This window comes from Trematomus bernacchii, unplaced genomic scaffold (genome assembly GCF_902827165.1).
Source record: "Trematomus bernacchii unplaced genomic scaffold, fTreBer1.1, whole genome shotgun sequence".
NCBI classification, from domain to species: domain Eukaryota; kingdom Metazoa; phylum Chordata; class Actinopteri; order Perciformes; family Nototheniidae; genus Trematomus; species Trematomus bernacchii.
The window spans coordinates 3,865,500-3,937,588 of record NW_022987656.1 but is presented as its reverse complement, the minus strand read 5'-3'; the positions used below and the strand labels follow the sequence as shown (position 1 = coordinate 3,937,588).

The following is a 72,089-nucleotide window of genomic DNA, read 5'->3' as shown; positions in this document are numbered from 1 at the left end:
CTGTCGATCATGGCCTGCCTAGATCCCCATCTGGTTGGACATTCTGTCTTTAGGGAGTGTTCAGGCAGATGCAAGTTCCCTCTTCTTTTTCCAACTGTAGGAGAAGCTGCTGACCAGCTTCTTGCAAAGCCCCACTGCACGGCCGATCCTGGGATCCTTCATTGCATTCTCTAAGATTACAACAAATACATATTATTTAGTATCATGATGATAATCATGATCTTCATCAAAGCATAATTTGGTGTGTTGTGTGTGTGAGAGAGAGAGAGAGAGAGAGAGAGAGAGAGGGAAAGAGAGAGAGAAAAAAAAAAGAGAGATGACAGAGTAGCTCACACATAACATAATAATAATAATAATAATAATATGTAATTAATATTATCATATTAAGAGAGAGATCATCAATGTTAATGACTTACTATTGCTATTATTGTTGTTGCTGTTGTTAAAATGACATATTACATACAACAGGAGGAAGGAATCCTGCTCACCTATGGCCAAGTGGAGTCTATGCCCGAAACACTGGAGCCTCATCCATCCATTGACCTCAGCCGCCAGCTTTATATTTGCGGCATTGTCCGTAGTCATACAGACGAGTTTATCCTCTTTTAACCCCCAAGCAGCCATCGCTTCCCTCAGTCCATGGGCGATGTTTTGCCCCGTGTGGTCTTCAGGGAAAAATGCGGTTTGGAGACACTTTGTCTTCAAATTGAAATCGGCATCGATATAATGAACTGTGAGGCTCATGTATAGCTCCATGGTGCGGCTAGACCATAGGTCCGTTGTGGTGGCAAAGTAGTCAGCTGAAGCCACATCTCTCTCAACTTCCCCACGGCATTTGTCATATAGCGCAGGCAGCGCAGACCTGCTGAAATAATACCGAGACGGCATCTCGTAACGCTTGTCCAACGTGTTGACAAGTTGCTTAAAGCCCTGGTTGCTAACAGTGCTAACTGGGCACATATCTTTAGCGATGTGAAATGTAATGGCACCTGTAATATCTCTGTGTCTCTGCGAGCTCGTCGCGTAGGCCGTTGCTCTGTGCAATGCGTCCTGAATCGATGACTGTGATGATGTTGTGGATGAAGTCGAGCGGGCATCTTTTTGGTCTGCTTTTTGTTGTATTATTGCCCCGTCGTATTGCACTTTGTGGTTGTATTTCAGATGATTAAAGAGATTGGTTGTGTTAGCGTGTGGTGCCAACACAACCTGGTAACAAATCCTGCACTGTACTTTGTTTTGCTCCACGTCGGACTCCTGAAAGCCAAAGTACTTCCAAATAGTGGAAATAGTTTTACCCTTCTTTTTAACGAGTTGCTGCTCTTGTTCTGACATCTTCGCTCGCGCTGAACACTCACACATGTCACTCCCACGTGGCCGAGTGGGCTTTTAGGGAGGGGCGAAAGCGCACCCAGCAAAATAATCGTATTTTGTCAATTATGCTGTTTTCATAATCGTCGCAAGCCATAATCGTAATCGCGATTAAAATACGATTAATTGCACAGCCCTAGTGTGTGTGTGTGTGTGTGTGTGGGGGTGTGTGTGTGTGTGTGGGTGTGTGTGTGTGTGTGTGTGTGTGTGTGTGTGTGTGTGGGTGTGTGTGGGGGTGGGGGTGTGGGTGTGTGTGTGTGTGTGTGTGTGTGTGTGTGGGTGTGTGTGTGTGTGTGTGGGTGTGTGTGGGGGTGGGGGTGTGGGTGTGTGTGTGTGTGTGTGTGTGTGTGTGTGTGTGTGTGTGTGTGTGGGTGTGTGTGTGTGTGTGGGTGTGGGGGTGTGTGTGTGTGTGTGTGTGTGTGTGTGTGTGTGTGTGTGTGTGTGTGTGTGTGGGTGTGTGTGTGTGTGTGTGTGTGGGGGTGGGGGTGTGGGTGTGTGTGTGGGGTGGGTGGTCTTGCTCAGAGTGCACTAATTGAATAAAGAGTAATTGTGATGCATTTTGGCAGCAGCTGACCCCTGTTGTTCTAGTGGGTAAAGCCATTAGCTTGAGCATAAGGTTTACTCCAGTGGACACACACAAAAATAAAACCAACGAGTGGAAGCAAGAGAACAGGAAGACAGCCAGTTAGTTAAGTGGATCGGGTGCTTTTTTTTTATGCATTATATGCCGGTACAACCAAACCAAGGTTCAAGCTGGGAGGCAAAGAAGAGCATGTAAACTATTCATTCACTTGAGAAAATGAAAACCGCAGCTTAGAGGTTTTCCAGCGGCAACAACACTCCTAACTCCTCTATGCTTTGAATATAAATCAGTGCACTCCCGCTTTGCAAAAGCTTTGTCTCAAATCTTTCCTAAATGTCTGCTGTATTCAAAGTACATCTCCTGAAAACACTGAGGTGCATTATTGAGTAAAATCAACAAGGATGTCAAGGTTTTTTGCTTAAAGATAAACAAAACTCAGCTACTTGTTCGAACAGAAATAGGGGGCAGCAGTCCACCTCTACAACTGGGTTTATACACAGATCTTGTACCTTCAACATGATTGACAAGATATCGGGGAAGCTTGCATCCTCATTCTTTCATTCCGGACTCCACAGTAAATCAGTCTCGCCTCTCGAGGTGCACGGTCAAGGCTCGCTCCTATTTCTCTGCAGAACAAAACATAGATACCAAAACGTTCACTTCTGTACATCCTGTTGATAATGTTAGTTCACTCTTCGAAAGTATGAAGACTTAAACTTGACAATAAGGTTAGGGTTAGGTCCCAAATAGCTGTCAGTTTCCTTTAATAAAATAATAATAAAAATACATTTTATTTTTATAGCGCTTTTCACTATAAAAAAACGATCAATCGATAAAAGTGGGTTGAATTCAAAACACAAACCATCTGCATGACATGCTACATTTAGGTTGTAGAGCACATTTTTCTAATTGTGGCTAACTGACTCTTAGGTTAATGCCATTGGGTTGATGGGTAATTTACATGCACATGTATCTGCAAAAATACATATGCAATCAACAATCCTATAATCTACTATAACATCAAGGTCTATATTATCTTTCTCTTTCGCATGCTATATTTCATATTAGGTGATTGAGCTATGCATTACATTAATGTCATATTACTATAATCTGCTTTAGCCTGCAGTCATATGACAAATAAAGTAGAGCGCTAAAAGAACCTTCCTGTATTGGTACACACATCACACTGTGCCTTGAGAAAAGCACATTATAGAGTCCATTTTTCAGTTATGTAATTTTCTGTCACTCATCTTTTAGCTCTGTGTTTGAACAGCGTGTTGCAGTAAACAGCGTCGCTCCTCTCAACAAGAGCCCGGCGCTCTGAGACTGTTGGAGAACCCTTCAACATTTCAAGTGTTTGCCTAACTCTGACATGACTAATGTTTTTTAACAACACAAGCACCATAATAAACTACCTGACACTCCTCAACAAAGAGCCCTGCAGACCGCTGGATGACACTTTAGGATGGCAGTGTAGCTTCTAAAGCCACGTCATGTGCTGAAGATGGGGGCTACGAGCTCTTAGCTGAACAATATGGCTCGCCCAGGTCAGGCAGGAAAGGGTACTTTTCAGCTCTTAGTTGTAAAAACTATTAGGACATTCTTGTGCTCCTTTGTCACCTTGTTGACACCCAAACATCCAAAGTTCCCCTTCTTTCCTCTACGGGAGCTAAGATCTTTTTAAACTATTGTATTTTCAGACTTTGTTTAGCTGTAATACCTATTCAAAGCTACATTATGTTTATACTTAGTGAAATATTGAAACAAAAAACATGTGTTTTTCTCATGGCTGTACCATATCGTCAAATTGAACTACTCTAGCTGTTTTATAAATTACTTGTACACATTCCTGCAACATTCAGCATGAGAAATGTTGTATATTTGGACACTCAACTACATCTACAGTTAATTTTGTATGGGTTTGAACCAATAGCGGTGCACCAGAATGACTATATCATGACTTGACCCACCATTGGGTTGATGCCCAATTCCTGTTTAAAACACTAGGCATCATGGAGCTGGTGTTGTGTCATTGAGCATTTGATTAGCTTATGTGCAATTGCAATGGATTAAGATAAACCATAACTTGTACAGGGATAAATCAAAGCTGCATGCTAAGTTGGATTTAATTGGTAAGTCATAAAGAGGCCTAAGTGCAGCTGTAACGCTGCCAAACTTGATGTAGAATCAACTTAGGTGAGTGTGGGTTAAGATGAGCCAGTGGGTAAGTTGACCCACCCCCTTTATCTAGGGAACTGTTGTTATTTGACCATACATTCAGGAATCTCCCATCAGTTATTGTTGGCTGTGGGGTAAATTGAGCCGGTGGTTCAACTTAACCTCCCATGAGGCACTGAAGTTGAATTCATTCTCTGTAGTATAACAATTTAGTTTTACACAACTGATTTGTTTTTTATGTTTTGAACATAGTTGAAACAAAAAACATTCCTGTACCAAACAACTGGAAAGAGAAGGGTTCAGCAGGGAGGGTGTGCAAGAGATCACATGATTCAGTAGGTTAGCTACAGTTAGCTAAATGCAGAATCTTGATCAAATGAATTATATTATTTTAGGTCTATATTGGTTCAATAATTTTAAGGCAAACGTGCCCAGAAGGAGTATTTTGACAATCTGGCTAAAGTGATCAACAGATGAGAGAATAACCGCATTTGATAACATGAATAACTATCTCTGACTTGCTATATAAATCAGTACAGTACTTTTACAACAGACTGGTACATGTGTTTACCTACCAGCTTCATTTACAAGGATATCTATGTAGAGCTGTTTAGTTAAACTGCAATTGCTATTTTTTCACAAGACTGGAAGTATTGTTCGCTATAAGACAAATGTCCCTTTGGCATAATGTGCATTCAGTGTGGAAAAAGCTGATCAGCAGCAACAAAAGTCTACAGAAATCTTCAATCATAGCTTTGAAAGTGTTTGAATGTGTAAATACTTCCAAGTCGCCGCTTTAACTGCCAAGTCGTTCCGCCGGTTACCCCCATGAGATTTGAATGAAGCCTAAGATCAGTTTCGGTACATGGAGCCGTGTGGAGAATCCATTGGAGCTGTCCTGAAGCCAGTTGTTCATCAGTGAGCGACCGGGGGTGAAACTGGGCTCATGGAGGCCCTTTAGGGACCTGGCGTCAGTGGGGAAGGCTTTCAAAAGAAAGAAGATAGAGTGGGCCGCACACTTGTGTGAAACTGAATCGCATTTAACACACCACTACAAACAGAACTTCATTTGTCCGTGTTACCCATAATCCCCTTGGTTAATTTTGGTCGTAGCGGTAGCACGGTTAGCAACCATGGGTTTAAGCAACTGGTTAACACTATGGACAAGCGTTACGCGATGCCATCTCGGCATAATTTCACCAGATCTGCACTGCCTGCCCTATATGACAAATGCCGTGGGGAAGTTGAAAAAGATGTGGCTTCAGCTGAATACTTTGCAGTGGAATTATACTTAAAGTTCAGGGTAATCAACTGTTAAAAATATACTGTTCAAATTATTAAGTTCAATAAATGGATGTTTTCAAAGTCAATGAATAATCGTATTTAATAATCGTGATATCAATATTGACCAAAATAATCGTGATTGTGATTTTTGCCATAATCGAGCAGCCCTAACAGATGCATGAAAAAGACTGGAATTAAGGTATCAAAACTGACAATAAAGACAATTAAATAGAAAACTAAAATAATATCGAACTTCGAAATACATATTCATAAAATGTCTAGTGTGAATTTTACGACACTACCGAAATCTATCTGAGGTTCTAAAGAATCTAAATAAGTAAACATTAGAATATACTTTATTTCAGTTTTCATAGTTGAATGACTTTAACAATTACTTTATTTAATCAATGAAAGCATTTTACCAGCTTTTCTTTGTTAGTGAATGACCAAATTAGCTACATGTTTTTGACATTATTTACCAAAACAAAAGAGAAGGTATTTATTTAATATGGAACAGTGTTATCGTCCATTTCCTTGTTATTTCTTTTTATTTGAATCCCAGAAAACCACAGTTAATCACTTCAACATACTTCAGTCAGCATGATGGGAAGTTGCGTAATTTTTCGCACATGCAGAGAACAAATCAGGTTTCCGTTACGGATTGGGTAGTGACACCCCCCACTCAATGAAATTCCTTCTCCCCCTTTTCCTTTCACGGCTTATTTTAATTAGCTCGCTCTCTGATCTCTGTCTCTTTTCCCCCTCTCCCTCTGTGATAACTCTCCTTTGCATTTCCTCTGTCTCCCTCACTCATTCGCTCTCATTACAGTCATTTATCGGAGTAATGAGTGAGCTGATATCTGTTTGGTGTCACGAGGGTCATGAGCTTTCTGTCTCCCTCTTTTTCTCTCAGCGTATTAGTCATCCGACGCTCTATTTAGCCGCCGCTCTGTCTTCCTGCTCTTCTTTCTCTGCACTCAAATAGAAAGAGAAGAAGAAGAAAAAACAAAGGTTGTATGATCTCCGACGTCGCCACGGATCTCGGTTCAGTAATTACCGAGAGATGAATGAGATATATACCGCACAATGAGACTAGATAAAGGTGAACGGCTTCTTAGTCAGACCTGGGTCTTTTTATTTGATATATGAATAAGCAGCATTTATATAAACCTGCAGTAGAGTTATTTACCACACCTTGATTCATCCAAGGTTCTTTATTGTCAATCTGACATAGCTACAGAGTAATTATGTAGTTGAAAATCTTATGTCACAGGCTTCTCCAACAATGCAACATCATATATATATCCATATATATATATAGAAAAGGTGTCCGTTACAGAAATAGAGACAGAATTGATCTCCAAACACTTCTCTGTAATTGTCCTGCTAGTAGCAGTCAATGTAAAGCGTGTTGTTGCTGGTATGCAGTTTCAGGGCCAATCAAGAATAAGAATGCTGTTATTCTATATTTTCTTCTTCTCATCCATATCATAGATCTCAATTACATAGGCTTCATAGCAGTCATGTCTCCACTAAAGACCCCCTATTATGGTTTTTGGGGGTGTTCCCTTTCCTGAGTGTGTTCTATAGGTTTTTGTGCATGTAAAAGGTCTGCAAAGGATAAAATCCCTGTTTTCCAGGCAGAGGGGGTTTCTCTCCCCCCCCTGCCTGAAACGCCTCCATTGGACTCCTTTGTTTACTTCAGTAAAATAATGACATCACTATGTAACACTTGTGCTTCTATTGGTTAGCGCCCCAACACAGTGTGCCTGATATGCTAATGGAGGGACATTACTGACACATCCCTAGGCGGTTGACCAATCACAACAGAGGTGGCGAGCTAACCAATCAGAGCAGACTGGGCTCTGGTTTCAGACAGAGGGTGAAAAGAGGTGCTAAAATAATGACCTTATTGAACATTAAAGCATGGAAACAGTAGAGGACCAAAATACAAATATGAACCCAAATAATAGGTAATATGTCCTCTTTAATACTCATTTACACACACAAAATTAGTTTTAATTGGTTGCTCTGGGACCCTATGCATGTCTCTGGTCACCTACCTAGATTTCAGTCTGAACAATTTGAACCCTATTGGGGGGAGATGGATCTGTTAAATAGGAAAAGGCATCTATGTAGTCTAAAAATGGGTGCTGTTTACACTGGATATGAAAATGAATATAGTTAAAGATTTCATTTCATTTCAAACCTTTATTTAACCAGATTGGTCCCATTGAGATCATCGATCTCTTTTTCAAGGGAGACCTGCAAAGATGATTGAACTTACTGAGCTTCTTTAGGAAAAACATGTTATGCAGAGTGTAAATGATCACAGAGCTCAGCTGGATACAATGCTTATTGAAACCAGATGTAAATGCAAATGTGTGGGGTTTATTATAAAAACAACATATCCAGACACAGTTCACATTTTAATATCAGGTGCAAATTGGGCCAGAAATAATGACAAATACTATACCCCTTACTGTAGTTGTTTGATGACAATAACAAAAACATGCAGGAGGTGGCACTTTAACAATGGGAGTCAGTGTTCAATGCCTAAACCAAAAATGAACAATACAGAAAAAATAATTAAGCCCAATTAAATATCTGTCATGACTCTCTTTTGCCAATTATTGTGATGAGTTAACCCACAGGCAGCAACAATACTTTTACTAACACCTTAAGTCTGACCGTTTTTTTCCAGGAAACACCTCCGGCAAACAGGAAACGGTTTGCTCTGCTGTTATTCATTCCGGTTGGGATGACTAACAGCTCTGCAGGGTTAGCATTCACACAGTGTGTTTCTTAGTGAGGGGGGAATACAGCTCTCTGATCTGCTTTTTCATTACACTTATTCATCTATTCATTACATGAACGGCAGATAACATTAATTAGAAAGACCTGCTTTAAGTGGGGAGTTTCTTTTGCAAATATTATATTTCTTTCTGTCTTTAATCTTGTTTTTTGTAAGATCAAGTGTCCAAAAAAGCGTATGTATATTTATCTGAATGATAGCAAAGGGTCTATTGTAATTACAAACACAGAACCATAATCCAACATGGAAGCCTTAATACATCATATACTAATGCTTTATAGATCCGTTTGAAGTCATTAATATGAAGAGCTGACCTTTATTCTTTCAATTTGTAAATTACACCAATGGGTGTCCCCCTTCTAATGTATTAAGTCCACCGTTCTAATTGCCACTGATTCATTAATACAGGCTTTGTTATTTTACCATAATTAATTAAATGTATAATACTGTATAACTTTCCACCTAAAATGTCTAAAAATTACCAGACAGAGATGTTATATAATTTGTTAGGTTGTCTACTTGCATTATCCCAAATGTTTACAAGTTAAGGGTTAGGGCTGACATACTTGTACTTAATATCCAGTATTAAAAGGAGAGGTGTCATGGCCATTTCCACTGATCATAATTCCATTGTTGAGGTCTACTAAAATAGATTTATATTGTGCATTTTTCCAAACTCACATTGGTTTCTCATACAGCATCTCTGTAAAGTACGTGTATTCACTTAATTTCACTCTCTGCCTTTAACGGCTCGTTGTAGCTCCAATAGCTCCAGCCCCCACCCTCCCTGTGAGCACAGTGTGCTCTGATTGGTCGGGACGTTGTGAATCGCGCTGAGCTCCGTGGAGGTGTTGTTTCCTTGTTTAGGATACATAGCGAAACACAGCCAAACTCATCCTGAGCACACACAAACTCACATCCGAAGTAAAAACAATAAGTGTGGCTTGATATTGAGTAAGAAAAAGGTTGATAAACGCTGTGAGAATGGGTCTGCAGAGAGAATTCTGCCGCGATCCCAACTGTCTGTTATCAGCCTGCAGCCAGGGAGGAGAAATCAGCAGAGCTGCCTGCTCCCTGCATACAGGTGTGTGTGTGAGGAAGTCCGTGGATTGGTCAATTTGGACCAATCAGCGGGGGCTTAACGTAACGGCTCCGCGGACGTAACGTAACGGCTCCACGGATTGGTCCATTTCGTTCCGGGTACGGCTTGACATCATGCCGTACCCAGAAGAATCAAATGGGCAGTGACGTATCTCCAACGAGGCGTTTTGGGGAGGTATTTTCTGTGTTAGAGTTTTACTCGCTACAGGGTGTACTTTGAGGGTTTTGACTCTGCACACCGTTTACATGCATAAAAACCTTCATAACACACAAGGGGACGGGTAATAACCGGAAAAGCATGACACCTCTCTTTGTGATCCTCTTTTAGATATTGGTTGTTTTTACCTCTATATAAAAAAGTGTGAGAACAGGTTTACTGAGGTGAAACGTGTGTGTGTGTGTGTGTGTGTGTGTGTGTGTGTGTGTGTGTGTGTGTGTGTGTGTGTGTGTGTGTGTGTGTGTGTGTGTGTGTGTGTGCTCTGTGATTCCCTTTAATCCTGACTCGCCCATGTCCTTCAAACCCCAATCAAGGTTGGCATTAATGAGCGTTTTTTTCTCTGCGTGCCGCCTCACCCGCCTCTCTCTCTCACTAAACATTCCCTAATTAACAAGCACTGCTGCTTACTAATGATGTGTGTGTGTGTGTGTGTGTGTGTGTGTGTGTGTGTGTGTGTGTGTGTGTGTGTGTGTGTGTGTGTGTGTGTGTGTGTGTGTGTGTGTGTGTGTGTGTGTGTGTGTGTGTGTGTGTGTGTGTACGCCCATAGCAACACTGCTGAGCAATAACTGACTCTAATAAATATCCCCTCCAGTTTTGATTAGCGATGCCTAAAAGTTGGAGGTGATTCAACTCTCTGAGGCTCCGGGGTTCATCTAGTCATGTCTGATCATAACGATTTTTCAACTTCATCAGAATCTGATTCACTCCAGTTGCCAATTTTAATATGTGTTCAGAAGTTAGTCAACGATGTGTGCAAATACTTAAAGTACGATGCATATTAACACAGTACATTGGCAATGACTTGCAAATTGCAAGGTCATCCTTTTCCGTACTGCCCTTAACCTTTTTTTTTTCACAAAACTGTGTCTCAGGGCTTCTTAACATTTAACAACCTATTAATGTGTCATACCCACTTAACGGGAAGAAACTCAGCTAACTGACGATATGAACCATTTGTAGCTAAACAAAGCTCAAGGCTAATACCAAGTCTCTGAATTAGCACTAAGCGAAAAAATGCTAACGCACTTAGCACAGAACTCACGGTAGAAATATTTTATTACTTATCGGATTTGCACAAACAAGATATCAGCTAGCAAGCTGAGATTCCACAGATTCTAGAGGTATATGTATCATCACTGTGCGACCAGAACTCAGGGCAGCGAAGGCAAAACCAGACAACACACAACGTAGCTTGACGGAGCCAACACGGCAAATATGTCTTACCTTTGCTGTTTTCTGATCAAAAGTTGTGTTCAATGGCATTAAAACGCATAAAAGGTGTCAATCATCAAAATCGACCGAGGGGGGCCAGAGATATGGCAAATACACCCAAATGACCCCAGAAGTGTTTTTCTTTTTCTAAACCTCTCTAGAAAGGTCAAATGTCACTTGTTTTGCATCAATCTTGATACAGGGTACTTATTATATGTTATAGTTTGGACTAAAGCTTTTAGTCTACTATCCCATCATTCAAGGGTGGTTTTCACTATAAGTAATGTTTTTTTTTTGGACGGACACTATCATTTAAAAAATGTTACTATGTTCAATCTGAATATACTTCAGAAGTGAAAATATAGTCATTTGTTCTGGGAATGTCATTTTCGAGCCTGAGACCTGAAAAACAGGCTCAGGGCTTAACAGGTTAATATCCTACCTTCAATGTTCACACTCAATTAAGATAATATAAGATAGGACTTTATTTATCCAGAGTTAAAAAGTTACAATAAACACAGCAGCATAATAATAGAAGTAACAATTATAATAATAAAACTGCACACTAACAGTGCAGTAACACAAACAAATTAAGCAACTATAAAAAACATAGATGGTTCCGACTGCACCACTCCACAAACCTGTCCACCACTCTCCTGTACTCGGCTGCCTGATCTCTGCTGATACAGCCCACAATGGCAGAGTCATCTGAGAATTTCAGCAGATTGCAGGACTATGAGCAGTGACTGAAGTCTAATGAGCAGTGTGAACATGAAGGGAGAGAGGACCGTGCCCTGAGGAGCGCCTGTGCTGCTCAATATAGTGTCAGAGGTGGTGTTCTGCAGCCTCACGTACTGTGGCCGAGCTGTGAGGCAGTTTGTAATCCAGCTAACAAGTGGAGCAACATGTATGTCCAGTAGTTTACTGCTACTCTCTGTAGCTCTCTGTATTCAGAATGGCAAACAGTTGTGTTAGTTTAAACGGAATTCTTTTGCATACTCAAGTTTTTTAAGAAACTATAGAACTTAAACCTTCAAGCAGTGATAGACGGGCCATGGCGTATCCATGCGTGTCAGGGGTACTTCCTGTTGACACAGCAGGGAATTGCCATGACCGCTGGACACTGGCCACATGACTGAACATAAGTTATTGCATGCAGTTTGATACGCTGACATCTTAAGATGGTACTGACCAAATGTTAGGTTAATTGGATGATCTGTTGGAGGAGTTTGTTAAGGAACATCACCTGTGAAAAACTGCATACAATTCAAAATGGCCGAGTTCCTGTAGGGTCTACCGTCACGCTCTATCTTTGCCTTCTCCATGTGATACATACTCCCACCAAATTTCGTAGATAGGGCACATTCACAAAGAAAAACAACTTTTGGTTAGTGTTTAGGCCCTAGAAAATGCAATTTCCTGCTCTGTCAGTTCATGAGCCCTAATGATATAAAAAAATATATAATGTTGTGTCGAGTCTCTTTGTGCTTTTCACTATGTTTTGTGAAGTGTTGCAATTTTTTTGTGTCATCATATGACTGTTGAAAATAAAAAAAGATAAACAATAAAGAAAACACCATGTCAATAAATGGGCTATAATTCCAACTTTTTTTAATGATGATTTTGGTGATGAAATAACATTGTTGCTCATCAAATTTAATGACATGTCTTTTTATTCCCAGTATGACTTCTATGATGCTAAATAACTATTGAGTGAAAAAATGTGCAATAGCGTTAACATCTCTATTTTTCTCTTGCTTTGTGTCTCAGGTTTCGTCATCAGGTGAGGTGGAAACCATGGAGAGGCTGTTGCTGTGTGTGATGCTGGCAGTTGCCATGGCAGTGCGGGCACAGATCTGCCCGAAGCGTTGCGTGTGTCAGATCCTGTCACCCAACCTGGCAACCCTCTGCGCCAAGAAAGGTCTTCTGTTCATCCCGCCCAACATCGACAGGCACACGGTGGAGCTCCGGCTGGCCGACAACTTTATCACAACGTAAAAGTCCCATCCCTGATACCACCAAGAGAACTAGTACTTCAATGCTAATACTACATAGGTTGCTTTTGGTTTTTCTACCTTACAAGAACAACTCCCAGTACTAATGTTCTTGAAAACAGCTTCATTCATTTCAATGAGACCACAGGTTGGACATTGAGAGGATTCCCAGGGTCATTTAGCAAAAAAGTTGAACATTGTCAAAATGTGTCGTGGCAAAATTTGGGCCGTTTACTGAACATTGGAGTCTTTAAGGATAAAAAAAAAATAATAATATGAAATAATTTTTTGTTAATATACGATACGATACGATATTACTTTATAATCAGATCAAGTCTGAAATCCGGGGTGTGGTAGTATTGGGATATTTTTTTTTAATCCTCTGGAGCAGAGAGAGGAGCTGTGGTTTATTGTTATTGATTAATGCATCAGTGTTTCTTAGGGTCAAAAACACTAAACTCACAACTTAAAATGAAAGCGTTTAGTTTATTGAATAAAAGAGCACATGTTCAATGTGAAAAATGACAGTAGATATAGATTAGTTGCAATTTGGTGCTATATATATATATATATATATATAAAAAAAGAATTAATAAACCTTTTTTTTTTGTAATTTCTTCTTTTTTTTTAAACACCTTGAATTTCAGGGGGGGCGCGGGGCTCCGTTGGCGGGGCGCGGGGCTCCGTTGGCGGGGCTCCGTTGGCGGGGCTCCGTTGGCGGGGCTCCGTTGGCGGGGCTCCGTTGGCGGGGCTCCGTTGGCGGGGCGCAGCACCCCTCCAAGACAATGGTAGGGGAAACACTGTACCTTATTGTAAAACAACCTCAACAATTTCCCTTAACGCGTGGCTAAAAACTGTCCAAAATGTTCTTCAAAACTTCACTAGGTAAAATCATTTTCAGATTTATATTTTCAGTTGTGTTAGTGAATCCAGTTTTACTGGCAATTAGCCATTAGCTGGTAGCAACTAGCTTGTTACTAGCTAGTAGCAACTATCAAGTAACAATATCCCTGTTTCCCTTTTTTTGTAGCAGGTGCTTGGTCTTCCCTTGTCACTTCTAGATCTCAGAAACTCACTTGAAAGAGTCTTTATTCTTTACTTTGAATGTAATTTCAATACTTTTTAAAGTTTTATTAGACAACCATCTACAATATTAGTCACAGAACACCGATGTGTTTTCTACTTGTCCTACTTGCTAGCCACATTCTGAAAGGGGCAGTGGAATTTCTTTATATATTTTATGGTAAATGGTTGAGAATACATTTAATTGTAAAATTAGAAGGGAAATTCGTTAACAATTAGAAATGCAGTTAGTTTTATCCAAGGCTCTCACACTGAGATAAGCCTTCAAACTCATGGTTATATTACTCAAACCGGCTTTTAAAAGGCAGTGCTATTTTTGGACTGGCCACCTGCCAATGCTATGATCCCACTTGTAATTACCTCTAATGGGCCTAGTACTAGTCAAATGTGTCATTCCTACTGTAAGGGATGCTACAGCTTCCTCTGCTAATGCCTTTCACCAAACCACAACACTACTGAAAATAGTGAAAGCAGGAAAAGCTACAGTAGTTAATACTAGAATACTGGTACTATTATAACAACTATAACACCCACAAAGTTACTATTTAAAATATTATACTTTTCTTGTGCTTTACACCCACATAATTGAGTGATTATTATACTCTCAAAATCAGTTTGAATAATAATAATTTAAAGCTGAATTAACAATATTATGACTTTATTGACAAGTAATAACAACCTATATCTAATACCACAAGAACTACATATACCAGTTCTTGGAAAGTTAGGTTTAATTGTGTGAGAATTAACTGTTTTTCTCCCAAGCTGGAAACATTGCTCTCTGACGTCAGACGAGGAAGCCCTGAGCTGCTTTGGCGGAGATTAATACGTTGCTGGATTTTTGGACTGAGCGGCATCGCCCAGAGCGCTTTTTATGACGATACAAGCACATTACCCACCAGCACTACAATGAAATAAAACTAATTTAGGTGTGAAAAAAGCACTTACCCTAGAGGAAGTCATAGTGGGTTCATAGTCAATGGAGCAGCTCAAGGCTGTCTCCTGATGGCAGTGCAGTTTCAAGCCTCAGTTCTCTGGATTGTTGCCTTTGGAGAGAGTTGTTCACGCTCACAAATATTGAATTAACTGCACAGGATCAAAGGAGTACTATATGGGAATTAGGTTTTACATCATTTTTGCTTTTGAATATTAAAACAGTTTTCCTATAAAAGTCCTCTTACACAGTATTCAAAGACAAAAATGATACACCACCTTTGTCTAGTCCTATGTTATATATTGTGTTGATTGGTGTTCTTACATCATCCCAAACGTTTCCTACAGTTTAACATGGAAAATCTGTTACTTGAATCCAGGTTGCGTTCTGTATTATAAGGTCTCCTGAAATGGTGGTGTTTTACTCTTTAGAACCTGTGGTTATATGCCAAAACCCCAAAAATATGTGATAACTGAACTTTTTATCCAGTTTTAAGACTAATTTGTTATGATACTCTTATGAGATCTCGGTCTTATTGAACTCTTGAATGGATTTTAATGATCTGAAATCTGAATCTTAAGTTATCAGAGAAAGAAGCTGAGCAAACGTTAGTTTGAGACAAACTGCATCAGACCAACCTGACACATTTATTTTGTGTTTTTATAATGTTTTACCAAGGTGCTGCTATTTTCTCAGCTCCAGATCGGACCAAAAACTATGAAGAAATTCTGAGTGAGAAAGGCTAACTGAGATGCTGGCTGGGGACGTTACCAAACTCTGTTTTTAGTTTGTATTTCAATTGAGAGACCCCTTGTGGAAAATGACATATTGTCTGTTTAATCAAAGTTCTGCCTTGTTGGAATTGTCTTTGCTACCAAAAACTCTTGCTTAACCCAAAAGCTGTTCTAGTACCAATCACACATGGTATATGTCTTTGTCTAAGTGAATTGTGCTGATCTGTGTCCACAGTGTGAAGAGGAAAGATTTCGCAAACATGACGCGGCTCGTAGACCTAACATTATCCAGAAACACCATCTCCTTCATCACATCTCACGCCTTTGCCGATATGGAGAACCTCAGAGCTTTACACCTTAACAGGTATGTATATAAACCTAGATGTGTTTGCGGTATGAGATGAAATCCACCTAAGAAATCTGAAGTGTCATAGAGTCTTCCAAAGCTACAAGGTTCTGTTTTTCTCAGTTTCTACATTCTCTTTTCTCTCTCTTTTAGTAACCGGCTGACGAGGATAGCCAATGATACGTTCAACGGGATGTCGAAGCTCCACCACCTGATCCTGAACAACAACCAGCTGGTAGTTATCCACCAGGAAGCGTTCAACGACCTGCTGGCACTGGAAGAGTTGGACCTGAGCTACAATAACCTGGACTCTATTCCTTGGGAGGCCATCCAGGTCAGGATCTCTTTAAACTGCTGCAGCCTTTCAAAACCCTGACTGGCTGGAGGCCATGGGAACAATCCAATCATAAGCACAATGGGATAAAAGGCCATTAAACCTTTTTCCCCATTTATTTGAAATTAAAATAAAGAGATCTTTAGGGCTTTTGGATTGAACTGGGGCCATTATGTGGACTATTCATTAAGCTCCACTGAAGCTTAATTTGTAGGCATTTTCAGCGCTAACACTTTCAATTTGTTCTTCGCCAGGCAACAAGCAAATGTCAGGGTCTCTGTGGATCAGCTTACTAACATGCTTTGCAACTAAGGATGATTAAAAAATATAGTGATGTTAGATAAATAAGTGCTGTAGTCATTGTTGAGGAGTAACACAATAAAGAGGCAGCTACATGCTCAATAGCTAAGAAATGAAATGACAAAATAAGTGTAATTAAATACAGTAAAATCTAAGTAAATAAAAGTTGCTAAACACATTTCCTGTGATTACAAAGGGGATACATCTGATTATATATATATTTGTAGACAATAATATGTAGTATATAGATAAAACATTTGTGGCAGTAGAAGATAACATTAGTTATTTTTGCTCTCTTCCAAACTTTTCTGTTAATGATATTTTTTTTAAATGCAATTGTTTTGCAGTTATTAGTGTTAAGTACTGTTACACGGCCTGGTGTACCTTTATGTGTTGGGGTTGCTTTACAACCCAGTTTAAAACATTTGTTAGAAAGCTCAGAAAAAAGTAGTCTGAAGTAATATCTGACAAAACTCTGAAGTAATTCAAATAGTATCATTACTTATTACAGTGATAACAGGGTAAGCATTCAATCTCTGACCTATTCAATTTTAAAACGAAACTTTACTAAGTAAGTCATTGTTTTTATATTGAGTAACCACAATAGCTTTGTTGTTTTCAGTTAAACTTTTAAACCTTTAGAATGTGCATGTTAGCATTATTTACTGTAGTTCAACATTTCTATCACCACTGTCAAGGAATGCATTAAAAAATGTAAAGTTTAGTGACAATAACCAGGATTGTACTACCTTAAAGAAAACCATTTTCCTCTAGATCCGTTCTTAACCTATTCCACTTCTTCATTTCAAAGTGATACTAAAGTTAACTCTTGCTTTCTGTTCTTTCTACAGAGAATGATTAGCCTCCATACGTTGAGTTTAGACCACAACATGTTGGACTACATCCCAGAGGGAACATTTTCCCTGCTACAGAAACTCAACCGGCTGGACGTCACCTCTAATAAACTCCAAAAGCTGCCACCAGACCCACTTTTTCAACGAGCACAGGTATTATCCAATTCTGGAAAGCAACAGGCCGAAACATATGTTTTCAATCTCTATTATTGTGATGTTAATAGAACTGGTTGAATTAGACAACTACCAGTGCATATGGGTAATCTGACTCAGATCCTGTCACACTTCCAGGTTCTGGCAACATCAGGGATCATGACTGCCACTTCTTTTGCGTTGTCATTCGGGGGGAACCCTCTCCACTGTAACTGTGAGCTGCTGTGGCTGCGGAGGTTGAACCGAGAAGACGACCTGGAGACGTGCGCTTCACCTCAACAACTCTCTGGGCGCTACTTCTGGTCTGTCCCTGAGGAGGAGTTCCTCTGCGAACCTCCACTCATCACAAGATACTCCCACAAGATGAGGGTGCTTGAAGGCCAGAGAGTTACTCTCAGGTACGTTTTTATGCTGTCCACGTAAAAGATCCTAGACTTAGGCCAGTTGAAAATAAGGAGGAATAATTTCACCAAAAACTTAGATTTGTTCAATATTGTATGCATTAGATTCTTAAAGAGGCTCTATTATGCTTTTTGGGGATTTCCCTTTCCTTTAGTGTGTTATATAGTTTGTGTTGCATGTAAATGGTCTGCAAAGGCTAACATCCCTGTGTTCCCTCCAGAGGGGATTTCTCTCCCACACTCTCCCCCCCTGCCTGAATCACCTCCATTGTACTCCTTTATTTACTTCCGTAACAATGTGACATCACTATGTAACACTTGCACTTCTATTGGCTAGCGGGACATTTCTGGTACATCTCTAAGAGATCGCCCAATCACAACAGAACCGGCCAGCTAACCAATCAGAACAGACTGGGATCTGCTTTCAGACAGAGGGTGAAAAGAAGTGCACACATGATGCTATAGAACATTATTTCACCAAAGAAAGAAAGCATTAGCAGACCCAGGAAACTAAACAGTGGTTGTTTTCTTGCGTTCTTATAGCCAACACAACTTGTTTCCTTTAGTTGATATTCGACCAAGGACTATTTTCTTCCTCCCATTTTTCTCAATTTGTTGCATGTTTTCTATTTGTTTCAACGTGTTGTAGTAGTTTCACTTTGTTTTCGTAAACTCATGACTCCATTAGTTTTAGTTTTTTTTGCAAAGTTGTGCTCTTTGTATACCTGGAGGGACCCATTTCTAAAAACTCTGAAACCTTTATCTTTGCAGTCCGTCAGGCCTAACTCATCCTGGTTTACACTCTATATACTTTTAGCGTTAGGTACAATACCTCATATGTTTTGGGTACATTATACAGCATTCCTCATAATATAACGTACAAATATAAGAACAATATAAAGAATACAGTGAAACAATTATACACATTGTCAATTTGTATTCCCGTAGTTGAGCATTATGTTTACAAGCCCTCTAAATGTCTGGCTGTTCAACGAAATACAGGGACAGCGACATCAGGATAACATTTTAGGGAGGATGAAACAGTGGGTTACATATTGTAACCCTAGTTATATAAGCACAGGCTCCGCCCTCTACTGGACTCTATGGGTGCTACCTCTCAACCATACTATGCAAGCATTCATCAACTGAGATATCTATAACCGTAGCCGGCCCTCTGGGGTGGGCCTACCTGAATGCGTGCGCAAGCGGCGGTCTGGGGCCACTAGGATGACTGACAGACGCTCTCCAGGAGGGGGAGAATGAGGCGTACCGGTGGAAAGGCGTAGAGCAGCTTCCTTGGCCATGGCTCGTGTGCAAACGCGTCCACCCCCAAGGGCGGATTGTCTCGCCGAGCCATGGAAAACCACAGAGTACAGTGGCTATTGCGCCGGCTGGCGAATGGGGGCTGACACCGAAAGGGCCGATTTTCTACTGAGGCCCTTGAACGCACCGCGGCGTGCTCTCGTGGGAGCAGCGAGTGGGGAATCTGTACGGTTAACATTATGTGGCAGTGTGGATTTGTGGAGAGAAATGACACTTAGACTGGGATACAAGCAATCATTTTTATTAGAAGATGAGCGTGTAACAACAGATGCATCATACAGGGAGGAGGCGGGATTCGCCCTTGCGTCCTGGGTGGAGAAAGTGACTCTCTCCGCCGGGACGCTTCCTCCCACCGCCAGTCAGCTTCTGGAGGACGGTGCACCCCACCCAGAAGCCCTTTGCTGAGGCGGAGCCGGAGCGGGAGCCTGTCGGGGTCGGTCAGCCCGTCCCCGCGAGTGCCGGTATTGAGCCGGTTCTCCGGGACGAACCACGGAGGCAGAGGGAGCAACGGGAGCCATGGGGGCTCTATACCGGCGCCTCTCTCTCCGTCTCACCACCGCCGGGTGCTCTCTCCCCCGAGGAAGAGCCTGAGGATGAGCCAGCGGCAGCATGCGGCTGAGCTGCGCCCTCTCTTCCTCCAAGCGACTGAAACGCTGGGTGACCGAGGTGATCGACCCGAAGGGCCCTTCCGTGGATACGGGGGCCCCAAGGACATCATCCCGGCCCTTTTTGGACAGTCCGGTCAGACCCAGCCACACGTGACGCGACGCCACTGTGGCCAGGGACATCACACGTCCAGCTGCGGTAGCCATACCGTGGACCAGATTATTCATCTGGCCCACACAGCGGTCCGAATAATCGCCCCCGTCCGGAGGCAGGGAGGTGGGGATGTCCTGCTGAGGGGTGATCAGCGAGACACCCAACACGCCGACATTATTGGCCGCTGCTGCCATCTGCGCCCCGAGCCTGAACATCTTATCCAGATATTCCAGGATTTCACGGTCACGCGGCAGCTGGGGCAGAGGCTTCTTCCCCTCTGCCCACCCGGCTGCCTGTGGAAGCAGATGGGCCGCCAGGCTCTCATCAGGGGGGGGCACACCGGGACACTCCGTGTCCGAGCGGCCCTGCACCCTGAGAATTCTGCCACTGGATCAGGCCGGCCGCCGCGTGGTCAGGCCCCAGGCACTCGAAGCAGCGGCGGTGGAGATCGGCACCTGCAATTAAGCCCGGGCACGAAGGGCAGGGTCGTTGCTCCAACAGTGGTGAGTCCATGATCTCAAACTTCTTCTTTCTGTCTTTTCTCGTCTTAGCTCAGTTGTTTCCTTGCTCGCTGAAGAGAAAAGGATGACAGTCAGGAGGCGAGGCCGCCTTATATACGGTGGGCTTGCGCACGCATTCAGGTAGGCCCGCCCCAGGGGGCCGGCTACGGTTATAGATATCTCAGTTGATGAATGCTCGCATAGTATGGTTGAGAGGTAGTACTCATAGAGTCCAGTAGAGGGCGGAGCCTGTGTGAGATATAACTCAAATCAAGAGCAGGTCGGGGAGACGATGATTACTTAATTTGCATATATATTGGTCACACGCTTCCAATCATGATAGATGTTATGTTTTTCAAATATGGAATTATGGGAGAAAAAGGGGCCAAAGAAAATCAATGAGGTGCTATTATTCTCTTTCCCTTATTGGATCTCCTCTTCAGGTTCATATATAAGGTACAAGTCCAGGGTCAGAGGTCAACCCATCCGACATTTCTCATCTTGTACAGCTTCCATTTTAATGTATTCAACTGCAAAATGGTTAGGAGTCTTTTTTGTATCTTCTGGTAATAACCTGATGATAGTTTACCCAGCCTATATTTTTCAATTTCATGACTTGGGGCTGCTATCTTTTGTCTCTCCCCCTCCGTGAAAACATGAACTTTACATCATTTGGAGTTTGCTTAAGTTCATAACAGACATTGCCAGAGAGCCTTCAGCTTAGTCGCAAGAAAAATAACGACTCCCCTTCATTAATTTTTCATAGCACTTCACTGTAATAACAGTAATCGAGGAGGGTCACAGTGACCATGACACTCCTTATTTTTGATTGCTTATCATTCTAATGACATCAAAAATGATTGTTCCCATTTCAATTTAGTCATGCGCTTTTTCAAAGATCATTGAATCTGAGTGTGAATAGGCACATTTTCCTCTAGTTTCTTAATATTGTACATACAAAATAAATAATTTAGAGCTGTACATGTGAAAAAATTATTATTTAAAAAAAATAATTAGCACCTATCATCTATCTTTCTTCATCTATGTGTTGGGTGGGATTGGAGGATCTATGGGACAAGCAAAAACTGGACTCTTCCAAGATCCGACTTAAAGTCCTGTGACCAAGACCAAAAGTAGCTAGTAAGCAAAGTCACGTAACGACGGTAATGTGTTAAACATTTAATTTTTAACCTAAACATAAAAATCATTAGTTCTGAACCTAACTGCATAGTTGTAGTGCCTTAACCTTAAAGTAACTGAAAGCGAAACCTAGGAAAACTGTGACCCTTTCTTAACGTTGGATATGCACCTTTTTCTCACTGGTGGCTGCAGTTGGCCTCTTCTAAAGCAGCAGAGTGGTAGAGAAAACAACTGGATACGACCTGTTACTGTCCTGGTAATATTCGTACTTATGAGAATTTAGTAGCCAAGATATAAATCCACCACTGTTATTTCTAGGCTGTTATGTAAAGCGCATTATAACTGGAAATTGCTCTGCCATCACAGTAGAAAATGTAGACTCTTCCACTCCCACTAAGTCCCAGAAGGAAGGTTATCCAGAACCACTGTGAAATCGGACATATTGTGCTAGTTTTCAGGTTCATATTAGTATGTTAAGCTACTACTGTGTCATGTTTCCATGCTTTAATGTTCGAAAAGCTCTTTATTTTTCTCATACTGCCTGTGCTGCAGCACCTCTTTTCACCCTCTGTCTGAAACCAGAGCCCAGTCTGCTCTGATTGGTTAGCTGGCCGGCTCTGTTGTGATTGGTCAACTGCCTTAAGATGTGTAAGAAATGTCCCACCCCTATCACGTACAAAGAAACTCCCTCTGGAGGGAACTTTGGCATTTTAGCCTTTGCAGACCATTTACATGCACATATATAACACACTACTGGAAAGGGAAAAACCCAAAAAGCACAATAGGGCTTATTGAAGCATTTCTTCCACTGTACAGTTAACCCCATCCTGACTTGTTTCTAATACGATTAACTCAATTGCTTTTCTCCTCTAAAGGTGTAAGGCCAGAGGTGACCCGGAGCCAGTCATCCACTGGATCTCTCCCGAGGGCAAACTGGTGTCTAACTCCTCCAGAACGTTGGTCTACAACAACGGGACTCTGGACATCCTCATCAGCACGGTGAAAGACACCGGCTCCTTCACCTGCATCTCCTCCAACCCGGCCGGGGAAAACCACCAAACAATAGAGCTCATTATAATAAAGCTCCCCCACATCTCCAACAACACCAACAACATACAGGAGCCCGACCCGGGATCCTCAGACATCTCCACGTCGACTCGAGGAGGGGCCAACGGGAGCAACGTGACGGGTGACGTGAAGGGCGGGGTGGACAAGAGGGTGGTGACAGCCGAGGCCACGTCATCAACGGCGCTGATCAAGTTCAACTTCCAGAGGAATATTCCGGGCATCAGGATGTTCCAGATACAGTACAATGGGAGCCAAGATGACTCGCTGGTTTACAGGTAAGACTGACAGAATCACCATGAGTCAGACAGTTTATGCAACAGAAACTGAACCATGATATGGCTGATGTGGGAGGTGGAGGACAACCTGAGCTGTATAGATTACATTACAGTAGGTTAGATGCAGCTTTAATGATACTGTGGGGAAGATACGCTACCAGGGTGCTAAGATGCTTTGTTAATGAAAGATAGACTCGGAATAAGCACCGAAAATGTGAAAGATACCCAAAGGAAAAAAAGGCATTAAGGGCTATTTAATGTGCGGATTCTTCAGTATGAGGTACATTTGCATAAGTATAATGCATGTTATCTTGTCATGAACAGAAAGAAAGGCATTGTTTTTATCAGAGTACATGCACAGACTATTTCTCACGGCTTTATTACATTAGAGCACAGACGGTTCATTTCAGGGCACATTAGACCAACACAGAGATGAAATCGGGATGGACAGCACTGAAAATGCAAAGTGAGAAAGTTCACAATCCGGGGGAAATAATGATGCTGACTCACCGACACGGCCTTGAAGGCGAGAGCTCTGCGGGGCCCTTCTTAACTTTCGCTGTGTACTCAGGATTACACAGATTAGATCGATCTCGCAGGGAATGATTGTTGTTTGAGCTAAATATTTACTCCAGTGAAATGGGGGAGAGGGAATTAACAAACACATACAGCTTCTGTAGGGATATATGCCTGTATTATCTGCCTTTCATATCTGCTGCTAATCCCTATACATACTTCATCTGTATGTATCATCATCAAGAGTTATTAGAGGGGGGGGGCTTTGACATGCCCGTCTGGGTCATGATGGTGACTCTAGGTTGGATGTTTTTCGTTGTGATCCTTGATCCATTACAGTCTTTATCTCTTTGTGACTACACCAATATGATTAACAAACAGATCATTCATAGGACAATCTGATGGTATTATCTGCCGTGCATATTATTCCTAATCTCTGTACATGATTCATCAGCACTCAACTCCATTCGTCACGCAACATCTAGAGACGCCACTGATAGGATTTATGGTGTCGGTCGTGCTAAAGAACTTGTTTTCCACATCAAGAAAGCCGATCTTCCTCTCCGTCTATCTCTTTTATTCTCAAAAGCTTTGGTGTGTAAGATTGTCATTTGACAAAAGGCTGTGTTTATACTTGTGTGCCCCTTTAAAATACTTGCTGTAAAGTATCACGATGGAGAGCATAGACAAAGAGCTTCCTGTTGTGGGACTGAAAGTGAAACTCGCCCCTTCTGAAGCACCACAGTTGTAGAGAAAACAACTGATTACCACCATTTAATAACCTAATAACATCTGTAGTAATGAGAAGGGTTATGGTTAGGCACCCAACATGTACTGCAAGTCCACCCTTTCTTAACGTTGCACATGCACCTTTTCATGCAGCATCGGGAGGCGGTGCCGATAAGATTTATGGCCTTCGTTCTTGTTAAAGATCTCGCTCTCAACTTCAAAATACCGCTCTTCCTCTCCGTCAATCTTTTTTATTTTCAAAAGCCTTTGTGCATTTGTAAAATGTGTATTCGACAAAAGCCTGCGTTTATACTTTTATGCCCTAGACTTATAATACAAGTGCTTCCTGTTTGTGGATGGAGGAGCCACCAACCACCAAGATCATTATCAGCCTTTTTTCCTCTAAGTCTTCTCTTTTTCCCTCCCATATTAGGCGCCAAACTCATTTGCGTTTCTCCGTGTTATTTCGCAGCTCCCCTGTCTTTAGATAGCGCATTGATTTCTAATCAACGCCACAGCTTGCACAAAGCAGCAACCCATTGATTCTGTTTTTCTTCATTACCCAAACACAGAAGTAAGAGAAAAGGAGGGGAAAAAAAGAGTGAGAATGAGAAAGGACGTGTTGAAAACATAAGAGGGGTGGGGTGGCGAGGATACGAGAGGAAGACGGACAAGGAGAGACTGGGACTGTCGTCACTGACAGGGCGCTGACTTTTCAGGTTCAATGAGAGCTTATTGATTTGCCGCACGATGACATTTCTGCTTTTTTACTCCCCACCTGCTCCACATAATGGTGCATCAGTATCTTCCCTTTATACCGTGAGTTTGGCAATGTGAAAACAGATGGGTACGGAAGTAGTGGTTTAGAGTCGGTACAGGCACATCCTCCGGGCGATGTTAACCTCCTACACATGCAATAGGCAGCAGATCTAAAAATATAACAGTTGATGCTGTATTGATCCCTGCAGGGAAGCCCCGCCCCCCCGAGGTCAGGGTCAGCTGCAGAACATCTCTCCCGGAGCTGACAGGGATTCAGTGTCTCGCTCAAGGACACTTGAGACGGCCAAATGTTTACTGAAACAGTACTGCTGTTTTAACGCCACTGCTCCTGCTTAAGTATTGTATTTCTATTCCGGAGGCAGGACTGCTACCCAGCCGGACACACAGCAAACCCCCGCACAAACTCAGCATAATATCAAAATAGTACAAGTAGACCCTTTGAAATATCTTCATTAAATAAAACTAGAACAATGCAAGAAGTAAGCAAGTAGTATCAAATCCAAAATGCCTGTTATTAGGTACCCAACAAAAAGATAAATGTGGTTCTGCTTTTGTTCTCTATCATGCACGTTGAGTTAGGAATGTGACACAAAGACTTGAGCCTCGTCTCAATACCCCTCCTCGACTCCTCCTTTCCCTCACTCGCGTCCCTTCCTTGCGTCTTAGCTCCGCCTCCGTAAGATGCGAGCGAGAGACTTGAGGAGGAGACGCGAGGACAGAGGAGTCCTCAGGTATTAATTGGGACGTCCTCGTTCACTCAAACGTCACTCTTAAACGACGTCTGTTAATGATGACATGTGCACAGCTGTATCCCCTCTCATCGGCCTTAACTGAATAACCCTTTAGAACCGGCCCATTTGTTGTTAAATATTTATTTAAATGATGAATCTTTCTCTTTTTAGTCAAGGAATTCAATGTATGATGGTTGGTCCTGCTTTTGTGTTCCGTTTTGGTGTCAAATTTACATTTCAATAAAATTATAATTATAATAATGTGAAAGCCTTTACTCTGAACATGTGTGTCCTGTAGATCCCCACATTCACCACAAACCCACATTCAGGACTGTGAATTTTAAATAATTTAACTACTGAATATTTTAACACAAAACAAAACAAATAATTGTTATTTATCAAGATCTAGCCATTTATGAAATAGCTTTCTTATTAGCTATGTTTTAGTGACGTTCAAGATAATTAAACATGACTTAAATTGTTAACCTTAAGAAATGAATTGCACATAATAATTCCCACGGAGCTGTGAGCACTTAGACATTTATGTGACGCTTTTCCACTCATTCTTCCAGTTCTCCGTTTTCCTGTGTTGAAATCGACCAGCTGTGAAGGTGGGGGCGGGGCTTTTATACGAGAGTAGTGAAAACACTTCCGCGTAGTCTGCTCTCGTGTATCCTCCCTTTCGTCTCCTCCCGCACCCCTCCTCCCTCACCCCTCCTCGACTCCTCCGTGTGCATTTCAGCTATTGGGACGTCCTTCAAAATGGCGTGTCTTGATCGATTTCCGGGTCAAGTCCCGGAGGAGGGGAAGAGAGGAGTCGAGGAGGGGTATTGGGATGTGGCTATGGTTTCAGGAAAAAAACACAAAAGGTTATTGGCTTGAAAACGCTGGCTCTTGGCATAACATGGAACAAAACAAACTGGCACAGGACAAAGGGAGACAAGGAGTATTAATAGAAGAGTTAATGGGACACAGGTGGCAACATCAAGGGTGGGGCAAACAATCACACTGGCAATTATATACCAAATTTGAGTATGTTTGAGACAAACCTATCTTGTGTTTTAAATAAAGGCCTTTAGCCCTTGTGCCCTCCTCGAATTTTCAACCTTTCGACCCCTTCGTGGCAAAAATGTACACGCCCATAATAACTGCTACTAAATCATCATACATCAACATTTCTTTCTACTTTTTTTTTCATGAATCACTTAAACAACTTATAACGTACTCAAAACTACCAAACATTCAATAATTTTCTGGATTTTAACCCTTTAAATGCCTGTTTAATTATTTGAATTATTTCATTATTTATGACAAAAAACACAAAAAATGAATTTTTTTCAATATAATAATTAGTAGAGGGATGGAACTTTGGTGGTTATTAGAGTCTGGGATGTGTCAAAGATTAGCAACAAAAGTGATTTGACTGCATTATTATTTTGTACGTAGTGTCAGATACTACCTCTGGACACCTTCGTGGCAAAAATGTACACGCCCATAATAACTTCGATTAAATCATCATATATCAATATTTCTTTCTACTTTTTGTTTCATGAATCACATAACCAACTTATAACATACTCAGAACTAGCAAACATTCAATACTTTTCTGGATTTTAACCCTTTAAATGCCTGTTTAATTATTTGAATTATTTCATTATTTATTACAAAAAAACACAAAAAATGAATTTCTTTCAATATAATAATTAGTAGAGGGATGGAACTTTGGTGGTTATTAGAGTCTGGGATGTGTCAAAGATTAGCAACAAAATTGATTTGACTGCATTATTATTTTTTACGTAGTATCAGATACTACCTCTGGACACCTTCGTGGCAAAAATGTACACGCCCATAATAACTTCTATTAAATCATCATACATCAATATCTTTTTCTACTTTTTTTTCATGAATCACATAAACAACTTCTAACGTACTCAAAACTACCATTTTCGGTTTCGATTTTAACCCTTTAAACGCCTGTTTCATTATTTTCATTATTTCATTTATCTCAAAAATGCCTCATTGACTTCCATTCAGACCACATTTGTTGATCTCACTGCCATTGCAGTATAAAACCATGCATTTTGTAATGTCAGCATTTCATTTAGAAGAAAAGTAGTGATATTTGATATTTCTACTCTATTCCAACAGATTAAACCATTTTCTCACTGTAGGCCGATGCATTAAATTCTTACATTTTTGCCAGTTATATCATGGAGCCGTGTGACTACCAGGGGGCCCCGAGAGTGGTGTGTGTGTGTGTGTGTATGTATATGTATATGTGTGTGCGTGTGCGTGTGCGTGTGTATATGTGCGTGTGTGTGTGTGTGTGTCATTTCCAGCAGCAGACTAGCAGGTCCTGCAGCATGTGACCTGGTGCTCTCAGGTGATAGAACAACATTTTTTTAGGCCTGTGCACAACCAGCACACACCTCTCCTCCCTCTCCGTGTGTGTGTGAGAATCTGTAAGCATGCACAGATCATTTCATGGGAACAAAAGGCCATCTTTTGAGGGATGTGTTTGATGTGTCTTTGAAGAGCTGCTTGATTACTCAAAAACAAAAAACAAATGTTAGTGTGTTTATGCACCTGGCTGCCAAAGATAAACATGCAGTTTGACCAAGGGCTTATTTCATTAGTGAGCAGAGAAGGAGAAAGACCTGGAGCAAAGAGAAGGAACTCAAATGAAGAAGCTTTTCAGTGCAGAAGAGACTTCAGAAATAATCTTGCAGCCTTCTTCTGCCAGCGAGCTGCAGGACTCATCTGAAGAAGACACAAGGTTCGAGGGGGGGTCTGACACTGAATGCTCTCTGGAGTCCAGCATTTCTTTGAGTTCCTCTGACCCTTCATCTGAAAGTGGAGAGGACACTGAGGGTCCGGTCCACAGTGAGGGGACAGAGAAGAACGGAGGTCGTTCTCCCAGGAGCTGGGGAAAACCAGGGTGTCCTCACAGATTGTGAGAAGAAAGCCCCCCGTGGTGGTGGATGGTGGGCCGGACCCTTAGTGTCCTCTCCACTTTCAGATGAAGGGTCAGAGGAACTCAAAGAAATGCTGGACTCCAGAGAGCATTCAGTGTCAGACCCCCCCTTGAACCTTGTGTCTTCTTCAGATGAGTCCTGCAGCTCGCTGGCAGAAGAAGGCTGCAAGATTATTTCTGAAGTCTCTTCTGCACTGAAAAGCTTCTTCATTTGAGTTCCTTCTCTTTGCTCCAGGTCTTTCTCCTTCTCTGCTCACTAATGAAATAAGCCCTTGGTCAAACTGCATTTTTATCTTTGGCAGCCAGGTGCATAAACACACTAACAGTTGTTTTTTGTTTTTGAGTAATCAAGCAGCTCTTCAAAGACACATCAAACACATCCCTCAAAAGATGGCCTTTTTTTCCCATGAAATGATCTGTGCATGCTTACAGATTCTCACACACACACACACGGAGAGGGAGGAGACGTGTGTGCTGGTTGTGCACAGGCCTAAAAAATTGTTGTTCTATCACCTGAGAGCACCAGGTCACATGCTGCAGGACCTGCTAGTCTGCTGCTGGAAATGACACACACACACACACACAAACACACGCACATATACACACACACACACGCACATACATATACACACACACACACACACGCACACACACACATACACATACATACATACACACACACACACACACCACTCTCGGGGCCCCCTGGTAGTCACACGGCTCCATAATATAACTGGCAAAAATGTAAGAATGTAATGCATCGGCCTACACGGAAACTTGTGTAATCTGTTGGAATAGAGTAGAAATATCAAATATCACTACTTTTCTTCTAAATGAAATGCTGACATTACAAAATGCATGGTTTTATACTGCAATGGCAGTGAGATCAACAAATGTGGTCTGAATGGAAGTCAATGAGGCATTTTTGAGAGAAATGAAATAATTAAAATAATTAAACAGGCATTTAATGGGTTAAAATCCTGCCAATGATTGAATGTTTGGTAGTTTGGAGTACGTGAGAAGTTGTATATGTGATTCATGAAAAAAAAGTAGAAAAAGATATTGATGTATGATGATTTAATAGCAGTTGTTTTGGGCGTGTACATTTTTGCCATGAAGGTGTCCAGAGGTAGTATCTGACACTACGTAAAAATTAATAATGCAGTCAAATCAATTTTGTTGCTAATCTTTGACACATCCAAGACTCTAATAACCACCAAAGTTCCATCCCTCTACTAATTATTATATTGAAAGAAATTCATTTTTTGTGTTTTTTTTTAAGAGAAATTAAATAATTCAAATAATGAAACAGGCATTTAAAGGGTTAAAATCCTGAAAATTATTGGATGTTTGGTAGTTTTGAGCACGTTAGAAGTTGTTCAAGTGATTCATGGAAAAAAAAGTTTAATAAAATATTGATGTATGATGATTTAATAGCAGTTTCTATGAGCGTGTACATTTTTGCCACGAAGGGGTCCAGAGGGTGCAAAATGCATCACGAGAGTATACAAAACATGTAAGAGTAAACGACATTGGATTTCAAAAATTTGACTCAAAAGAAGACTTCTTGCAAAAATCCATGCCAAAAGCTGTAACACAGCTGAAATGAACACCAAATCAAAATAAAAAGTCAGGAAAAATGTACAAAAATGCCCGAGGAGGGCACAAGGGTTAGTTTCATTTTTAGGAAAACTATTTTTTTAGTTCAGAGTCCTATTTGAACAAGGCAGAGTTTTTTTATTTGGAAATGTTTCGGCCTGAAATGTCACTACTCACCCCCTCCACTGTGGTCAAGGGACTCTTTAATACAACCTTTCTTCTACGAGAAGTAGGAAATCAGGAGTTCAATTAGCTTGTTTTGTCCGCAAGGCACCAATCCAGAGCACTATATTTTTCTATTCATTTTCTAATCCTTAAGGCTTTGCTTGTAATCAATACGACATGCCTACCAAAAACAAAACACATATTTTTTGTGAATCTATGGACCTTTGGTGTCTCTTTTCCTTTCCTTCTTTAGTGCAAACTGTAAGGAATTAAATTGAGTCATGCACAAAGCCTTTATCCAAGCCTCAGCTGTTGTAAGGCCGGGTCAAGGAAAAGCTGATGTCAGAATAATGTTCTGACCTTTTACACATGACCTCTCACAGCACAGAGGCACATGCAGTTTTACACCTCACTGGTTTTATTGAACGATCCACAGCGGCGTCGATGATGACCATAAACTCACAGCCAGAATAGACAAGACGACCGTAAAACTGCCACAAAGCACAATGGGCTCTTATTCAGAAGTGGAGCCAATTATTACTCTTAATTAAGGGTTTGGATGAATGCAATGCCACGCTGGGATAATTGAAAGAATGAATTCACAAATGATAGGATAATAAGATGTATTGTTTAGTCAAAGATTCAATTAAAATGATGATGATACTAACTATGTGCCCTGAACAGAGTAAGACATATATACAAAATACTGCTTTCTAATAAGGAATATATGTTTAAAAAAGTGGTTCCAACATAATTATATGTCAAGGCGATACCTTTATACAACCCAGTACCCTTATAGTCTATTGTCACAGGTTGTGTGTCTGAATTGAGAGCAGCTCAAATAAAGGGTAATTGTGTATTTTCTACTACTGTACGGGAGACACAACTTTAAGAGTAGTGTATTTTCTAAGAAAGAAGTATAAAATAACGTTTTATTTCCTACCGATACCCTCTAAGTCAGTGATACGCAGCTTATGATGTGGACCCAATACGGTGCCAGATGGCACGCCGACTATTTCCTTCTTCAAAATGACCTCTTTTTTTTTTAATGCCAGGGGAGGATCCCCCATCGCCCACCTAGCAGAGGTGTGGGCTATAGATGTTTGTTCAATTTGCAAAAAGTGTTCCCCGGGGAAAGAATTTGAGTATCCCTGTATTATATTTGACTGTCCCGACCCTCAGCTTGGAAACCAATAGTCTTCTATTTTTTATTTTATTGATTGCATTAGGTAAAGAGTTGTCTAATTTCAACATTTTGCATCTATACTCTTCAATATTCATAAGGACGTGGCCAGTAAGCAATAATAAAAGTTACAATAGAAGCAATAATAATAAAAAGCTGTGTGTAAGAGTATAAAGAAATGTAAAATGAACACATCTTCACTGATAGCTGTAGTTCTGGCTAAGATATGTCGTCCCTTGGAAGGGGAATCGATGACAAAGATATATCCCATTTTGGAGAAACATGTTCATCAGGAAAAAGAACGTAAGCATTAGAGCTAAAAGCTAAGCTAAGCTGATGTTTAAAGATGAGTCAAAAACACCAACATCTATCTATAAACACAAGCCCTAATGTATTAAGGCTGCGGTACTGTAGAATATACTTCAACCACTCAGAGTATACAAACATGAAAGGCTTCAATATATCTTTCAGAGCCAAGGCAATCTTTTTTTTTTTAAGAGGCACAAACTCCACTTTGGCATTCACTAAGTAGCTTAAGAACACTTAAAAAACCCATTCTCCCTCCACCCTCGTCCTCTGCCTGTTGTCAATTCAGTGGCTGTTTTCCACTCCAGCAGATCCATCGAGCTACAGGGGCTGGATGCCATTTGCCAAGAAAACTACACATCAAGCAAATTGTGTGGCAAGCTTTTTGTATGAGGCTACACAGCAGGGGATGGGAGGTGAATCCAGGTTTTTAAAAAGGCATACTCTCCCCTTTTATCTCCCTCCTTAGCAGGAAGTAGTTTATCCCCGCCTATGGTCCCTGCGGCCCAGGTATAACACCTAGCTCAGCTGTGCTTAAGGCGTGAAAAAACAACCGCCTTTATCCCGCCGTAATGTTCCAATTCTGTTTTTATAGGACCATAAACTTATCGCAGTAACAGTGCTATTGTCGTAGGTAGTCAAAGGAGCTTCAAACAGGGACATGTTATATAAAGGGAACTTCCACAGCAATAAGGATGATTCTGATGGGAAGACAGAGTGGGGAAAGGCAGGGAGTAGGCAAGGAGGGTAAGAAGGATATAATCAGAACATAAAGAAGATTTATGTGAGTGTTCAAAGGGATGGGGGAAAAGAAAGGGTGGACATGTGGAAGGGAGGGACAGAGGAGGCTGAAGGAATTAAAAAAGGAGCAAAAAGAGTTTGGCGGAAAGGAAATAATGAGCGCAATAGGGACCATAGAAGAAGACTTAAGAGGATCAATGGATAAAAACGAGATTGGACAAAAGCAGGTGTATATTAAAAGAATAAAGACACTGGTAAGATGAAGGGTGATAACAGGAGGAAGGGTGGAAAAAGTAAGAATGCAATGAACTAAAAAATAAGAGGGGAGAACTAACAGAAAGGATGGAAGAAAGTCAAGTAGTAAGAAAAGAAAGAAAGCCAGGAAACTTATATTAGCAATTACCCGAGTAAGATATAAAGAGATTCAAAACAAAAAAGAAAGTAAAAATGTAAAAAACTAAAACGGCAGTTTGGAAAGTGCTGACCACAGCATTTAAGATAAATCGAAATGACTCAGCTGAATTGGAGGAATGGAGCTGAGCTCGGCAGATGGAGGTCCACACCCGTCTGCAGATGGTGCTGAAACGTATTCCCCACATCTGGGACGGCTGCACGGCACGTTGACGTGTACTCTGCAGTTTGCACTGAGCTCAGCAGTAACCAGATCTCACTAAGAGGTGAGCCGTTTCCTTAAGTGTAGGAATTAAGAGTTGACCATAGTGAAAAACTCGTCGTCTTCTGCAAGAGAACATAACAGACTGGTCATCAGTGATCATTCTGTAGAGGAAAACTATGACTAGATATATCTGTCATGGACAATTTTGCATGACTAAGACAGTTAAACACTTACTGAATCAGCATGCAATGTGGTTCACTAAAAATGAACACTCAAGTTTAGTTTCAAAAAGAAACAATTACCAAAATGTTACTTTTTCACAAAATATATGCAAAGAAGTGTAAAGATTGTATAGACTGTAATGTCTTCAATGATCATTTCTCTTCCTTGTGATGAGCACAATAGAGTGGTGCAGAAAAGAGTCCTAAAACCCAGAAATGAGTGAGCAATGTCTAAAGCCTCTATGTGTCTTAAAAATGGCGGTTGCTAACAATTCACTAAATGAGACTATAACGTCATCACAACAAGTATTAGCTGCCTTTAGATAAGTGGTGGTGATGCGCCAACACAAATATTTGTACTTTTCAGGATTCCATTTACACTTCAAAAATCACAACAGTGGTGTCAATGTGTGGAGATTGTCCTGCTTTTCTTATTGAAATATTCCAAAATCCAAACCTCCATGATCAGCCTAAAAGAATACGTCATAACTAAACCACTCTTTATGAAGACAAGGGCAACAACTCACAACGGGCACAGTCAGAAACACTCGGAGTCACTTTCCAACTAAGTTAACGTTTTAAAAAGTGTTATTGTCTGTACAGCTCTCATTGTTCTAAAATAGTTTTAAAGACAGTATAAGGCCTAAGAAAAGTTGCTGAATTGTGTTAGTTGTTAATAGAAATCAGAACATGTCCATGTCTGGAAGTTTTCCTTACATTGATAACATCAGACCAAAGTCTAGATACACTGAGAAGCTGCTTTTAAAGTCTAGATAATGTTATGTAATAATACAAATACACTTTATTTATATAGCACCTTTCATGCTAGATGCAGCCCAAAGTGCTTTACAGAGTAATGACTTAAAAAAAGAATAAACTCCAAATTAAATTAAACTATTTCTGGTTTTCTTAATGTAACACTAAAATGCCCAGACTTTTGGTCAACTCATATTTGATTAAAAAAATAGGATTACTAAATATGGACTAAACTTACAAGGACATTTGACTCAGTATAAATGGCTGACTCAAAGAAACACCAATAAATATCACATAATAACAACTGATTTATTATGATTCATTCCATGCTTGAGCACACTTATATTCATGAATCTAATTTCAAAGTTATAATTTGCATGTAACCTTGAAAACAAAACTTGCCATCTCTGTTCATTGAGAAGAGAAACATATTATTACCACACAAAGGAGCAGAGTAATTGTTCCTTTCAGTTCTTTTAAGGAGGATTTTGAGCAAGTGACAATAATGCCAGTTTTAAGATACTGCTGCTCCTCTCAACAAAATGTGTTTAAGTGGGAACTGTAATATTATGACTTTGATTAGAATACACATTTCAAGTGTTAATTAGTGGGGAAATATAATCCTGATCTTCTGGAAGTTATTGCCAACCATTGTTCCAATCCATTGCTACATTAATTAAAATGTGTGGCTAATGCTAACTTTATCTGACTTTGAACACGGTTAATGAATAGAAATGGATGGGGAGGTGTTAGCACAGCCCACCTGGCCTGGGCTCTAATCCCTCTCCACCTCTGACTACAAGCTGTGGGTGCTTGTTAACCATTAGCTCAGGCATCAGGGGCATTACGCGCTGTGAAAAGAAGATAAGAAGTTAGCTTCTGCAATGTTCAGCCTCAGATCTATTAGCATGGCAGGGTGCCATCTGCTGTGTAAGCCACATTAGCCCGGGGGTCAACAGTAATGGGGAAGGAGTCGAACTACCATTAATCCTCCACTCGTTGCTTAACTTGGTTTGATGCGCCTTAGTGGGTTGTTGTTGTTTAATTGTTGAGAGAGCTAACAAGGAAACATTTATGTTGAATTGGAAAGATATGTAACTTGTTGCCATTTAGGTTGGGTTGTACCAATATGGATTGATTTAATACAACATAAATCATCAGAGTTTTGGAAAACTTTAGGTTTGCAATAACTTAATCCAGGTGAGAAATCAAGCGCATTGTACATTGTCGCATGAAAGGAAATGTAAAAAAAAAAAGTTTATTAATGTAAACCACAATTAAATAGATTTGAATCAATAAAGAGTTGCTCATTTAATCCAAATACAAACAAAATAAAGAAATGCTATTCATTAGTGGGATTTTGAACGACGTGTAAGGGTTCATTTATATAGCACATTTCAGACACAAAGACAATTCAAAGGGCTTTACAGTACATAAGCGTTGACACACAATTTCCTCCTTAACCTGTTAAGCCCTGCAGGCTTTTTTTTCACAAAACTGTGTCTCAGGGCTTCTTAGCATTTAAAAACCTATTAATGTGTCATACTCACTTAACGGGAAGAAACTCAGCTAACTGACGATACGAACCTTTTTCTCCGAAACAAAACACAAGTCTCACAAGAAGCGTAAAAATGAGCCCTGAGCGAAAAGATTCTAACGCACTTAGCACAGAACTCACGGTAGAAATACTTTATTACTTATCGGATCTGCACAAACAAGATATCAGCTAGCAAGCTGAGATTCCACAGATTCTAGGAGTATTAGTATCATCACTGTGCGATCAGAACTGGGGCAGGGGAAGCGAACCCAGACATCACACAACGTAGCTTTACGAAGCAAAAATGGGACATTGTCTTACCTTTGCTGTTGTTAAGATCAAAAGTTGTGTTCAATGGCATTAAAACGATAAAAATGCTGCTGAAGGTTAATCCAATGTGTCTGTGTCACTTTGAAATTATTTATGATAATCCATCCTTCCATTTTTGTAAAAAACTAAGATTTCAAATTAGCTGTTATAAGCAGGTGTGCACATAACTTTTTGAGTGAGTTACTCAGATGAGTACCAGGAGACAGCGTTTGGTACTCACCCCGCATGAAGCGTGGTGTTAATAAGTGCAGTCTTCCTCACTGTCCTCCTCAGTGTCTCCTTCACTGTCCTCTATTTACACTTCTTGCATGCTAGATGATGAAGATGATGAAGATGCACCTCCCTGTCTCTTTGTAAGCCTCCGATTTGCTTTCTCCAAAACTTGTTGCCAAAACTGTGAAGTCCTTGCATTTCCTGAGGCCAAGTTGAAGGATCAAATACTAAGAAATGATCACATGACTTGAAGTCATATCTGATTTCAGAGGTGGGAAGTAACAAAGTACACTTATTCAAGTACTGTACTTAGGTACAATTTAAGATACTTGTAGTTTACTTGAGTATTTCTATTTTATGCTACTTTGTACTTCTACTCCACTACAGTTCAGAGGTAAATCATGTACTTTTCTTCCACTACATGTATTTAATACCTTTAGTTACTTTACAGATGTGGATGAATGATGTGAAAATATAATCAAGTGTTAAATCAGACTTTAGTTCCACCTGGAGTAAATCCACAAGCTACCCTGCAGTATACAAAGCCATTCAAACTAATTTTTAAACACTTTAATGATCAATAATTATAAAACATATCATATACATTATTATGAAATGGACCAATCTGCAAAATGACTACTTTTACTGTCGCTACTTTAACTAGATTTTGATGATAATACTTTTCTAATTTTACTTGAGTAACACTTCTTCCACCTCTGTCTGATTTCAAACTCTTCCATTAACAGCCTGAGTAAGTTTGCAGCTGTGTGTTTTACTCCACTTTGTTGTAAATAAAACTGCAGCAGCTTGACCACAGAGCGTGAACGTTGTGATCAGCTGATTTTGCGCAGTTCTCCAGTGTGTGCGCGGGGCACAGAATGTGCACAGGGGAGTCTCCCACCGCAGCCAGTTGACGTAGTTTTGGTACAATTCTGTTGTACACACCGACGTTAACAGCAGCTCCGTCTGTGCACACGGCGACCAACTCTGTCGTCCAGTGATCTAAGCCTCTGCCTCCTGTGAAGCTTCACAGGTCCGTCGGTTATGTCCTGCGCGGCACGGCCAGCACCCAGTTCAATCAGTCATAGAAAGTCTGAAGATTTTAGCAGGGAGCGAAACGGCAAAGTGGCTGCTTAATGTCTTTGTTTTTTTTGGACATGTCTAATAATTTACTCCACTGAGTGTTGACAAGAAACATGTGTAGGCGAAATATGTGTTTTGTTTTGATGACCTATCAGGTACGCAAAGGCGCGTTGTGACACAAGTGACGTTACGCATTTCAGATTGTTGCCGCGCATGCGTACCTGCGTACCAGTTATGTGCACCCCTGGTTATAAGCACCATTAGAGCTACAACCCAGCTTCCGGTTTTGGGCATTCTGGCTACGCATCACTCATTCACCAATGGGTAATGTTTAGATGGATTTGAGGAACTTCCCATCGATTCTATTGGCTCTAACGGTCAGAAAGAGGTGTCAATCATCAAAATCGACCAAGGGGGGCCAGAGATAAGGAAAATGCACCCAAATGACCCCAGAAGTGGGTTTTCTTTTCTAAATCTCTCTAAAAAGGTCAAATGTCACTTGTTTTGCATCAATCTTGATACAGGGTACTTATTATATGTTATAGTTTGTATTCCTAAAGCTTGTAGTCTACTATCCCATCATTCACTATAAGTCACTATAAGTAATGTTTTTTTTTTGGACGGACACTATAATTTACATTTTTTTACTATGTTTAATATGAATTTACTTTAAAATAAAAAATTCTATATTGATTCTGACTTGTCTACATCCAACTCACAGGTGTATCATTACTTTGAGAAAAAAGATTATTAATTTAACCCTTTTAGAAGTGAAGTTATAGTCATTTGTTCTGGGAATGTCATTTTCGAGCCTGAGAGCTGAAAAACAGGCTCAGGGCTTAACAGGTTAAAGAAAAGGTTTTGAACATTGTATGGTTAAATACATGAAGATACTAGCTTCTGTGATTAACTGGTCACTTTAGAGCTATTTATTAGCAGCATAAAACACTGTTAGGTTGTATCTGTTCTTTAAGAACTTGATTATTTTTGTCTCAATCTATTTAAAAATAAAATGTAAAACCACCTCAAGTTAAGAAGTTAAGTTAATACTGGACACCATTTTTAAATGAGTGCAACTGAATTTAATTTAATCTAGATTTCCTCTAAAAACAAAACTGATGTTTAAAGAGACATTTAAATGTAATCTTTTATGTTAGGCTAGTTTCAAAGTTTATTGCAACATGATTTAATGGTTTAAATCATATTTGTAAAAGACTTCCTTGTTGGTGCAACACAGCCTTATCTTATGCATTATAAAATAGAAAGGGATAGGAATGTGTGGATAACACATGTTTAAAAAGTGCAGTGTAAAGAAAAGTTCTTTTAAACACATGTCTGCTTCTGTGTGCTGTTTTGTTTGGCTGATCTGACAAAGTCTCCATGTTCCGGGCTATTTCATTTCGACTCGTTCGCATTGCAGTAGCACGGGGAGGCTTTAGCCAGAAGCACTTTTCTGAAATAATTGGACACCCTCCTTTCAGATATCTATGACCCACATTCTGGAACACTGCTGTGCATTTTACAATGTTTTCTGTTCAAACACTGCTTATAAGAGTATGCATTCTACATGAGCTCACATTTGCACAATGTAATGCTCCTCTCTCTATTTACCAAGAAAAAGTAGCTGAAACAGCTTTGTTTTCAGTGTGTTGGGGTTTGATTTGATTTGAGAAAACGTTATCCTTGAATCATGTGCGGCACAGATTCGGGCAGGTGCTACTGACTAATGAGCAGTCAGGAGGACGCTCTTAGATTCTTGAAAATAACAATACAGTCTTATGTAAAAGGAGATTGACTGAAATGTTCAATACAATCTGATAACTTAAAAGTTGAAATTTGGCACAGGATTACATGTACAGTAAATTAACTTTTTGACTTTTTGACTACAAGCACAAATAAGTTGTCCTTCACAAAAATGTACTGAAGACTTCAGATGACTCAAATGTGGCTAGAACTAATAAGCGTCTTTATCTAAAGAGATAAACTAAGATAAAATAGCTGACAGACGAGCGCTGCTAATGACTAGGCCGTGTCAGAAAACTAAAAAAAAACACAAAACTGGACAGCTTCCAATCCAATTATGAAATCCAAAAAACAATATACCCCCGCAGCTACATGAAACCACTAATGAGCTAGCCCATGTCGCTGAATATCATTGAAAAGCATGGCTGTCACATGTCGTCCTGCGGGGCTCTGGTTCCATGGGAGCCCAGTTATTCTCCCCCCCCCCCTGCCTTATCGCACGGCTCCAGCCCGACCTGGAAGCATGTGTGTTGATTCATAGCTTTGGATGCCTTTTTTTCTCCCTTCCTTCTCCTGAAATAATGCGTGTTTGTGGCCTGCAGCCTTTGTCCAATATTTAATCAAGTGAAATGGCCTGAAAATAGAACAATCTGGTATCATAGTTCACTGTTCCGTGCGCGGCGGCAATCATTTGTCTGGAGACAAAAAGATGAGAGCGGCTAATGGAGATCGCATTGTCCTCCTGGCTTTGTCTCCGGCTGGAGTGAGGAAAGCTAGAGTTGATTAACGTGCACGCTCACATCCGTTCGCGGTAGGATTTACCAGCGTGCATTGCTGTATCTGTGGTGAGCGCTGGCAGAGAGCCAGACACAGTGACAGCCACTGGGAAGAGGAAGTCATGGGAGGAGAAGATAACTGTAATGGAACTCTCACACACACACATGTATGTACACACTGCAGACACATAGACGTAAGTACACAAATGCATACTCATAGAGGACCATGAAGACTTTCTCTCTTGTAATGAAAGCGTAATGAAACCCGGAACCAAATACACGCTAACACACTCAGAGGCGCCCTGGGCTGAGGGCTTGGCAGAGCAGAGTAGATAGATTAGTGTAATAGTCGCGGCCAAGGCAATCATCTGCCCACTGTAGGGCTTCAAATACTGTCAGCAAGATCCAGCTCTGACACAAAGAAATTAGCCACAATGAATGAGTCAGTTTGGATGAGTTCACAATGCTGACGGCTCGCACAGTCAAGACATAATCGTATGTAAGACAACAAAAAACTGTGATTTGCATTCAAATGCATTTGTGAACTCAGCAAAACAGGGTCCAAACACACATTATCTATATATCTATTGTTCCTTGTATGTATGAATTATAAATGACGACAGCTCAGCTTACACGCTCACTATGAAAACCAACTGTGCAATGTGAGCGTCATTGGCCGGAGCGTCTGGTTGGATGGATGTTGTTTAGAAACTAGTTGGGATGTGTCCAGATGGAGTCATGTAGCTAATGGTTTCTTGGCAGCGAAGGTTTCTAAGAATGTTTTTCATGTCTGCAGATACATGACAAAGTAGCAAACAATCAATAGAGCAAGGTGCATAATTGCGGCCCATTCATAGACTTTTAACCAAAACACGGGCACTGTTATTGAAATTAAACAGTTTTGTTTTTTAACTTGCCCTCTTACTGTTTTAATACAGATGACGTAAGATTGATCTAACATATATTATCTTTTACTGATTTCACTAAAGAAGAATCTAATTTCCTTGTAAACCAATTAAAATTGTCCATGGATAAAAAACATAAGCCTGAACATGACAATTGTTGTTAATTATGGCAAATATATTGAAGGCATGACATTTCCCATGATATTCCTGTATCAGTTCGGAGCACATCTGATTTGAAAGGAGTCTTGAAGTGACTGTCTATCCACAAAGACAGCTGCTTTAAACATAATAAATATGATTCAACTTTCTATACACATAAACCTGTAAACAGCATTACATGCCTCTCTATACATATTATTCTTGTTTATAACATTAACCATAATATATAATTGTGTTACAATAGTTTACGTCCGGCAGTGGCCGTAGAGTCGCGGGTTCAAGTCCCCGACCAGACCTAAAATATGGAGTGTGGACTGGTACCTACTGGGCCCTGCCGTGGTGCCCTTGAGCAAGTCACCGAACACCACCCCCCCCCACTCCCATCCCTCCGATTCTATCTATAAATGAACATCTTTCTGTACAAAAGAAAGCTTGAATCTATGAATTGTGATCAGTAATTCAATTGAAAAATATTTACTGAGGCAATTAATCAAGTAAAGTCATTTTCTTGTAGACTTCTTCACAACTAGACTTATGTTTCCAACCAGTGGAGTTGCCATTTAGTTTTGAAATCAAACTTGAATTTAACTGAGGATAATGATACAAATGAATGTTAACCAAAACCAAAGAAAATTCCACTTGTTTACATATACAGTAGTGGCAGAAGTCTCTCTCCTATACTGTCCAAAAGAAAAAGGGTCAGGCCTTTTATATCCTAGAGACATACAGTATTAATGAGGTGCTTAACATTGGTATCTGTGTTAGAACGTGACGGCGTTAAAGCCTGCAAGAAAAAAACATGATGAAAGTCAGGCCAAGCCGAAGCATGAAAAACAAACACATTATTTCACAGATATAAATGCTTTGCTGGCTAATGTGACACACAACCACACACACATCCAAACACACAAATGACGCCCAAGGCCACGGCAATAATAGGGAAATGAATCTCTGTCTGTGTGTGTATGTGTATGTAGCTGCTTATATCAGAGCCTGTAGTAGCCAGCCAGTGTGTGTGTGTGTGTGTGTGTGTGTGTGTGTGTGTGTGTGTGTGTGTGTGTGTGTGTGTGTGTGTGTGTGTGTGTGTGTGTGTGTGTGTGACCAAGGTTCACCACCCTAGTGATGAAAACATCAAGAGGAGCAAAGAGGACACTCATGGTCAGCCGGCGTTCAGATGGTCCGATTAGTATTCATAGGGTCATATAGATGCTCACACACACACACACACACACACTCTACAGCCTTGTGCCTCGCTAATGACCTAGCTACCTACATGTATTCCCTAGCTCTTAATGCTAACCATTAAAGCTCACCATATCTCCTAACCTTCACTTAACTCCAGCTTAAACCCAGATGCTTAACCTGGCCGAAGCAGCACTCTGCTCCTCTCGGTGCACACAAGGCCGCGAGCTGTGAACTCGCCACCCTCTTTGCTTTGACTGAGGAATATCATTAGCATTTGAATGAGCAAACCCAGGAAAGCTGACACGGCCTTTAAGCCAAACTGAAGGACAAATGTGCAAATCCTCTAGTCAATGTGTCCAGTGAAGAATTACCAACTTCAGTCAAAGTGGCAAAGTACCTTCGGAAGTGTCGACAAGAATATCTGGGTTTTTTTCATTGTAAGCTGAAAACTATTACCCCGGTATGTTTTATTGTGAAACCTTAGCAAGAAAGATTTGGGAAAGGAAGGTCACCTCTTCTGATCCGTGCAATAATAAATCATCTTAAGTGTCCTGTTCTGCTGATAACTTTTTAGTTTTTGAGGATTCAGCACTTAGCTACACACAGGAGAGCTGAGTGCATTCATTCTTTACAATTACCATTCTTAATTCCCTTTGAAGTATTTTATTTATATAGATATAATAACATCATATATATATATATATATATATAATAGTTTTAGAACTTTAGTAACAAAGCAGAAGGTACAAAAGGAATTTGAGTTTGCTATCATCACATGCTAAAGAATGTTGTCCTGCCTGTACTCGTACCGTTACACAATAATGTATCTATGCAAAGTCAAATGAAAATAAATGTGTCCTTGACTTTTTTAAAGCAGGTTAGTGAAAGCGACCTCAGAAGTGACAAAGGCATTATAACCCTACTTAGCTTTTTTAGCGTTGTTTTTGAGCCTGCAACTTCACTTTCTTCTAACTGATTGTTTTCACTTCAAGTTCCAAAATAACATCTGTCTGCTACCTTCTCAGAACAAAACACCAGAGAAATGTGATGGTAGCACTGGATAAGAAGTTAAGGAGCCAGACTTGCCTCAGGTGTTGGTGGAGACCAAAGCAGAGATAAATGGAGAAGGAATATTGGACCTACAGTATATTTATCAGGAGGACCGAACACAAATGAAATAATAATGCTAATATTACTACATATTTTAGCTGGCTGTTTGAATAAGCAACTGTTTGCTAACAAGTTCAACATATCAACTTATAATGTAATGTAACTACATTGTCTCTTTTCTGGTATTTTAAGTTTCTTCACACATTATATAAGCCTTGGAAATGTTCCAGAGCATACACACACAACTGCTCGTTCTTTACCACTTGAAAGCCTTATGTAAACGTTTTTGGTTGAGGAACATCAACATCTGTTACTTATAGATGACATATACATAAACATATTGGAATAACATGATTGGTCCAAGTGGTAATCCAAACCTTAACTTTCCAGTGGATTCATCTCCGTATTGTGATTTGTACATTGTTCTTCCTCAAAGGGCTGTTGATCCTCTCAAAGACTCAACGTTTGTGTCTGCCGCTGTTTATAAAAAGACGTAATCAAACATAATCCCTATTCCGTGGATGTAGAACTCCATATTCCCCGTCCATATGCTGACCGTGTAGATGTTCTAAACAAATGTTCATCACAAACCATTATAGCACTACTTGTGGCCTTAAGAATTCCCAATCAAACAATACTACATCACTGAAAAAGTAGGGACAAATCTAAAACATAAGATATCAGTTGTACAACAAACAATACTTTTCTTACATGCCATCTCCTCCTACTTATCCCTGTCATGTTTTAAGTTGTGTTAATCAATGACTCTATTGTGTTTGTTTTAACGTCCACATTGCCTAACGATATATGCAGGAATTGGTAAATAATGGAAAAAACACAATAATGAAAAGGTCTTTATTTCCTGTCTCCCCCTCCCTCCCCACCCCTCTGTTTTACCACAGAATGATCCCCCCATCCAGCAAGAACTTCCTGGTCAACAACCTGGCGGCGGGGACGCAGTACGACCTCTGCGTGCTGGCCATCTATGATGACATCATCACCTCCCTGACGGCCACGCGCGTGGTGGGCTGCGTTCAGTTCTCCACCGAGTCGGAGTACATGAGGTGTCATTTCATGCAGTCTCAGTTCCTCGGCGGCACCATGATCATCATCATCGGAGGGATAATCGTAGCCTCGGTGCTCGTCTTCATCATCATCCTGATGATACGCTACAAGGTGGGTCTCTGTCTGTCTCCATTAATCCCCTCTGCTCAGAAAGGACAGAGAATGAGAGGAGAGAGACTTTCATTACAGGAGCGAGTGGCGTTGTCACGTGGTGGCCTGCTGTGCCGGCCTGGTCTGCTGCTTATTAACAAGCAGATCACTTCTCTCAACAGGGGCCAGTGTAACAATGAGCTTTGACCCCCCCCCTGTGGCCCCACTCCGAAAGAAAAAGTATATGATAATACTATTTGTGATAGTGTTGCAGCAAAGATCGCTCTGACATGAGCCAAGTTAACAGTAATGTATTTTGTTTTACAATTATGTAATCTAATTCAATTGTCAAGTTTCTGACACCAGTCATTTTATTCTTCTTTTTTACTTATGACTCGTGACTTGATATTGTGACATTATACTGAACCAGAAATGTTCTTGAATGAAAGTTGAACGCTGTCTGTGTCCCGTTTGTCGTGCATTAAATGCCCCTCTCGTTAAATACCTGGCCCCAGCATGGAACCCCAAGGAGAGTTGGTCTAGAACTCCCACTGCTTATTTCATTCATGTAATAACAAACTAAAGTGTTTTTAACTATACGTAAAACTTGATATGTCCATATTTCAGAATGAAACTAAAAGGATCAACACCTCATTGCTTTCCTCCTCTGTTCCCTCAGGTGTGTAACCCCGGTGAGAGCGGTAAAGGCGTCTCCTTGTCGATGACCAACGTTCACTCTCAGACCAACGGGCAGCAGTCTCAGGGATGCACCGTCACCCCCAGCTCCTCCAAACACGGCTCCATCGGGTTGGACGACCTCTCTGGAGGCTCAAAGAAGAGGGGGGGCAAGGATACCATAACTCAGTCGTCCGACTCCTCCCTGCCCGACTGCTCCACCACCACCTCGGTCCTCAGCCAGTCCTGGGCGGCCAGGAGCCCGACAGCCGGAGCCGAGGACCGGGAGAAAGGGGGTGAGGAGAAGGCCAAGGGTGGGGTCTCGTCGCCCAACGGCACCACCGGCACCCTCCCCAAGCCGAAGCGTAAACCTGCTCCAGGAAAGCCGGGCGGTTCCAGCACCTCGGCCCCCCCCTGAAAACCCACCATCCCCCTCCCCTCGCCCTCCTCCCTCGCCATACTCCACCCCCTCCTCCGTTCTCTTGCCCTCCACCCCTCTGGAGAACCTCAACACCAACCGCAACAACTCCACCTCTCTCAACCAAACCCCGCCTCCTTACGTCCCTTCGCCTTACCCCACCCTGCCGGCCAAACCGAGCCCCGTCCCCTCCATCCGGTTCAGTGAGACCCCCATCCTGCGCCGGGCCCCCCGTGGCGCCTCCGCCTCCAGCAAGTACCAGACTCTCCCTGCGGAGGAGCTGGGGAGGAGCAGGGCGAGGAGGAGGAACTCGCTCTGTGACGGAGGCTCAAAGACTCACCCCGCCCATCAGGGGGCAGCAGGACCACCCAAAATAGGGCGGATAATGCGGAACAAAAGGAGCCAATCAATGAGCGGGATTCTACTCCCCAAAGACGGGGACGGAGAATCGGACAAAGGGCGGTGCGACTCGGACTGGATCCTAGAGAGCACCGTTTGAACTGGAGAGAGACAGCAACCATTCAAATAAAGTTTTTTTTTCCATTTTTTGTATGCCTGAGGTTTGGGTCGGTGAGTGAGTTTGAATTTGTTGAGAGGTGTGTGTGTGTGTGTGTGTGTGTGTGTGTTGCTGTTTAGGATGTGTGTTTTAGGTGTGTACAGTGTGTTTGTGTTCATGTTGGAACCTTTTGTTGTGTGTTTCTGGGTGAGCTTTTTCTGTTTTCTGCCTGTTCTGTTTTTTTTATTATTATTTTCATACTCTTTTCACCACAAATCTCAGTTTACAGGTTTTTTATTCACTTTGAAAGATTCCTGTCTGTTTTCCGGTCGGCGGGGGTGTAGCTCGCCTTGTCTCATAGCGTCTTTGAATCTCGTCGGTTCCACTTTATAGCACAAAACAAAAACAAGACAATGCGCTCGCCACGTCATTTTCCCGATTCACATTCACCTTATCTGAAAATACCACGAAAAGGGATTTACTACAGGAAAAAAAAAGAGGAATAAAAAACTATACAAGAACTGCAAAGCACACCATTCTCACGTTCACACGCACACAAGAAGTGTGTCTATACCGTGGCAAGAGAATAGCAGTCGGTGCCTTCTTTTGCAACAGACAGATGACACAACCGGATTTAAGAGGATCCTGAGCGAGGGGATTAGGACCGAGGGGACGGAAAAGGAAGAGATTTCACACATAGCCTTTCTTACCTACCGAGGAGTACAGACCTTTCTCGAGATAGACACAGACACAAACTGTGACGAACAGATGAAGACTTTGCCTCTTGTGAAATTGATATTTTTTAAAGGGAAGAATACAAAAAAAAAGGTAACATGAAAACCCTGTGAGCTTTTCACTGACATTGGTATATACAGCCTGTGTTGGTCACGAGCTCCCGGAAAGCTTCTGTACAGAAAAAGACAACATGTACTGTGTTGTTATGTTGTGTAAAATAAAAAGGGATAAAATGAAAACTGGACACGTGAAAAGTATGTTTTTATACCGGTTGAAATTGTATTTAATTGTTCCATATTTCCATTCAAACACAACATTAATGGGATGTCACAGTCACTCTTCATCTTTCATCAATGTTTGTGCCATCAACTGTTCCTCTCATTATTGCACCATTTCAATCGGAACAAACAATTTCCCCAAATCACAACAGACGGGTGGTAGTTTCTAATCAAAACCCTTGAAGTTTCCCATTTTCATTTCTCTTTTCTGTGATTTGATGCGTAAGTGTTCTGTCAGAAACCCTGGACTTACACACGAACACACACAGACATATTGTCCCCCTGTGGCCCCTATCCAAAAGAAAAGTCTCTCATAACACTATGTGTGATAGTGTTGCAGCAAAGATTGCTGTGACTTTAGCCAAAGTTGACAGTAATGCATTTTTATTTACAATAATTTAATCAGTCAGACATATTGTGAGGCTGTTAATTTACTATAGAGAGTCTTATTTTCCAAACCTCTCACATTTCAGAGTGTGACAATTCAGAAAAAGTGCTCCCACGAGGCCTTGACAATGACGAAGACTAATGGGACATGTTGAAATATTGAGATAATCAAACTTTAACGTGTAGAACAGTAGCAGTAGTTATTGAACTAGAATCTAGGTGACAAGAGCTAGGACTTTTTCTCTTTTAAAATGATAGTCTTATAAATTAACTGCTTTTCATTCTATTTAAAGGAGACATGCTGCTGAAGATACAGTGTGTGAGTCTTAAACCATCATAGTATTAACAAAAAAACGACATGATGGTAGGGGAAAATACACATTTCTTCATCGTAAAGAAAGTAGCAACAGTGCAGAAAGTAAAATATACTGAAAGGGGACATAGTTTGCTCGTGTTTAGGCTTTACACTTTTATTTTGGGTTCCGACAAGAACATGTGTACAGGGTTCCATATTCGGGAAAATACTCTTTTTCTCGTAGTGTCTGTCTGAAAATATCAGTTTCACCCTCCGTCTGAAATGCTTTGTTTTGGCGACTGTTCCTTTAAGACCTCTGGAAAAGCCTGGTGTGCCCTGATTGGCAGGCAAGAAAAACTGCAGCGATAGTTCAAAGGGGCAGTTTTTTTAAAGATATTTTTCCTTTTTACTGCCAAACTAAAGTAGTCATTATGCAGAATGGATCAACGATGTAACGGTGAAATGAACCATTGGATTATAATTAGTGATGCATTCATTTGCACATCCCTTTAATGTGCAGGTGGGATACTTGTGTCTTTATTTTTACTGCCGGATAGCAATGCATCTGATTGTTTTATATTTTGTATTGAGAATCTAAATCTTTGAATAGTAACCAGCCAAATTAATGTAATAAAAATGACAACATTGTTTTATATTATAGTTACAGAGTGCTTTGGAAAGACATCAAAAGTAAGAGAAGTTAATAGATTGAAAAACGCAAAATATCGACCTCCAAAATGTAGTAAAAAATCTAAAGTTGCATAAAATTCATTTAATTAAATATACCTAGTTTATTTCCAGCACTACAGGGTGACACATGGAGGAAATAGCATGGTGCTCATGAGTCACAACTCAGTTTTAATCTGAAGATACAGCATCATACACATTACCATCATTAGTTACTATTTTCAGCTACATTCAATATATTACATGGTAATGTCTTTAATGTTCATTTCTCCTAAAGCACCAAAACATCCAGGATTGAAGCAAAGTGGAAACATATAAATTGCCGTTAGTTCTGCTCTGTTTCATGTGTACTGACGTCTTGCATAATAAAGAGGTGACTCATTTATTGGAACGTTGTGGTGCCTGTCATCCCGCATCATCAGCACTACGGGTTCCTGTGGAGAAGGACAAGTCCTGCAGCGCCTCCATGCACTTTATGGTTTTATTTATGTTCCCTGGTGATCATGAGCGTTATTACTTCAGAGTGGAAGTGGACCGTATGTCCTAAATAATGATGGACAGGTTATGTACTGCAATATATATACAGAGAAGCCGACAAATACACACAAAAAGCACCATTTTTTAAAACTGTTTTCACTTTTCTGATTGTTCGGTGAAAGTCTCAAATCAATTCTCCCACTTACTGCCGTGGATATGTTTTACCATGGTTACTAAGTGATCTTGTATAATTAGATAAATCGTGTCCTTGACAGTCACCATTATAAGCAGATAAATTCAATGGTAATTAAGGTTGGAATTATTGCTAGAATCCCGTTTCTGCTCTTGTAAAAGCTGTTTTTGCTTTCACACCACAAATGAACAATGCCAGCGTTTGATTGGACCAAAGCCAATCCGGTCCGCTTCTATATTATCAGCTGACACTCCAATATGTAAAGCAAGTAACCAGGAGGAAGAACATTAGTTTATTTTCAACTGCAACATTTCAAGCACTTTAGGTATTCTTCAGGGCTAACAACACAAACGACAACACGGTTGTGTACTAACCTTTGATGTATCGACTACCAATGGGAGGCAATCACAAGAGCCGTGTAATAACATATACAGTTGAGTTCATTTGAATGACATCAAACAGGAGAGCAGTGATATTGCCATATCTAATACAAGTGATAAATCCATAAAAATATTCAATTCATTTCATTCCTAAACTCCACCTTCTCATATAAATACTTTGTGATCACAGGTATAAAAATGTTAGAGACCAAACGGTAAGCAAGACATTTCTTATTGACCGAAATGTTAATGTTCACCAAATGTCTTAAAACTGAAAACACAAGACGTCATGGTAGCAACCTGTCAATCACAAGGTAGCCAACCCTAAAGCGTACCTATTTTATTCTAAATGGAACCATAAGGTATCCAATGAACACCATGCTGGATTCCAGAAGACTTGACTCTACAGATTGAGAACACAAAGTCATTAGGAAGTGTGTCACTGAGGTAATAAATAAAGTGAGCCTCTGGCCATCACCATCTTGGTTTAACTGAGTACAACCAATCACTGAATTATACATTTCTTGGTGAACAAAATGTTAATGTTGACTGAATGTCTTAACCTTTCAAACGAAAAACAATCTGAAAGGGGTAAAGCCAGATAACGCTGTGGTAGCAACCTGTCAATCACAAGGTGGCCACACCCTAGATCATTGGACATTCCACACTTAATCACCTTCTGGTAAGAAAAGAACAAATCTACAAGCTTCAAACCAAAGTTGTGTTATTTAATAAAGAGTTATAGCATTTAACAGAATCAATCTTATAACGTACAACAGAAAATACAAGCACTTTATACACTCAAAACACACAGAAAGGGGAAGGTCTCAGCGAGGCAATATACATTACAGGAAGTGTTGGCCAGATGGTTGAAACTTGCATACATGGTCATTACAAACCTAATATCAATCCTAACAATGGTTGAAGAGACAGCTTTCTGTCTGTTCTAAGGAAGTGAATATTAAGTAGCTAGATGTGAATTCAGACCGCGGGAAAATCAAACCAGAGAAGGAAGTTATATACTTAAATGAGACTTAATGATGAATTTACTACAACAACAACACACATACCATAAACACCATAACATCTGTCATCACAGACCAGCAGCACCCACGGCAACGAGGCGACCCGGGGGCCACCGCCCGTGTGGGTGAAGTAATTATCAGTTAACATCAATGCAGGAAATTGATTAACTTTGCAATTAAATCACTGACATTAAACACTTCTGACAGGCAATCGCAAATGGATGTTCTCACTTCAATTATCAGATATTGCCGTTTTAATGGAGAACATTGAATTGACTGAACTGATTGAGAATCATTACTGACCTTTAGTGAGCATATTTCTGTTTTTCCTGCAGTCACTTTAGGTCAAATTATTAATAATGAAGTCAATAAAGCTGACGTCCCTTATCCTGCAAAGTTATTTAATTAAAGAGAGTGAGATACAAACTCCAACTCAAGAGGGATTAAAACCAAAATTACCCCCACTAGCGCACTCTGGTTCGTCCCCTGGTTTTGAATAACAATAGCTGATGACGCCAGCAGACATCAGGTGAATATTTAAACAGGAACACGAGTCGCTGGAGAGTCACCCGATAGGAGGAGAGAGGAAACAATTGTCCTTGTTTAATTTGAGTAAAAAGCACATTGGCTCCGCTGTACAGCTGTCCATTACATACACAGATGTCCCACAATCCTCCTCTCCTTAAAACTGTGTCAGTAATGCCTAGGTTCATGCCTCCTGCAATGACCTTCCTCTGACTTTCTTAAGCTGTAAATGCTAAGAGGCTTTGGAGGATCCCAATCCCTCTCTATATCCTTCTTCCTCATTTCTCCCTCCCTCCTTCAGTTTCTATGATTCATCAGTTGTATTTCTTATAGAAGAAGCTCAAAGTAATAATTACACTTACTAATTATAATTAACGTGCAAATATGTATGAGTTAGGGTTAGGGCCTGTGTCCACAAAGCGCCTTTTTCTAAACTCAAGCATATATTTTAAAGGGGCCCTATTATGCAAATGTTCAGGTTCATATCAGTATGTAGTGTCTCTACTTTAAAGAGTCCTCTCCTGCTGATGTTCAGGTGTATATCAGTATGTAGTGTCTCTACTTTAAAGAGTCCTCTCCTGCTGATGTTCAGGTGTATATCAGTATGTAGTGTCTCTACTTTAAAGAGTCCTCTCCTGCTGATGTTCAGGTGTACATCAGTATGTAGTGTCTCTACTTTAAAGAGTCCTCTCCTGCTGATGTTCAGGTGTATATCAGTATGTAGTGTCTCTACTTTAAAGAGTCCTCTCCTGCTGATGTTCAGGTGTATATCAGTATGTAGTGTCTCTACTTTAAAGAGTCCTCTCCTGCTGATGTTCAGGTGTACATCAGTATGTAGTGTCTCTACTTTAAAGAGTCCTCTCCTGCTGATGTTCAGGTGTATATCAGTATGTAGTGTCTCTACTTTAAAGAGTCCTCTCCTGCTGATGTTCAGGTGTATATCAGTATGTAGTGTCTCTACTTTAAAGAGTCCTCTCCTGCTGATGTTCAGGTGTACATCAGTATGTAGTGTCTCTACTTTAAAGAGTCCTCTCCTGCTGATGTTCAGGTGTATATCAGTATGTAGTGTCTCTACTTTAAAGAGTCCTCTCCTGCTGATGTTCAGGTGTATATCAGTATGCAGTGTCTCTACTTTAAAGAGTCCTCTCCTGCTGATGTTCAGGTGTATATCAGTATGCAGTGTCTCTACTTTAAAGAGTCCTCTCCTGCTGATGTTCAGGTGTATATCAGTATGTAGTGTCTCTACTTTAAAGAGTCCTCTCCTGCTGATGTTCAGGTGTACATCAGTATGTAGTGTCTCTACTTTAAAGAGTCCTCTCCTGCTGATGTTCAGGTGTATATCAGTATGTAGTGTCTCTACTTTAAAGAGTCCTCTCCTGCTGATGTTCAGGTGTATATCAGTATGCAGTGTCTCTACTTTAAAGAGTCCTCTCCTGCTGATGTTCAGGTGTATATCAGTATGCAGTGTCTCTACTTTAAAGAGTCCTCTCCTGCTGATGTTCAGGTGTACATCAGTATGTAGTGTCTCTACTTTAAAGAGTCCTCTCCTGCTGATGTTCAGGTGTATATCAGTATGTAGTGTCTCTACTTTAAAGAGTCCTCTCCTGCTGATGTTCAGGTGTACATCAGTATGTAGTGTCTCTACTTTAAAGAGTCCTCTCCTGCTGATGTTCAGGTGTACATCAGTATGTAGTGTCTCTACTTTAAAGAGTCCTCTCCTGCTGATGTTCAGGTGTATATCAGTATGTAGTGTCTCTACTTTAAAGAGTCCTCTCCTGCTGATGTTCAGGTGTATATCAGTTTGTAGTGTCTCTACTTTAAAGAGTCCTCTCCTGCTGATGTTCAGGTGTATATCAGTATGTAGTGTCTCTACTTTAAAGAGTCCTCTCCTGCTGATGTTCAGGTGTATATCAGTATGTAGTGTCTCTACTTTAAAGAGTCCTCTCCTGCTGATGTTCAGGTGTATATCAGTATGTAGTGTCTCTACTTTAAAGAGTCCTCTCCTGCTGATGTTCAGGTGTATATCAGTATGTAGTGTCTCTACTTTAAAGAGTCCTCTCCTGCCGATGTTCAGGTGTATATCAGTTTGTAGTGTCTCTACTTTAAAGAGTCCTCTCCTGCTGATGTTCAGGTGTATATCAGTATGTAGTGTCTCTACTTTAAAGAGTCCTCTCCTGCTGATGTTCAGGTGTACATCAGTATGTAGTGTCTCTACTGTGACATGTCTCCATGCTTTAATGTTCAGAAAGCTCTTTATTTTCCTCATACTGCCTGTGCTGCAGCACCTTTTTTCACCCTCTGTCTGAAACCAGAGCCCAGTCTGCTCTGATTGGTTAGCTGGCCGGCTCTGTTGTTATTGGTCAACCGCTTAGAGATGTCCCGCCCCTTAGCCTATCAAGTACAATGAGTTGAAGTGCTAGAAGCACGCGTATTACATAGTGATGTCACTATGTTCTGGAAGTAAACAAAGGAGTCCAATGGAGGCGTTTCAGGCAGGGGGGGAGTGTGTGGGAGAGAAACTCACTCTGGAGGGAGCTCCAGGATGTAAGCCTTTGCAGACCATTTACATGCACTAAAGCCTACAGAACACACTACAGGATGGGGTGAACCTCAAATAGCACAAGAGGGGCTTTTTTTCTGACCGCTCTGCCTTTTTTGTGCGCCCACTCCAAGCGCTTGGAGTTGAAAATATTCAAATGTAGAGTTTTGTTTTTATTTGTTATTGTTGTCCAAGAAAGAATAATAAAAGCCTGCCAGTGCTTTTCCGCCAGAAAAAGGCGCTGTGTGGACAAATACCGTTAGGGTTAGGGTTAGACTTCTGAGTCACATGATTCATGACTCTGGAGCAGAGCCTGGCGGAGCCTCTAATGGAGACCGCCGGATAAGGCCCCGGCAGAAGTTTGAGTCATCTGGTGGAAGGAAGTGGTGGGCGGCAGAGCGGAGCCTAGAGACAGAAGAGTTTATTACAAAAATGTGAGAAACAGTTGGAGAGACTGATGAAATGATGATTAGAGGAGAATGGACAGGAGCAGAGAAGCTTTTTTGCAGAACTCCAGTTCAAAAGGTTGTGAAGACTTTTGTGTTCTAAAACTGTTTTTATATTGAAAATGTGCGTGAAGCCCGACATCTAACACTGATAAACAGACTGTCTGCTCTTTGGAGCTGGTCTTTGGCTCCATGTGAGGTCACCATCTGTTGGCCCAGTATGGGCATAGATATGTCTCATAATTATTTGTGTGAACAGAAAAATAATTTGTGTGTAAATATGTGATTTGTAAATGTAAAACACCATCCACAAATGCATTTAAAAGATTTGCAAACTCACAAATAAATGTGCAAATGTTGTATTTGTCAACCAAAAATGCGCTCGCGGATCTCAAATCTCTGCTTGTGGATCTCAAATCTCTGCTTGTGGATCGTCTTTTTACACACACGGAATTTTGAGACATACTTTCCGCCGGTCTCGGCAAAAAATCTACTCGTGTCACTCGGTTATTTTCGGAAACCACGTGATGGCCTGCTGAAGACGACATTTCCGTGTGATTTCAAAGTAAGAGCATGATGTTTTGTTTAATACTCTGTTTTTGTATTATATATGAACAGCGGAACGTTAGATGCATTCTTCATCACCATCATCATCATGTTATAGTGATACAGTTAGTTTGTGTTAGTTTATTTGTTCAATAGCTTATATCGAGCACATTCGTATGCATTGATGTTGAAGTAGGCTACAGGCTACGCCACTTTCGGGTCCCGGGGAGCTACAGCTGGCAGCGAAGTAGCCCCAGAGATAACTCTTTCTTCATTGTTTTTTGTGTAAGGCAAGGCAAGGCAAGTTTATTTATATAGCACCTTTCAACACAAGGTAATTCAAAGTGCTTTACAAAAATGGAAGACATTTTAAAAATGGCATTTAAAATCAGTCATTAAAAAGGAAAGATAATAAAATAAACATTAAAAGAAAAAATACATGGATAAAAGTTAAAAGTTACAGTGCAGTTTAAGATGTGAATAGTTCAATTAAAAGCAGCGGCAAAAAGAAAAGTCTTCAGCCTGGATTTAAAAGTAGTAAGAGTTTTCAGTGTATTCAGTCAAGCGGGTCAAAGTTACAAAGCACTTCACATCTTATTCATCGGCCTAGTTTTACCTTACCAGTGCAGATAAGGTAATCTGTAAAAAAGCACCGTATTTAGGTTAGCCTTCATAGTAAGGCTGATTGATTGATTGATTGAAAAGTTTATTAACAGCTTGTATATTGGGTACAGTACAGTACAGCTCAAAACATACAATTGTTAAGGGGATGCAGACCAGAGAAAGACTTTCGTCTTGTTTACATCAGGGTCCCCGATTTCCAATTCATCATATACTACATTATGTTATAATATTCATCGTGTCCTTTCTACTGTATATGCATATATTCCTGTCTATTGCTTTCATTTGTATTTCATGTTATTATGTTTATACTTGTTTCCACACATTTCACAATTTGGGATGAATGAAGTATCTATCTATATATGATATCTATCTATCTATCTATCTATCTGTCTGTCTGTCTGTCTGTCTGTCTGTCTGTCTGTCTGTCTGTCTGTCTGTCTGTCTGTCTGTCTGTCTGTCTGTCTGTCTGTCTGTCTGTCTGTCTGTCTGTCTGTCTGTCTGTCTGTCTGTCTGTCTGTCTGTCTGTCTGTCTGTCTGTCTGTCTGTCTGTCTGTCTGTCTGTCTGTCTGTCTGTCTGTCTGTCTGTCTGTCTGTCTGTCTGTCCGTTTTTTTTATATATGTGAAATTCGTAATTTGAAAAATGATTGATTCGAAAATGATATGCTGCTACAGTACAGTACAGGTAGCCTCCTTATGGGTGTTTCATTCAAGCTTGGCTCCGTGTGTGTCTGTGTGGCACGAGTGAGCGAGCGAGAGAGAGAGAGAGCAAGATTGTTGTTGCTGCGCTAACCGATATTAGAAGCTGTTTCTACAACTAAGTGAAAGGAAAGTCCTCTCCTGTCAGATAACGTCAGCTCAGTGAGGTAAAGGACTCTCAGTGTTTAGATAGTTCACTTTAGTCTAAGTCAGGGGTTTTCAAAGTGTGGGAAGGTGAGCCTCCCCTCAGAGAACATAAGAACAGCCGCACCATATTATTGTTGTTGCTATAATGCAGGGGTATTATTATCCAGTGGAATGCCCTTACCTACTGGCCTAGTTAAATCAAAGTGGTTACTTATTTTTGTCTGGGCAGTGTAGTTTTACACACCATCTTATTTGACTTTCTCAGGGCAGACCCCCACAAAGAAAAAAATATATGTACACACGTAAGGTCATCATCTTAACAGTTTTTTATGCTCGAGTCATCGGTGAGCAGAGCATCAAGTTGGCATGCCTATTACAGCTGAATGCGGCGATTACCATCTTGTTCAGCAAAACGCCTCACAAACGTATTAAGATCCAAAGCTTTAGTGCGTTTTGATTCAATGCTGAGTACAGCCAAACTTGACAGTCTCTTCTCTGTCATTGTAGACCGCAAATACCTTATTCCTTCCGTGTACTTGGGTCCGAATGCTTCTCGTTTTCTGCCGCCCGTTCAATTGAAATCGCCGCCAATCACATTTCCTCGCTCGTGCCAGGGTTACAAGGCTCGCGTCTTGTGCTGCATTCACTTGCACTCGGACATCAGGGATTTTCTCTGATAAATGTCCGATGAGCCACAACTTTTATTTCAAAACAAAGCTGCCAACTGGGGTGGCCAGACGCTGTCTCCTCTCTCACTTTAGGTAACTTCACTAAAAATCGATCCATGTTGCCGCTCGCATAAAGTTAGCTGAAGTTAACAAGCTAGATTTCACTGTTTCTCTTTATTTTTTTCTCACGCTGCGCCTCCCCTGAAGCTCTCTGGCGCCCCCCAGGGGAGGCGCGCCTCACACTTTGAAAACCGCTGGTCTAAGTTATCTCAGTGGGTCTCAAAACAGTTTGATCACCATTTATGTAAACAAGTATTTCCGAGGCACACTTCATATGATCATTATAGTTAGGCTATAAGACAATAAGAGAATACATGAAAAACAGGTATGATTAGAAATACTATATGACAGTAAAACAAGAATACAGTTTAAAAAGGGGAGTGATTTGTAAAATATCCATAAAGAAAAAGTAAATCTGTTTACAGTTCTGTTTCATATGGGTGTTGAGAGATGTAAACTTAGATAGATCTCTTCATTTTGCTCTCAAAAGTGCACCAGATTGATGCTTTTAACTTCAATAATAATTTGAAAAAAAAATCTTCTCCGATATGCCGTGAGCTGATTATCGAGCCTTCATTGTAACAGTCGCGGGTGTAGCTGTATGTGCGTGTGGGGAGTGTTGCAGTAGAACATTTCACTGTAGCCCATAGCATTAATGGGAAACCCTATGTTAGAGCTATCTATCTATCTATCTATCTATCTATCTATCTATCTATCTATCTATCTATCTATCTATCTATCTATCTATCTATCTATCTATCTATCTATCTGTAGGTAGGTAGGCAGACAGACAGACGGACAGACGGACAGACGGACAGACGGACGGACGGATGGATGGATGGATAGATAGATGGATATATAGATAGATAGATAGATAGATACTTCATTCATCCCAAATTGTGAAATGTGTGGAAACAATAACATTAAATACAAATGAAAGCAATAGACAGGAATATATGCATATACAGTAGAAAGGACGCGATGAATATTATAATATTTAATGTAGCCTTACTAAGGCTGACCTAAATACGTTGCTTTTCTACAGATTACCTTACCACTGCACAGGTAAGGTCAAACTAGGCCGATTAATAAGATGTGAAGTGCTTTGTAACTTTGACCCGCTTGACTGAATACACAAAAAACAATGAAGAAAGTTGAACCAATAAACTAACACAAACTAACTGTATCACTATAACATGATGATGATGGTGATTGTTACGACCCTGGGTCGTTATGTCATTTGTGTGTAGATATGTTTCCCTCCTCCTGTATCTGTCCTGTTGTGGTCTACTTATACCGTATACTGGTCCTCTTGCTTGTCTTGAAAACCTCAGAAAATAAACTACTTTAACCTGTCCTTGTTGGACACGCTTTAATTTATGCAAAAGTGTGAAACCCTTTTCTTTTGGTTGATTCTCGTTTTCTCCTGTTTACACGTCAGAGTAGGTAAGAAGCCTGTACGTTTATTTTTCTTATTTGTTAGGCAATATTTATGTGTTCAGAGATTTGTTTGTTTTGTGGGTTGTTGCGTTTCTTTGTTAAAAACTTCGGTAATTAAAATTACCAAACGGCATTCTCTGTCTCGGTGTCCATGTTCTTGGGAGTGGGAAGAGTTGGGAGAGGGCAATTTTATGCTGCGCCTAGTTTCCCCTAGATCTGGGCGTAACAGTGATAAAGAATGCATCTAACATAGCCGTGGGAACATGTTTCAAATGGGGGGTGCTGTGGGGATGACACCAGGGCCGGTTCTGACCAATTTGCTGCCCTAGGCAAGATTTTAGCTGGCATCCCCCCCCCCCCCCCCCGTCGAGGCGTGCAGGAAACTAGACCCACCTCCCCTGAACATGGGTCGACTGAAGAGTCTCGTCATGCCTGCCTACAAGCAGTAGCGCTGAGCAAAGTGACTAGAAGGCAACCACACACTTATAAAAAAAAACACACTTTATAAAGTCAGGCAACACTTACCAGGCTTCGTGTGATTCTGTTTATTTGTACCTTACTTTGACCATCCGTTCGCTGTTATTGATCATTGTGGAGAGCAGGCAGACGTTTCATAATACATGGGCTGCAACTTAAGGGGAACTGGGGATATGTATCAGCTGCTTGTGTGACAGTCAGACAGTGAATACTTTAGAGCCGTGTGAGCTAACCCGGAGCTAACGGGAGAATAAACTCCCGTGGAAGAGCAGCCAGCACTGCAGCGGTTGGTAAATGCCGCTGAAACACATTAATAAACAATGAACCACGGCACTCTGGAGAAAAGTATATGGTTGGAGAAGTCGTTATTTAATTTAATCTGGCTTCGTATGATTAAAAGCAACACGATCATCGACCTGACGCAGTCCCCCTTTGTTGTTGTTGTTGTTGTTGTTGTTGAGCGCCGTTGGGGAGCAAATCAGTGATGTAAACGGTGACGTCATGACGCAGCAGCGGCAGCACCAGTCGGGCTCTGTGTGGTGTGAACAGAGCGGGAGCAGAAAAGGGAAACCGGAGCTGAATCAGAAAAGCTCTAGCTCGGAGCTCGAATGGGAAAAGCGCTGGTGTGAAAGCCGCATTATTGACATGTTGGACAGCTTATATAAAAAGGCTTCAAATGTATTTAGTATTGTATTAACATGTTTTAACACGTCACATCCTCTAAGGGAGCACTTTGAGCATAATTACAAGAGACTGGATCTATGGGGTACAACTCTAAAACACCCATATGAAGAAGATCGGTTTACATTTTAATAACCAAATAAGTATGTGAACATAACCAATAACCTACCATAGCCAATAACAAATAAATGTAACGTACTTTATTTTTGTTGTTCATTTATATCTTATTTTACCTAGTTAACAGTTATTTATTTATGCATATTTTTTAATCTCTCCAGTTTTAAAGGATATTTTTGGTTTACTGTCCTATAGTATACATTGGAATGATTTCAAACCTGTTTTTATTTATCCTAATAATTATAAAGGAGTGCCTTGGAAATATTTGTTTACATAAATTGTGACCAAACCGTTTGAGACCCACTGAGATAACTAAGTGAACTATTTAAACACTCAGAGTCCTTTACCTCACTGAGCCTCTCAGGGGAAATGGAAAATGTAACCGGGGTGAAAAGGGTGTTATCTTTACTTAATTATGAATGTTGTTACATCAAGGCCGAAAATTAGTTTTTTTTGTATTATATTTGTATTATATTTCCATTAATCTTGTGGACGTGCAGATTCCCTGTCCTCCATCAGGGGGTGCTGCAGCACCCTCAGCACCCCTACTTCCCATGGCCATGGCATCTAACGTTCCGTTGTTCATTAAAAAAACAGCGCATTAAACAAACCATCATGCTCTTACTTTGAAAACCATGCGGAAATGTCGTCATCAGCAGGCCATCACGTGGCTTCCGAAAATAACCGAGTGACACGAGTAGATTTTAGCCGAGACCGGCGGAAAGGTTGTCTCAAAACTCCGTGTGTGTAAAAAGACGATCCACAAGCAGAGATTTGAGATCCACAAGCAGAAACGTGAGATCCACAAGCGCATTTTTGGTTGACAAATACAAAATGGATTCACAAATGCCTGATCGAAAGTTGTAAATGTTAAAGAGATATTCAAAGATCTTTTTTTTATTTGTAAAAATATTTTGCGCATTTGCAGATCCGTTTTACATTTGCAAATTTATTTGTGAGTTTGCAAATCTTTTAAATGCATTTGTGGATGGTGTTTTACATTTACAAATCACATATTTACACACAAATTATTTTTCTGTTCACACAAATAATTATGAGACATATCTATGCCCATAGCCCAGTCACACAATTAAAACTCTGAAGTCAATTCATTTCATTGGGAATCTGCAATCTGTGGATAAGGTGAAGGAGTTTTTTTCCGTCAAGTTCATCTTTTTTCTGTTAACGTATATGTTCATGTTGGTATCCTTGACCACAAACGAAGGAGGCAAATTAATTGTAGGGAAGAAAGAACACAAGGGGGAAAGAAAAGGTCCCATTCCCCACCTTAGACTGACAACAAAACAAGACAAAGCATATGAGGAACTTGCTGATTCAAAGCCTTTTCTGATCAGCATTAAATAACATTATGACATAGTTCTCTATTGCCCATGGTACCTCATGTTCTCCATAGTCGCATTCTCTTTGAATTCGTAATTTAGCATTTGGAGAATGTGTCTAACCCCTAGATTCCACCGGGTCCGTCTGCGGCGCGTTACGGCCGCGTTACGGCCGCGTTACGGCCTCGTTACGGCTGCGCCGTGGCGCTCACAGCGATCGCGGCCACTCTAGTCAATGGGTGCTATTCCACCACACGCGGCGCGTTGCGGCTCAGAAGCGTCCCAGAAGCGTCCCAGAAGCGTCTCGGCGCAGGGCTCCTCTAAAATTAGGATGAATCCTATTTTTGACGCGACGCAGCCGTAACGTAAGGTCGGGCAGGCAGGAAGTGGAACGTTCAGAGCATATATAGCATATATATATATATATATATATACACACAAACTAATTTTGCAGACCCTATCCCTCCGTAGTCTTTCAAGTAGGAGGAGAAATGCCAGCGTTCTCCTCCGGTTTACAGGCACTGTGTAAATTATATATATAGAATAATTATGATGATGAATGCATTTTTTTACCACTAAAATACAGCAACACATCTTTGATTCATGTCGTTTATAACTGGAATATTACAGTTATTATTAACTTTGTCTGTACAAAGTAGCCTGTCCAGGAAATATGCCCAAATCAACAAAAACTGCGAGCCGGTAGGCAAGATGCTCCGCTTCTGAAATGCCGTAACGCGGCGCAGACGGACCCGGTGGAATCTAGGGGTAATGCTCTGCTGCTCCAGTGTGAACAACACTGAATGCACAAGCACAGCAAGAAACTGTTTGCTATTCCTTTGGGGGGGGGGGGGGGGGGGGGGGGGGGGACTGAACATGATCAGCATCTCTGGTTTCCATCTAATCTGTGATCAACCTTATGAGTAGATGATAACATCCTGTGGAGCTAGTGGTAGGTGTAGCATGACCCTTGTAAACCATACGTATGGATCTGATATCTGCATATCAAACAGCTGCTAACATTCAAAGCAGTTGGCTGAAGGGTGTGCTGGGTGATGGGATAGGCCGATGGAGTTGGAAGGCTTGGAAGTCTGTCAAACTGTTAAATGAGATCAGTGAGTCAGGCTGAGCGTATTCTCGTTTACAGTAATCAAGGCTTAAGGAAGCCATTCTAACCCTCATGATCAACCTATTGCATTGAAATGTAAAGATGCCCTATTCTGCTTTATTGGGGGTTTTCAGAGCCGGCTAACCAATCAGAGCAGACTGGGCTCTGGTTTCTGACAGAGGGTGAAAAGAGGTGCTGCAGCACAGGCAGTATGAGAACAATAAAGAGCTTTTTGAACATTAAAGCATGGAGACATGTCACAGTAGAGGCAAAAATACTACGTAAAAAGTACAATATATCCACTTTGAAGCAAAAACATAAAGGTTTCAAAGACATTTATTTTATTTTTGTCGGGATGAAGTTAAGTTTCTTAACAGCTGTTGGTCCCAGAGGAAGTTCCTAACTGCTTCCTGTAAACATTTCTAAATGTGTAATCATATTCTATATGATTATCAGTGACATTATATATGTGTGTGTGTGTGTGTGTGTGTGTGTGTGTGTGTGTGTGTGTGTGTGTGTGTGTGTGTGTGTGTGTGTGTGTGTGTGTGTGTGTGTGTGTGTATTGAGTTCCTTCGCCAACGTATTAGATACTCTCACTGTCAGCCCCCCCCCATCTTGCGCAATCCATATGGTTATATATGCATCAAGCAGGTGAATCATGCATTGTACACACACACACACACACACACACACACACACACAACACCCTGTGGCTTTGCGGGAGATTTCCCATTCTGAACTATCTCTGCCTTCAGGGATTGTGGTGCTGTATAATGAGCCGAGCACTAATTATTCTCGTGTGTGTGTGTGTGTGTGTGTGTGTGTGTGTGTGTGTGTGTGTGTGTGTGTGTGTGTGTGTGTGTGTGTGTAAGATGATGCTGCCCATTCTCATGTAGCCAGAAGGAATGCTTAATGAGTGTGTCAGCATGTGCCAGCCAACTGTGGTGCTGTGTTTGTGTTCCAGAGAAAGAGAGCGTCAGCATGTACGCGACTCAGAAAGTGTGTGTGTATGTGTGTGTGTGTATGTGTCTGTGTGTGTGTAGTCTGAATGTCTGTGTCAATGTGCAGTGAGTGATGGGAATATCACCGCGACATCACCTCAAAGGAAAGTAACGAGATTGGTTTCTGAACAGCATCCTATTAAATGAGTGCAAAGTGTCAAGTTTAGCCACGTCATTTTGTGTTAAGCAAATGGAGCGCACCGGGAACAAATGAGGCCCTGCATCTTGTTTTCCTCTGAGCACACATTCAAAGGTTACCGACTGAGGGCATGAGTTGCATAGTCTGCTGGAAAGAAATGAAAAATAGTTAACCTGTTAAGCCCTGAGTCTGTTTTTCAGGTCTCAGGCTCGAAAATGACATTCCCAGAACAAATGGCTATATCTTCCCTTCTAAAAGGGTTAAATTAATAATCTTTTTTCTCAAAGTAATGATGAACCTGTGAGTTGGATGTAGAAAAGTCAAAATCAATATAGATGTTTTTTATTTTAAAGAAAATTCAGATTTTACATAGTAAAAAACTGTAAATGATAGTGTCTGTCCAAAAATTATTTTTTACTTATAGTGAAAACTACCCTTGGATGATGGTAAGGTAGACTAAAAGCTTTAGGAATCCAAAGTACAACATATAATAAGTACCCTGTATCAAGATTGATGCAAAACAAGTGACATTTGACCTTTTTAGAGAGGTTTAGAAAAAAAAGAAACACCTCTGGGGTCATTTGGGTGGATTTGCCATATCATATAACCGTTAGAGCCAATAGAAACGAAGGGCAAGTTCCTAAATCCACCTACACGTTCCATTGAGGAATGAGAGTGATGCGCACGCAGTTTGCCCAAACCGAAAGCTATGTTACGCTCTGAAAACTGAAAACTAGGTTTATTGATGATGGATTATCAGTAATCATTTCAAAGTGACACAGACACATTGGATTAACCTATGGATTAACCTTCAGCAGCGTTTTTATCGTTTTAATGCCATTGAACACAACTTTTGATCAGAAAAACTGACTATTTGCCGTTTTTGCTCCGTAAAGCTACGTTGTGTGATGTCTGGGTTTGCTTCCCCTGCCGCGAGTTTTTGATCGCTCAGTGATGATACTTATACCTCTAGAATCTGTGGAATCTCAGCTTTAATCAAAACAATGTTTGTGCAGATCCGATAGGTAATAAAGAACTCTACCGTGAGTTCTGTGCTAAGTGCGCTCAGGGCTAATTCAGAGCATTTACAGTATCTTATTGATATTTTCTATTCTATATTTCTATCATTGACCTTCTACTTTCCCCCTATGAAAGTATGTACTCTTAATATTTTTATGTTTTCATCAAGTATAACGTATCAACAAAAAAATTCAATAACGTGCTTTAACCACTAGGCGGTTAAAGCACTCAGGTTTACAGTTAACACAATAAAATATACTGCGGTTTCCAGTTTAGTTTATGATGGATGTATTTTGTTATCCACATATATATTATTTTTATATTTGTAACACCAAACCGACAGAAAATATGGTCTTAACAGGACCCAGTGGTCTAGTTAATACAAATAATATTATCAAACATAATATTAAAATGAACTCTTATTTTGAAAATACAGCTTCCTGTGTTCGAATGAGCTGCTCCGACCATCGGTCCTGACGGACTCCAAAAGTCCGACATTATACAATCAAACAAATAAATAAACACAAGGATAATTGTGTCTTATTGTTGAGTAAATAACAGTGTGTGGTTTAGAAAAGAATACAAAATTAGAAGGAAAAAACTATGAAACAATACAGATTTCAGTATTCTGAGCCCCTACTCTCCCCCTAACTGACAGCAACAAAAGTCCTACATTATTCAATTAAAATAAAGAAGTAAAAACAATAAGTGTGGCTTGCTGCCTAGCAAGGAAAGGAAACTGGCCTTAGATGAAAAGTCAGGGTATAACGTCTTTATATCCTCTTTGTGGACACACATTTCTATAAAGTTTAATTTAAATTGAATTGATTAAGAGACATTTTTGTCCGAATCAAAGCGATGGATCGACAGGTCAGCATTGACATCCATTAGCATGACTAATACAGTAGATAATTGCCCTTCTTCAAATAAAAAACTCAAGGGTTCATCTTATGAATATATTGTATGCATTGTGAGTCCTAACAGAGTCTAAAAGCCACTCTTTGGCACATATCTTTCGACTGTAATTGCATGGTGGACAACTCCAGTGAAATAATTGTATGCCTTTATATTGTATAAGCATGTATTCAGTTTGAGCAGTGAAAGGACCATTTATTGTTGCTTAGAATGACATATAGCTCTCTTTTCCACTTTTCTAAAGTGGTGTCTAGACTGTCTGACCAACTTTTACTGTATATCTCTCGAGAATAACGTTTTTTTTTTATTGGTGTTGGTAAGAAAACCCAAGGCTTGGGTTTTCTTACATCATGGTATGGCTCACTGCAGAAGAAGGTATAGCATAAATGAAAAAATAACAATAGTTTTATGTGGATCCATTAGCAGTTGGCTAAAAGCAAGAGCAGTCATAATAAAGGTTGAAAAGATGAGATAGCTTTTTGTTAAAGCTCAGAGGCCATTTGGGGTCAGATCATTCTTATTGTTTCAAATGCAGTTTAATGTGTTTATTATGTGTATTTATTAGTATCAAGACTCAAAAAATGATCCCACAACGCTGGCAGCTTTTGCAACATTTATATTCAAACCTCTGAGGGAATTAGTGGAGGAGTGAGTTAGAGAAAAGTGGAAGAATGAGGGCGTGGAAGAAGAGGAATGAAGCATGGGTAAACATACTGGATTGTGGGCCAAATGCGTAAAAGCAGGAGTGAAATCGATGGTGAGGCATGGAATACGGAATAAAAAATGTGGAGGTCAACAAAGGCAGTTTCCCTCTTTACATTCCAGAAACTTTCCATTCCTTCTTCTCCTCCCCTCCCAGTCCTTTTCCTCCTCCCCATCCCTCCATCCCAGCAGTGCAGGCGTTTGCCAATTTACTCACTCTGCACTGTGACCACGCTCTTCAGTCCCTCTCTGTGGATAGATGGATGAAAGGTAAGTGGAGAGATGTTTAAATAGTGAGAGGACCCAGGGGGAGAGGGCGGGAACACCGATAGATTGACAAGGAGAGAGAAGTGAAAAAGGCGCATGAATACATGTTTTTTAAGTAAAGGGGAGGAGAGAGTGGTGGATGGGAGAAAGGAAAGATGAAAGGGGAAATACATGATTTGTTTCTACTTGGAGAACACGTGGAAGAGAGGGGAGTTACCCATGGAGGTTTACAGCTTTACTGTGAATGTTAGCATGGGAGCTGACAAGGTAGGAGTTGGGCTATGTCAAAAGAATATTAAAGAGTTCCTATTATGCTTCATGTGGTTTTCCCTTTTGTGGTTTTTTATTTATGTGAATGGTCTGCAAAGGCTCAAATCCCTGGGTTTCTCTCCCACACGTTTTTGAGTTTCCTCAAGGAGGTGGTTTGCACACGCTTACCACTGCATGATCTGATTAGTCAAGCCAAAATATATTTGATTCAACATGCACTAAAGCAGAATTAGTATTAATGTAGATTTTGAAAACACATTATTTAACAAAATTATTTCTGTATTATTTAAGTTCGCTTTGTTAACACTTTTCTATAACCATTACAATGCATGCTTTTTTTCTTTCTCAGGAACAAAGAGTGCTTCTTCCATGAAAAATATTTCCCATCACTGTAAGTCGGATATTGATTCTTACTTACATGACTTCCAGAATACCAAAGTCTATTTCCATTGTGCTAGAATATACTCACTTTAACCCCTTTTTTACCAAAGCAGTTCCAAGGCGGGTTTGGAGCTGGTGCCTGATTGCGATGTTTTGATTAGATACTTGATTAAAATAGTAGTAGTAGTATGGTTTGGCATCTCAAATATACGCTGCTAAGCCACAAAGGTTTTGTGTTGTCTTTTGGCCATAACATATTTGGGGGCTCATCAAGGATCTGTCTCGGGCATTCTCTGGTTTGGTCATAGTTTTGCTACTCTGTTGCGCTGAGTTTATCGGTCATTATGATATCTAGGGTTAGGGTTAGGGTTAATCTTGTAGCACTTAGTGTATGCAGTACAAGCAGCAATGTGTTGTTAGGGATTTCTGAAAATAATGGGAGCCTATGATACCTGTGAGGTATATTAATCTCGCAGCAGCAGACAGTAGAAGCTCAGTGGTAAATACAGCAGCGGTTTATACAGTTTATAGGCTTAGCTGCATGCAAAAAAACGTGCACCAGTATGATGCTTTAACTTAAATTCCGCATGTCCAAAGCCTCTGTCGTCGCCCTGAGCAAAGAACTGCGCCCATATATCGAAAAGCAAACAACAACCACGAGGGCACCAATTGATCCACTGAAAAGGGTTGCGTTAGTACTTTATTACCTGAGCGATGAGGGAAGGCTACGGAAGACTGCTAACGCCTTCGGAGTTTCGCGCCCGGCTTTGTCCCTCATTATTAGGCAGACATGCAGAGCGATCTCCATCCACCTGGGTCCAAAATACATCAAGCTGCCTTTTACTGAGCCCGAGACTGGTTGAGGGCTTCGATCGTGCTCATCGCATGCCACAATGTTTAGGAGCAGTGGACGGAACCCACATCGAAATCAAGCAGCCATCTAGCAACTCCACTGACTACATCAACAGGAAAGGCAAATATTCGTGTCCAATGGCATTAAAACGAAAAAAAAAAAATCTACAACTGTTGATCCATAGGTTGATAATGTACCTGTGCCTTTTAAAAAATTATTTATAATCCATAATTCCATTTTTTATGTAAAAATCGGAGCGGAAAAGTTAGCTGCTAATGGTAGCCACCAGAGTGTATGCAGCTTCCGGTTTTGGTAACGCGTCACTCTCACTCCTTATTTGTTAACGTTTTGGTGTGTATATAACTTTCCCTCGATTCCATTGGCTCTAGCGGTTATAAAGAGATTTCATTCATCAAAATCGAGTAAGGGGGGCCAGAGATAGGTCAAATCCACCCAAATGACCCCAGAAGTGGGGTTTTTTGGCTAAATCTCTCTAAAAAGGTCAAATTTCACTTGTTTTGCATCAATCTTGATACAGGGTACTTATTATATGTTGCACTTTGGATTCCTAAAGCTTTTAGTCTACGAACCCATCATCCAAGGGTAGTTTTCACTATCTGTAAAAAATAATTTTTGGACGGACACTATAATTTACAGTTTTTTACTATGTAAAATCTGAATTTTCTTTAAAATAAAAAACATCTATATTGATTCTGACTTTTCTACATCCAACTCACAGGTTTATCATTACTTTGAGAATAAAGATTAATAATTTAACCCTTTTAGAAGGGAAGATATGGTCATTTGTTCTGGGAATGTCATTTTCGAGCCTGAGACCTGAAAAACAGGCTCAGGGCTTAAGAGGTTAATGTACAGGCCGTCTGTGATTACAAGTACCGATTCATGGATGTCGTGGTAAAGTGGCCTGGGAGTGTGCATGATGCACAGGTCTTTGCTAATTCAAAGCTAAACATGTACTTAAAGACTGGAAAGATCCCTGCTCTGAGAAAACAGATTGTGGACGAGGAGGAGGCCATACCAATTTATCTTCTTGGTGATCCTGCCTACCCGCTGCTGCCATACCTGATGAAGGAATATGCAACCGGTGGCGCCACAGTTCAGGAACAGTACTTTGGGCTATCTTTGTATGGTCATTGAGTGTGCTTTTGGTCGCCTCAAGGCCAGATTTGCTGCACTTAGAAGGCCTATGGACATAAACATGGATGACCTGCCCCATGTCATTTACTCCTGCTTTGTCCTCCACAATTGTTGTGAGGCCAGTAAGGAGGCTGTGGATGATCAGTCTGTGTTGGGAACAATTCAAGGTGAAAAGGACTTACAGCCTCCCACACAGTGCAATGGATATCTCACTGACTGTAATGAGGGGGAGGGAAAGAGAGTGAGGAGAGTGCTTACGGCGTACATTGACCCTTCGGACTACATGAAAGACAGACGTTTTTTTTTTTTGGAAGGTTTTTATTAAGATCTGATAAATATTCTTTGTTACATTCCCTGTCCTCACTGTGCAGCTCCTTCAGCGACAGGCTGCTGCTGCACCCCCGCTGTTAAATACCAACCAACTATGTGCTATTTGAGCAAAATATATATATGCCGTTAATAACTGTTCAATATACATATACCTGGCTGCTAAATCCTAAGAACTGTTACAGGATGTGTATTTTGTAAATTGTGTAACTTTTTATTTTGTATTATATCATAACTTTTTTTTTAACTTAGTACTTTTTAATGCATGTAACCTACATGTATGTAACATTAAGCTAAAAAGCATGTGGTTCTCCAATGTTCAAAGTGTGAAATAAAAAATAAAATTGTCTGCAACCACTTCCAGACTTTGAACATAAAGTGCAACAAATAATAAATGTGCAAACGCAGTATCATATATATATATATATATATATTTATACTTTCCCATAAGGACCCAACGTGACACGGGTGTCACATGAACTTTAAATGTTCTGGAAAGTTCCTTATACAGCTTTAGCCTTTATTGTATCTGATGAAATCCCTAAGTGACACCCTGAACAGTCTGGTGGGTCCTGGTCCAGGTCATGTGATTTTGTGTTCCCATAACAACATGTCCAAGATGTCCATGTGCCATGCTAACATGTGACAGAACTAGCTACATTTCAAGCTTGTTTTTTGTTGCTAAAGGTCAAATTCAAGCCATTTAAGAATGAAAATGCTTACATAACATGTCCTTTATTACATTTAACCTGTTGTGGCAACATTTCTTGATCAAACTGATATGAAACAAATGAGACAAACATCGCGGTGACACTGATGTCACATCGGGACTTTAACCCTAAACTTTCACAGTAAACCCAAAGTGACATATATGCACAATTAGAAATATGAGTATGATCTGCTCAGTTAATTTAGCTGATTAAATTATATTTAGTTAATATATTCTTTATTCTCCAAAAAATCATCCTCATTGATCAAGTTATATATAAGTTATTTTACCATTAAAGCCCAATGTGACACATATGTCACATTTCAGATATTTGACACTAGGGGGGGGTTACTACAGAAATGTGGTCTCTTTAGTCTAAATTATGTTTACAAGGTGAAAAGGACTTACAGCCTCCCACACAGTGCAATAAATATCTCACTGACTGTAATGAGGGAGAGGAAAAGAGAGTGAGGAGAGTGCTTGCGGAGTACATTGACCCTTACATGAAAGACAAGACTGTTATTTTTTGTGCAAGGTATTTATTAAGAACATTATTTGTTGTAAGAGCTACGCAAAGGTGTTTTATTTCCTTTTACTGTGTACACCTTGTACACAGTAAAAGGAAATAAAACACCTTTGCTAGCTAAAAAAAAATGTGATTCTCCAATGTTCAAAGTGTGGAGTTAATAATAAAATTGGGTGCACCCACTTCCAGACTTCCTTTGAACAAAAAACTGAAGCTCACTGCTTTATCAGTCCTCTTGAAACAGTGACTGCCTGTATGAAAAAGAAGACGTTTGTTGCTGTGGGGTGTCAGGTATCATCGTTTGCGTGTGTGGTCCAGAGGGGCTTGCTCTTGGTGTGTAGGCCAGTGAAGCCTGTGTGGCCTTCTATGCATGAAAGGTGATGAGGGCTCCTGGAAGTGTCCATATCCACCGCTGCTACTGTGGGGGGTGCATGCATTAATTCCCTCATCAGGGAAAAGCCATCCTGGATAGTGCTGGTAATGTTGGCAAGGTTGGCATGCATCTGCTGCATGCTGTCTGCGTTGCGGATGGATGTTTGCTCCATTACCTCCACCATCCTCTTTGTTATGTTGAGGTCTTCCTGCACTGCATGGTCAGCTGGAAGTTTTCTCTTCATGCGGTCACTTCTGTGGCCGTTCATTACACAATAGGACCATAGCCACCAGATAACATAAGACCAAAGGCATGTTGAGAAATAGCTCTCAATACATTTTTACTTTTACAAATACAACAGCTCTCAATACCTTCTAATTTTACAAAGCTTAAACATGTTCAGTTTTTCTGTGGAAGGTACTGTATCATAGCATATAGCAAGTCTGTTAAGCTTGAAATCATGAACATACCTGGAGCAGATCCTTGCGATGCTTTACAACCGCAGCAGCTGGCAGACGTCCGCTGGATTCGCTCGACTCTGGCTGTGGCGAATCGTTTGAACGCTCCAAACTCTGGGATGAACTTGGTCCGGAAGACGACTCTTCCATGTCCCCCGTCGCGATCCCGGAGCTAATGGTGCGCGTAGCAGGCGAGCCACCCCAGACCTCTTCACACAGCTCGAAAAACATGAGCACAACACGTCCTTGGCCACTCCGACGCCCAAGGTCCACCGCATGCCTGTACTTAATGCGAATTTGCTTAAGCTTGGCGGTAAGCTGGCCCTTTGTAATGGCGCTCAAGTTGTGAGGGAAATCCTTCTCTGCCGGGGTCCTCGGATACTGCGCCTGAAATAAGTCCCCTATTTCGCTATATTTACACTTGCAGGACTCCCAGTCAACATTCACCTGTACTTTGGATATTTTGAAGTGTGACCCTAAGCAGAGGTTCTACCTCGTCGTCAGTCCACGAAAATACCTCCCTTCTTGCACGAATATCAGCCATCTTCTACCTTGTTTGTTTGTGTGTTTGTGCCTTACACATCCGGGGGGGATCTTATACTCGCTGCTTTTGGTGTATTTTGTGGCGGAAGTACAGCGCCACTTACAGGCCCGGCATATGTACTACATTGCTTTCGAGCGGTCTCGTGCGGAAGTACAGCGCCACTTACAGGCCCGGCATATGTACTACAGCGTCTCCAGCGCTGGTGTGAACGGAATACTTTTTTGATATCGTATTCGGTTAGTTTGCGTTTCGTTTGCGTTTGCGTGTAAATGGGGTCTTAAAGATGTGTGTCTCTCTGTCTTGGGTGAGGATGCAGCGAACAAAATTGAGTCTGTCCCACTCTCAAACAACACCGTTGCATCCAGAATCAAGGATATGTCAGCTGACATCCAAAAAACAGTCACAGAGGAAATACTGCAACACAAATTATTTTCACTGCAGCTAGACGAGTCTGTGGATGTTGCTAGGATTCCCCAGTTAATGGTCTTTGCCAGATACATTAGTGGTAAAGATACCA

At 40.8% G+C, this 72,089-nt stretch overlaps 2 protein-coding genes across 3 annotated transcripts in view; one reads left to right on the top strand and one right to left on the bottom strand.

Moving 5' to 3' along the window:
- The window catches only part of LOC117486793 (zinc finger BED domain-containing protein 1-like), a 2,792-nt gene extending 1,293 nt beyond the window's left edge, over nucleotides 1-1,499 (bottom strand). For both annotated transcript variants that reach the window (XR_004556321.1, XM_034135343.1), the window contains exons 1-2: nucleotides 489-1,499; nucleotides 1-170 (exon numbers count right to left, since the gene is read on the bottom strand). The exon at nucleotides 1-170 is cut by the window's left edge and continues 430 nt beyond it. Coding sequence is in view for 1 of the 2 variants with exons in the window: in XM_034135343.1 (XP_033991234.1) it covers nucleotides 1-11 (11 nt within the window). In the remaining variant the exon portion in view is untranslated. The remainder of the gene's footprint in view (nucleotides 171-488) is intronic.
- Nucleotides 1,500-12,555: 11,056 nt separating this feature from the next.
- Nucleotides 12,556-47,037, top strand: lrfn5a (leucine rich repeat and fibronectin type III domain containing 5a). Its single transcript, XM_034135342.1, is given in 9 exon segments — nucleotides 12,556-12,752; nucleotides 15,739-15,867; nucleotides 16,003-16,183; nucleotides 17,335-17,490; nucleotides 17,629-17,888; nucleotides 22,489-22,956; nucleotides 44,217-44,490; nucleotides 45,149-45,553; nucleotides 45,555-47,037. Coding segments are annotated over 9 exon segments (2,577 nt in total). The 3' UTR covers nucleotides 46,062-47,037.
- The last annotated feature ends 25,052 nt before the right edge of the window (nucleotides 47,038-72,089 follow it).